The sequence below is a fragment of the Rhipicephalus microplus genome, chromosome X, assembly GCF_043290135.1.
Source record: "Rhipicephalus microplus isolate Deutch F79 chromosome X, USDA_Rmic, whole genome shotgun sequence".
In the NCBI taxonomy this organism is placed as follows: Eukaryota; Metazoa; Arthropoda; class Arachnida; order Ixodida; family Ixodidae; genus Rhipicephalus; species Rhipicephalus microplus.
Genome location: NC_134710.1, coordinates 346,090,684 through 346,162,344, shown reverse-complemented (window position 1 = coordinate 346,162,344; position 71,661 = coordinate 346,090,684). Strand labels below are relative to the sequence as shown.

The 71,661-nt window shown below is 43.6% G+C and overlaps 1 protein-coding gene across 2 annotated transcripts; it reads right to left on the bottom strand.

The window, feature by feature from the left end:
- Window positions 1–33,600: 33,600 nt before the first annotated feature.
- LOC119162335 (uncharacterized) lies at window positions 33,601–63,078 on the bottom strand. Of its 2 annotated transcripts, XM_075879827.1 has the most exons (7): window positions 62,819–63,078; window positions 62,260–62,550; window positions 59,256–59,339; window positions 54,879–54,948; window positions 50,764–50,920; window positions 49,260–49,374; window positions 33,601–36,356 (listed from the first exon to the last, which is right to left on the bottom strand). In XM_075879827.1, the coding sequence occupies exons 6-7, from the start codon at window positions 49,360–49,362 to the stop codon at window positions 33,946–33,948; spliced, it is 2,514 nt and encodes an 837-aa protein (XP_075735942.1). In that variant the 5' UTR covers window positions 49,363–49,374; window positions 50,764–50,920; window positions 54,879–54,948; window positions 59,256–59,339; window positions 62,260–62,550; window positions 62,819–63,078; the 3' UTR covers window positions 33,601–33,945. The 2 variants fall into 2 exon arrangements, with proteins under 2 accessions (XP_075735942.1, XP_075735943.1); XM_075879828.1 differs by lacking the exon at window positions 50,764–50,920.
- Between the last annotated feature and the right edge of the window lie 8,583 nt (window positions 63,079–71,661).

Genomic DNA, 71,661 nt, shown 5'->3' with positions numbered 1-71,661 from the left:
ATTCCATCAGTCAACTTGTGATATTGCAAATACACATAAAAAGGCTCCATTGAGATAATTTTCCCACTCTTTAAAAATTGTGACAATTAAAACATTACAAGCTACCACGCTCAGCAAACAGCTCTAGCTTTTTGTGCCGTATCACAGAGACTGGATTTCAAAGCTTTATTCAGAAAAATCCAATGTAGTAAAAAGAATGAGCCACTGTCCCCATGCGAAGGTCCTTGTCTACCTCTTCCTTTATTCGAACGCACTGAATAGATCTTAACGTTGATTGTGCTACTCCTAGACACAAAAATGCTGCAGTTGAGCGAGCATTAACTTTGTATGTTAAATAAGGTTTGAAGTTTAGATCACGACAGTATCCCGTGGTGCACTCAAAAAAAAAAAAAGAGTGAGAGATGGAGACCATTTCAAACAAAATGTTTATGATATTTCATCACCTAAAAAAATGAACCAATTCTGGTTATGTATTTATTGTCAATAAGGTTTCTATTCTGGATCATCATAAACACTTTGTTTCAACTGGTCAGTGCATCCTTTTCGTTCCGTAGTTCAAATAAATTTTAAGCTAATAATTGCACCAGGTGAAATATCAAGTAATCTATAAGAGACAGTCACGACTGCAGTTATAAAGACTGCTTTATTTTTGCACATATAAACACCGTTCACACAATTAGACTAAAACGTTTAGAACCCAGCTTCAAAGGATTCTTACACAATAGGATGGAGTGCACGTACATGCTGCGTGTCTGTGCTTGTTCAATTTAGAGAACTTGCAGCATGGGCACCTGCACAAATAAAGGCTATCTTTTACACACTAAAACGTAGGTAAAAACCTTATTGCATTCATTCTCATAAATATTAATCACAAGAAACTGTTCATTAGTTTAATGTAAGGTTGAAAGGTAGCAGGGTCTGTACAGGTTTCAGTAGCCCAAATACAAGAAATTTTCAAGGCTTTACTGAAGGTTTCTTAAGGATATAAAGCACCGGCCCAAGTAAAAACCTTTTTGTAATAACCACGCTTCCAAACCAACATGGTTTGGAAACATGGTTATTTACAAATTAAGAATACAAAATTAGTATTTGGCTCACACACAGCACTTTATTAAAGCTTTGGCTGCATAGAAACGGTGGATACTGTTTGAGCTAGAAGATGTGTGATTTCACCTCGTGAGCTACTTTCATGACAGAGTTTGATATGGAAGAGTAAATATTAACAGAACTGGTTGAGATGAAGTTAAATCACCCAGAGAAATGCTGTAAGTGGACCAGGTGAAGAGATGAAACTAATAGCAGGAAACAAAAAAGGTTAAAAACTGGGTGGAAGCCATCACAGGAGCACGGCCTGTGCTCTCAAAGTAACCTTACAAACATTTACATATACACAACAGCTGCTCTAGTCCATATCAGAATTTATATGCAGAAAAAATTGAAGATCTTTCTGGGAACAAAAACAAACATAGGAAGTTGAAGGGCCGTGCAAAACTACTGTGTAATTTCAATTGTTTTCAAAGGCTCCAGGCATTTGTATGCACTCTGAGGTAACCACAAGCATGTTTCAGTCATTGATATATGGTATGGTTAAAAGACAGCCACATAAATGCATTTTGTATCAATCTACATAATGGTGTTCATACAGTCTGCAAGGAGACTTATTGTGGTAAAGGTTAACGGAGCTCTTACGCTGCCTATAAGACAATAAGAAGGCTGGCGCACTGTATGAGCCAAAGTTAAACCGAAGGCCTAGGCAGAATAAAGAATATGAAGTTTTTGTAAAGTTTTGCCATGTATAACCGACTAAAAAAGCTGTGATTTCCTTCTTACTTTACAGAGACCGGTTTTTATTCACTTTACTGATATAGCCTTATAGCATTAGTTGATGAGGCTGGACACTACACATACATTGCACATACACGCATACATGGAGCAATGAACTCAGCGCTCAGTTGGGTTCTTACATACCAGATGGCACTACAAAAGAGGATGGATGACGTGGGTCATGCACGAATTTTCTGAGCAGCAACACTGGCCACCTCAGCAGATTTTCTAGTCTCTACACTTGCAAAAATCACAAACCAACTTTTGTGGAGGACCTGCTTGGCCATCAGTGTTTTACCTTACAAGTGTACGCCTCTCTTTACAAACAGCTAAAAGAAGAGGAGGTCATCAACAGGAGTAAAATTCAAACTGGAGTTTATTCCATTAGAAAAAAATTACACGCCATGTTCTCTACATGCTATCTTAATTCTTGCTCCTACTACAGAGGAAGTCTTACACTCTATTACATTAGCTGGGGCTGCTAAAAGCATCCCCCACACTTGACACACACAGAAGTGACCCTGACACACACGTTGGAGCAGAGGGAGGTGCAAGTGTTGAATGGGCGGCTAAGGCAAGTGGGGCCCTCCACTAAGGCTCTCCCCCCCCCCCCCCCCGCCATAAGTCACTCATACTGCAATCAAGTTTATCTGCTCTGTACAGTTTTCTCACACATAATTGGTCAAGCCACTTCTCGTCAGGTGGTCAACTCATAAATAGACATGGTACTTCTATCTAGTTCCAGGTTGAAGCTTGTGACCATGAGAAGTTAATATATTGATACAAAACAGCCGTTAACACGGCTGCTTTCAACACATTCATTTGCCGTATGTGACGTTCGCCTACAACTCATCTAGTCACAACACTGCCGGATATTCGCCCTTCTATCTACTATATGGCCGAGACCCAACTCTACCTTTAGACACGTTACTACCTGCGGCCACTGAATATGCTGGTGAAGCCATTGCCCGCGCCGACCACGCGCGCCAAGTCGCCCGTACCCGTCTACAGGCTTCACAGGCGCGCCAACAACAGCTCTACAATTCTCACCATAGGGACGTGCACTTTTCTCCAGGATCTCTCGTGCTCCTCTGGTCACCTACTCGGCGTGTGGGACTGTCGGAAAAACTGTTGTCGCCCTACACTGGACCATTCCGTATCGTTCGCCAAGTGACAGACGTCACGTACGAGATTGTTCCAACTGATCCAACAAAGTCATCGTCAGCTCCGAGCGACATTGTTCACGTGGCTCGGCTAAAGCCCTATTACCCCCCTTCAACATCATCTGCGTAAATTTAGCACCGGGACGGTGCTTCTACCGCCGGGGGTTATGATACAAAACAGCCGCTAAACACGGCTGCATGAAAGAGGAGGACGAAGTGGGTTTTTCCGTTGGATGCTGGTCTGGCGCCATCTTACTCGTCGAGTTCAGTGCGCTGTAAATAGATCATTAAACAAGTTACTCGTAACATTATTATTAACTTTTCCTGTCACTTTGACGTCTGAGCACTCTTACAGTGGGCTCTATGAACAGTGCACTCAATGTGAATAAAGTGTTTTCTTTTTGACACCCTTTGGCAGTTCAGGTGCCTCCATTTGTCTTATGTCGGACAAGCCTTCTCGGATTCCTTCATCTAGTCTGCGCTAAGACTGTACCCCAACTTGGAAGCATATACTGACTTGATAGAATATTTTAAACAAAAACAGATGAAAAATTGTAATAATTAACGTATTGTTGGTCACAATTCCCTTTAGACCACATGTCAGAATGCTGCTTTTGCAGTAAATGAGTAGAGAGACTGATGCATTGTTGAAATTTGCTATACTTTTTTATTGCCGCATCCATATAAATAAATCTTGTTTGCACTACAGAAAAAATTGCAGCATGGAGGGCCAAGGTCATGCCTATTATCTTCTGATGGGGTGCTGTGGTGTACTTAAAAAATAAAAAAGAGGGGGGAAAATTTGAGAGCGCAGTACAATTGTAACATTCAATGAAACTGCAAGATGCAAAAACAAAACTTAGGAGAAAGCTCTATTAAGGCATCTTTATTCCAAGATAAAGTAGGCATGATAGCGACACATACAGCTTTCTTAAGCTATGAAAATTTGCCCAGAGTAGTTTCTACTCACTTTTTCCTCTCACCTTGCCTAACAACAATCTTGCCACACAGGGGCACACAGACTTTATCACATATGTTCTTTCATGGTTATACTGTGAATGTCCTTTAGTCATCAACTACAACACTCATGTGAATTCAGAAGTGATAATGAGCACACTATTGTTATAAACAAGAAAAAAAACTGACTAGAAAATGCAGGCCAATATTTTTAAAGTAGAAGGTGCTGATAAAACTTTTCCTTGTTACGTGCAGCTAACATAACCTCGGAAGCTCTTTGCAGATGCCAATCACAGAAGGGCGTATGAGAGTTAAAGGTGTTTGTTTTACCACACATGCACTCGAAAGAGATGACTATGCACTTTCATAACATAAATGGTGAGACTCAAAGACTTTGGCGACGGTTTTGGTCTTTGAATGTGCTCGTGAAACAATAGTAAGAGTTTTTGTGCACTGCAGTGTAGAAAGACACAATGGAATGAGCACAAGTGGCGACAAAGGGCGCTGAATTTTCTACAATGTTTATTGGGAAATACCGTGTATATTGACACCGTTCTGAGAAGACTGAGGACCTAGTTTACCTCATACAGGTAAGAGTCACAATGCAATGCGCACATCATCGGTGAATTAACTTTGTCAGCCGCCGTAACCTGTGCTCCTTCCCTTGGACCGAAGTTTGCTGTGGCACTCAGGGAGTCAAGGCCAGCACAGCTTTCTTTTCTACATAAGGTTTCGCATGAATCCTCTGCTGATGATAGTGCACGTTGTCTTTCAGAAGGTGTAAACATTCTTAACAGCTGCAAGAACTTTAAACCCTACCCAACTGTTTGATGAGCGGCTTCTTTTCTACGCAACCACTCTATCCACATTCTCCTGGCCAATAAGGAAGGTGGTTTTATGGTTTTACTGAGCAAAAATATTTGAATCAAAGTCAAGAGAACCAATTTCTACAGTCTATTCTCACTCTGATATTTCATTGAGTAAACAGAAGTCCAACGCAAAAAGACTGTGTGACAAGCTTAACCTTACAAATTTGGTTAAGACAATCGATAAGAGCAAAAACAAATTTATTTTTTACTGCAAAAATGCACAAGGTCAATGTGCCTTTTTGGACCATTGTCTCTGAGTCTGAATCAGTGTAATCTCAAGTTTTTAAAGATAAATGACCCTTTTATCATGACTAAATCTAACCAGGTTTTGGACGTCTTTGACACTTTCACTTGCATGTGCTATCAGGCTTTGTCGATTGACATCAAAGATCTTTTTTATACCCTGCCTCATTACCTAATCTTTTGGTGTGTTGAGCATTCTACTGAGAAACACGGTTTCATTGCTTTCCGAAACTCTGCAGGAATTTCTGCTAGTGGTTTCTTAGAAATTCCAAGCTTTTATTAGCAGTCTACGTATGTAATGTTTGAAGGGATCCCACACCTACCGAAGCAAGGAGTATGCACTAGTTCCTACATTGCTCGGTTCTTAGAGACCCACTTCTTACTCATTTCAATTGTGAAATCAATGGCTCGATCACCGATAAAAATGTTCTTAGCATAGTCCAATATGTATCTGATGATTACCTATTTGTTTCAAATTGTGAACAGCATGACTTAGAACTACAAAGCAAAGTGCTACTTTTTGTGTTTTTTAATGTGATGAGCCCATTTAGCCTAACCCATGAACTCCCAATAAATGGCCAAATTAGATTTTTAGATATCCGGTTTCGTTTTGCAGGTGTTAGCATCTGCTGGTGCTATGAACCATGCACTAACATACCACTACTGCCTTTGAAGTCCGCCTTGTTAAACGAGCTATTGCCACGTCGTACCTCAGACACTCTGGGCAAAGCTTGCCCACATTGTACTTCTGAAGTCTTTGAGCATCAAGCTTAAAGGCTGACTGGTGCTGGCAGTCTCGAGCTACTCCTCATTTTATGACAATAGTTATAGCACGAGAACAAAATGACGACACAGAGACAAGAAGGACATGAGCGCACCGAGCCTTCCTGTCTCTGTGTCTTCGTTTCGTTCTCGCGCTATAACTATTGTCATGCCATACCAACCAGCCCAAGCTGCCACACTCTTCATTTTAGTTGCAGACAGCCTGCTTAAGAAGGTACGCCACCACCCGCAAAGTTGAGAAGCCATTGCACTGCGCAGGTAGAAGGTACAGATGTTAGCGAAATGAGTTGTCCAAACAAGCTTGCATATGTTGGGCTCTAGCAAGAATAGAGGGAACATTTTAATAGCTGAAGCGTTCTTCACAGCGAAGGGCTCTTAGGGCTTCATTCACTACCCGCTTAATGGAGCCTGGTCCAAGGCTCTTCAAGGGCTTCTCAGAAAATTGCATTTCTGACGAACGATGTGGTATCGTGTTGGTCTATATTGAGTTCACTTCGCTGGGACATGAAGGACACTCGTACATAATATGTATAAGTGTTGGCACCACTACGCTCCAGGGGCACTTGTATCAGTACACTGTGGAGCGTAGCAGTGAGTGTGTCAGTAAATTTGGGTCAATGCGTGATCCCAATCTCTGGGTTTTGAGGATGTGAGCTCGACTGAATATTTGCTCACAGATTCCTCCCATGGCACTTCTGTCGCCCAGTATGTATTCGCATGAGGGGCAGCCTACATGTCGATTTCCTGGTACAGCAGTGTGCAGTGTGTAGAGAGCACCAAAAGATGACGTGTTCTTCCGTAATATGACAGTTTAGGATTTTGGTGGCAAGTCAATGACAAATGCCTCCACATAATTCAAGAAATAGTTAGGTCATTTCATTAACGCAAAGGAAAATACGCACTGTTTTTAACTTGGAACGCTCACCTCTATGCATGCAAGAAAAGCAAACAATGCAATGCATTAACAAGTTCGGTGTCGCTGCTATGCACGTGCGCTGCGGAGAAGCACGAGGTGAGTCAATTACAAATTGACCTAACTGGCATTCAAACGTTCGGCTTCGCAGTAGTGCACGTGCCCTGCGGAGAAGCACACAGTAAATACAATTACAAATTTACTAAACTGAAATTCACAATTTCGGCCTCACTGCCTTTATACGTGCGCTACGGAGAACAAAGGTGTTTGTTCTTTTAACGCACTTGAAGCAATGATTTTTGTTTTCTATAGGAACTAAGCGCAGTACAGTTCCACAATTTTTCGGTGTCATTTATACAATTACACCAGCATTATTCTGCAATCCTAGATGGCCGTCGCGAAACACAGTTTAATTTCGCCATTCTCGTATATCAGCGTGATTAGAGGATGACTCGGAGCAAGTTACACAATTATTCATGATGCTATAACAGGTGCAAAAGAGTTCAGCACTTTAATGCCTAATCTACATTGGAAGCCTCTGGGAAAGTGTTCTCGAATACCGGCAGCATAACTCTTTATTATGTCACGCTGTCTGATATGAAAGGTATTTCTGGCCATTACATATTTAATAGCGATCAACTGCGCAGAGGACAACTAAACAATTGACTGCTTGCCTTTTGTGGCAAGGCAGCGCACTGCAGCTCGCTACGTCTGTCGATCGAGCAAGTAGTACGGTCACGCCGATGTTGACGAAATGGCTACGGGGCAGTGATTTGCATGCTACGTTGTCTACAAGAGAGCTGTACGATTCCCAGAGACAAAGCACAGTGCAAGAAAAACTTCGCCCGAGCAACGCCAGAGAACAGTGGGGCGCGAGCTTGAAAGAGCAACACGCCAGCGCCTATGAATCTAGAGACAAATGCATGAAATATCGTTTTTTTTTAATTGTACCTAAGCAACACGACGCAAACGTCCCCAGATTTCTCGCACGTGCACAAGACGAGGGCTACTCTTTAGTGGGCAACATTGCGCATCAATTTTTTTTTTTGCTGGCAACGTTGTGGGCGTTGATTTAAATAATTGTACACTATAATTTGAAGGTCTCGTCTTTTGAAGTGATTCGCGGCCTAGAGTTTCCAAATATACAAGAGAGGGAACTCTGGCACTAGCGTCTACGGGAGCGGCAACTCACGGCACTTCAGCGAGCATGGGAATGACGGGTAGAGGTGTGCGCCGAGGCGATTTCAACCGGCGGCGGCGTTGGGGTCGTCCAGAGTCGGCGTTGTCGGCGCACGCCGGTTATTTCATGGCAGCGTCTCCTGCGCAACGTCACTTTTGTGCGGCGCAGCAGCCGTTTCGTCGAAACGTTACGTCCAAACGAAAAAGTGAACAAAAATGTTATTTAGGTTTCGCGTGACAACAATACAAAACAGGCTTGTTTGTCTTCTCAAACCGATCGGCAGCTGTGGCGTAGCTGGATTCTGCTTTCGGCCACGGTAGTGAACGGGCGCAGGATGCAGGGCTCCGTCGGAGCGGCTTCAGCGGCCCTCGAGGGCCGTGGTAACAGGTCAACTGAAGAGTACCAAGTGATTCTGCCTCATCTGCCAACAGGACGCGTTGCCTTAAATACTATGTTTTTACACGGAGACGTTCGAGCGAGGCCCTACAGGGTTGAAGACTTCAGAGACGCGTTGGGCCCCACGGGAGTGCTAACGGACATCATAGCACTCGGCGCGTACCAGATTAATCACGTCTGGGCGGTTACACTGAACGGAGAAGACGCGACGAAGAAACTGCTGGCCTTCAAGGAACTTCAGGTGAAGGGACACCGGTGTCTCATCGTTGATCCCCAGGACCGGCAGATAAAACTGCGTCTTCATTGGCTGCTTTACGGAGTCGCCGATGAGGATGTGCGGACGGCGTTCGCGGCCTTCGGCAGTGTTGTCGAAGTGAATCGAGAATGCTGGAGAATCGACGGCGTCAGCGACAAAGCGTCGACGACGAGAACCGTGCTACTCAAGTTAAAGAGTGGAGTTACGGTGGAGGACCTTCCACACCAAGTGCGCGTTGCAGGGGAATTGGCCCTAGTTGTGGCGCCGGGCAGGCCTATGCAATGCTTGCGGTGCAAAGGGACTGGTCATGAACGGCGAGACTGCAGGGTGCCACGGTGTTCAATTTGTCGGCGATTTGGACATCGAGACGCTCAGTGCGTCCGGTCGTATGCAGCAGTTACGAGCGCGGCAACGTGCGATGAGATCGAAGAGCAGACAATGGACGCCGCTGAGGCGGAAGACGCGGCTAAGGGGGCAGGAGACGCGGCTAGTTCTCTGGTGGAACGCGGGCCGGTTTCGCCTGATGATTACGATACAGCGTCGGAACCCGAGGAGAAAGAAACGGCTAAGGCGGACACCAGCCAAGAGAATTCCACTGAAGACGCACAAAGCCGATTGGTGGACATGTCGACTCAAGCGGCGAGAGGACGCGACATGCCAGCGCACGGAGCGACCCGCGGGATCAACACGAGCTCGGCGGTCAAGCGTTCGCTGGAGCAATCTACGGGCACTGCTCACGAGGGCAAAGTTGAGGGACCACCAGCGAAGGCGACAACGGGGCGGCGCTCGGGCCTCAGAGCGAGGTCCAATCTACCTGTGGACCGACCGGTTGGCACTCCAAGGAACCAGCAGCTAACTGATGCCGGACCACCGAATGGCCCCGGAGACGTCTAGCAGGGAGCCAGACGTACACGGTAAGCACCATGCTCCGGGCCTACCCCCTCCTTTTTTTTGCGAGTAACGATGGCTAGTCACTGGGCATTGAGCTTTGCAACCTTAAATGTCCGAGGTTTGGCCTCCAGGAAAAAGCAGGCTCAAGCGTATCGCCTGTTAATTGACCAAGATATTGACGTGTTAGCCGTGCAGGAGACAAAGGTGGAAGGTGAGGAGGAGACCCGGAGCATGATGCTGCGGTTTACGTCTAAATATTATGCCATAGTTAGTCACGTAAATGGAACTTCGGCCGGTTGTGTTCTTTTTGTTAAAAAGATTCCGGGAATGATTGTTGAAAGTCACTTTTCTTGTGACTCTGGTAGAACAGTGACTTGTGATTTTAGTACTAGCGAAATTGAATGGCGCGTCATTTGTGTCTATGCGCCGAACGTGGAGGCAGACCGAGAAACTTTCTTTTCGTTAATTAAGCAACATTTACGGACACCAAAACAGCTTGTTTTATTGGGGGATTTCAATTGTGTATTGAGCGCGAAAGATAGAATTAATAACCGCCATGCGCGAGACAGAAGTGTTGAAGCGCTCTATGACTTGCTGAATGAATCCGACCTGGATGATGTTGCGGAGTGCCTTGAAGCAGGTCGCGAAGTTCGATTTGCGCATTTTCAGGGAACCAGTCACGCACGTCTTGATAGGATATACATGGCAGGGGAGACGCTCGCTAAAAGCAATAGTTACACAGTCTTACCTGTCTCTTTCTCTGACCATTGTCTTGTACAATGCAACGTGGGACTTAAACAAAAAGAAAACAAATTTAGTTGGGATTTATGGAAGTTTAACGCTAAACTACTTCGGGATGACATTTTTAATAACTTTGTGATTGAGGGAACTAAGAACATTAAAGTGATCGGAGCCTGTAATGTTGGCGAGGAATGGGAGCTTTTGAAGCAAAGCGTTAAAATGAAAGCCATATCGAGATCTAGTACTTTAAAATATCAAGAAAGAATGGAAGAAAATGAACTCAGAACAACGCTTAAGAAATTGATAGCATTAGAAAGCAAGGAGCCCGGTGCATATAAAGAAGATATTCGAACGGTGAAACGACAAATTGAGCTAGTAGAGCAGGAACGCTACAGAGGAGCCCTCATTCGAGCGAGAGCAGAGGCGTGGGCTATGGGGGAGACTCCCACCAAGCGCGCACTTGGAATCGAGAAATCACGAGCGCGTCGTAATCACATCGACGAAATAGAGGAAGATGGAATTCTGCTAAATACTAACAGCACTATCGCTGAAGCTTTCTTTCGGTATTACAAGGGTCTCTTCGCAGCCGCATTAGTAGATGTTACGAAGTTCAAGGACACTTTCTTGAGCCGGATGCCGCAATTATCCCTCGAAACGAAAGAAGCGTTAGAGAGGCCTATAACCGTTTCTGAAATTGAATATGCAATAGATAGCCTCGCCGCTGGGAAGTCGCCGGGGCCTGACGGTCTCGGTGCGATGTGGTATAAAGCTTTTAAAGCAGAAGTTTCACCAGTGTTACAAGCTGTCCTCAAGGAAGTCTACGCAATCAAAGAGTTAGCACATTCATTTGCCGAGACGCACACTATTCTAATACCTAAGACGGATGACAAAGCAAAATTAAAACTAGTTTCCTCATATAGGCCCATTTCGCTAACCAACACTGACTACAAAATACTCATGAAAGTATTGGCAGGTATATTGCAGTCCGTAATCACTGGAATAGTTGGGGAGCACCAAACGTGTGGCATCAAGGGGCACTCAATATTGATGAACACACACACAATACGATGTGTCCTTGAGAGTTGCGATGCTTTTAATTCTCATGTTGCGATCCTCCAGCTTGATTTAGAGAAGGCTTTAGACTGCGTTCTGCAAGATGTGTTATTCTCCATACTTGAACATGTCAATGTCGGATCAGTGATTACAGAGGGCATAGTTTTGGCGTATAAAAACTCTACTACACGACTAATTATTAACAAGATCCCGGGGTCTCCCATTAGGATGGAACGTTCTGTACGCCAGGGATGTCCGGCAAGTCCACTCTTGTTTGCATTGTATATAGAGAGCTTATGCTTGGCCATGTATATAGAAAACGAGACCATCCGTGGTTTCAAACTGCTTGACGCCGAGGTAAAGGTTTTGGCATACGCTGATGATGTAGCAGTGTGTTGCATCACCAAAGAGAGTGTAGAAGAGACAGTTGCCATTGTTAAAAATTTTGGAGAAATTACAGGAAGTCGGGTTAATTGGGGGAAGTGTCTGGGGTTGTGGCACGGAGACTGGACATCAACCCCAGATACCTATGCTAACGTTCACTGGTTTAATACTCCAGTAAAATATCTAGGCGTGCCTTTCCAGCACTACAAAGACACCAATGATTACTGGACTGAACAAATAAAAGAAACGCGCGAAAGGACAGCGCAGTGGAATGGCAACCGTCTCTCAATGTTTGCCAGAGCCACTGTATGCAACATATTTTTAATGAGCAAATTATGGTATGTGATGCAGGTTTTGTGTCGCTCACGGGTGCATGTGCAAAAGCTGCATAGGATATTTGCTGTGTTTATATGGGGGTCTACTTGGGAAAAATGTAGTAGGACAAATCTGTTCCGAAGAGTAAAACAGGGGGGACTAAGCCTGTCGCATCTGTTCGTGCGACAACTAGTTAATCGGTTTATTTTCTTTCGAGATGTTCAACACCTCTTCTTAAGAACAGTATGTCAGTTACGCCTTTGTCGTGTTCTGCCTAACTTTGTGGTTAGCACCGCAAGCATGCCGGGAGCTACGCGAGGTTTCTTTAATGAAGTTGCAGACAGTGTCCGGTTCTTGTCAGTTCGGTTTCCCAATGAATACCTTTCTTCGGTCGGGCGAAAGAAATTACATAAAGACATATGCGACATGATTTTTCCAGTTCCTATGTATAGGTTAATTAATAGCGGGGGAGAAGGCAATGATGTTCTTAAGCGTGTTAAGAAAATGCAAATTCAGCCTAGTGCAAAAAGCTTTTTCTTTAAATTACACTCCGGAACACTGCCGGTTAAAACTTTTTAGAAGATAGAGGAGTTTATATGCCATGGGGTTCGCACTGTTTGATCTGCCGAAAGCCAGAGACAATAGATCACGCTTTTCTGCATTGTTGGGAAGGGGTATACTTCTGGGATGTTTTACAGAGAACTCTAAAAAAGGAACTTCCCTTACATTCACTGGGTATCAGGTTTTTAACAGTAGAAAAAGAGGAGGGACTGCCTTTTGATCTTATAATGCTGCTTGGCCTCCATTGTCCATGGCGGGAAAGAATGGCCGGTTACTACTGTGACCCTGACAGGCGTCCGGCCCGTATGCTGTTCCGCGAAAGCATTGCTCAGTACATTGATATACTCAAACAACAAGATTTTGTTCCGGAATGGCTCTCCAGGGTCGAACCCCTGGTGAACCTGAAGGAATTTTAACACTGTAATCACTAATAGTTCCGCGGCTTTTTTGTCATCACTTCTGTTTGTATGTTACTGTTTACAGTGACTTATATTGATGTGCGTACCTTGTGCAAAACCGGTAATAAAGAAAAAAAAAAAGCAGCTGTGGCGTAGTTGGTTAAAGCAGCACATGAACTGGTGAGGTCGGTGGTTCAAGTCCCATTGTAGTTATCGATACTTTTCTCTTTTTTTTTGTTCACGCATGTATTGTTTTAACATTTGCGCCTCCTCATCAGCCCAACTTGCTGCTGGTGGTGGTCCCGTCCACAGGCCCTTTAATATTGGATCTTCGATGACGCTTGCAGGATTGACTATATTTATTATGATAAAGTGTTTTGCGAATTAGTGCTCTTAATCGGCGAGACGCAAAAAGCCACAAAAACTCGAATGCAGCTGGCTGCATTGGTTTCTTCAGCACAGGTGTCAGGAATGTTGATTTCCGCGGTTTATCAAAGCCTTCATGACAGAAAGGTGCACTGCAACGTAGTCTCGGGCAACTTTTTTTATGTCGCTCAGTGTACCATCACCTGACGAGGTAACCAGCAGGCCGCTTTCTTTAAAAATACTGACGTATCACCGCAATGTTCTCGGCGATCAGTACTTGATAAACAATGCCCAAGGGCAAGTGCCGACGACGTTACCCCATCTAACTACTTGTCTGCGTTGCTCAAAAACACGCGCGGCCTGTGACAGCACGGGAGCATTCACGTAGCAACGGATGAGAACGGCCGTACGTGTTCACACTTGACAAAACAGACGGCAATGCAGTAGCTCTGGCCTTCGGAGATCACAGGCTTCACCAGAACATTACAATAAAGTTGTTTCCATCTATCGTATGAACACTTCGCCGACGCACTGGGGTTTCATGCATGTGCGTCCGGTCAGTCACACGTGAACTGTGCGAAAGCATTTATTTCATCGTCGACCTTGTCCTTCTCGACAAGCAAAACTCGGCAGCAAGAACACTTTCTCCTTTGACAACACCACGCTTGGCATTGCAATCTAGAAAATGCAGTACGTCCAACGACTGTAATCCGCACGGCAAGGTTCCATTTGGCGTTGCATAAGTGGTTGCCAGACTGGAAGGATGGTTGTTGCCAAATTGCCGCTAAATTTGGCAGAAAATTTTTTTTGTAGTTGTGGCTTTTTTGCAAGAGTTTGGTGCTATCCGCGGTGAATTTCGCGAGTGCATGAGCGACGCTGGCCGTTTTAATAAACGGAATGAACCGAGCCTAGCAGAAGTCGAGCGCGGTGCTGCCGTGCAATTAAGAGGCCGTTTCAATTCCGTTTTAATTAACGGAAGGAACCGCGCCTAGCAGAAGTCGAGCGCGGCGCTGCGGCGCAATTAAGAGGCCGTTTTAATTAACGGAATGAACCTCCCATTACAGAAGTCGAAGCGCGTTCTCTTGCTGTCTCTCTTACGGAGAAGCCACAACTACAGGAGAAAAATTTTCAGCCAAGAAGTGCACCGCGGATAGCACCAAACTCTAACGGAAAAGCCACAACTACAGGAAAAAAATTTTTTGCCAAATTTAGCGGCAGTCTGGCAACAACCACCCCAAAGTCTGGCAACAGGTTTATGCAACGCCAAATAGAACCTTGCCATCCGCACATCATACTGAGAAACTTTATGGCGCACACACTCAGATGAAGCTGCGGCGCGGTGGATGGCCGCGCTAGCTCCAACCACCAGGTTCAACTAAGCATCCAGCAATCACATGAAGCAGCGACGACACTCCAGTCCTCCTTGGGAGTGGCCTAGGCCATGGCCATGATTTCATCGGAGTTTTCACCATCAACACATCGCAGGCGGCTACTATCTCACAGTGTTTACCTTTCGCAGTTGCAGCGCCCATGGCGCCCCCTGTATTCAAAATACTTGTAATATGTATTTAAATAACAAACCTAAGCTAATTGACTCGTTAAACACCTGTTTAGTAAAAGTTTTGTATGTTTCACGCATTACGCACGAATAATTTACACATTTAACTAGCTTTAGGTAATAATTTTTTAAGTGACGTCACTTTTGTGCGGCGCAGGAGCCACTTCTGTGTGGGGATGGCTGCTGCGCCGACCTCTGCGGGCTGCGGGAACCAGTTTTTTGTCCACGTGCGCCGCTTCATGCGATGCTTGGCGAGAGAGGGTACCTGAACACACTACCCCATATTCTAGTACACTACAGTAGTACTACAGTAGTACCCACATTTGCCTAGTCTTCGTACTTGCGGTTGGCGAATCGTACTTGCGGCTTCGTTTATTGCTGGGTCCGGTTTCTTTTTGGTAGCGTCTTCGGCACCGCGCGGCGCAGAAGACGCTGCCAAAAAAGAAACCGGACCCAGCAATAAACGAAGCCGCAAGTACGATTCGCCAACCGCAAGTACGAAGACTAGGCAAATGTGGGTACTACTGTAGTACTACTGTAGTGTACTAGAATATGGGGTAGTGTGTTCAGGTACCCTCTCTCGCCAAGCATCGCATGAAGCGGCGCACGTGGACAAAAAACTGGTTCCCGCAGCCCGCAGAGGTAAAACGCGGGCTTAGGCAGGGGTGTCATCTGTCACCCTTGTTATTTATGATGTACCTATAAGAATTAGAGGCCAAATTAGAGGGAAGTGGACTGGGCTTCAACCTCTCTGTCATTGAACAAGGAAAACTCGTTGAATAGGCACTACCAGCATTGATGTACACAGATGATATGGTGCTAATGGCCGACAACAAGAAATATTTACACAGATTGATGGACATCTGCGGTAATGAAGGAGATAGATTAGATTTCAGATTCAGTAAGAAAAAATCAGCAGCCATGATTTTTAAAGATAATGAAGGTAGTGAGCTTAGAATACAGGAGGTCACGCTAGAGATAACATATAAATACAAATATCTGGTTGTAGGGATAAGCAATGGGGCCGAGTACCTAAGGGAACACGAAATATACGTGACGACTAAAGGTACCAGGAATGCAGCAGTGATGAAAAATAGGGCACTGTGGAATTACAATAGGTATGATGTTGTGAGAGCAATATGGAAAGGGGTCATGGTTCCTGGGCTGACGTTCGGCAATGCGGTCTTGTGCATGAGATCAGAGGTTCAAGCAAGATTAGAAATTAAGCAACATGGAATAGGTAGGCTTGCTTTAGGAGCTCACGAGAATACACCAAATCAGGGAGTACACGGTGATATGGGATGGACATCATTTGAGGGCAGGGAAGCTAGCAGCAAGATAAAATTTGAGAAGTGATTGAGAGAAATTGGGGAGGAGCGTTGGGCTAGGAAGGTATTCAGCTACTTGTACATGAAGAATTTCGATACAAAATAGAGGAAGCGAACCAGAAAATTGACTGGTAAATACTTAGAAAACAGCAGGGGGACAAACCAAAAAGAATTATCGGTTAAGAAGAAGGTGAGGAAGTTGAGACTGATATGTGGAGAATCAGCATGATTAAGAAGTCCGCACTAGAGATCTATCGAACTTTTAAGCAGGAAATTGCCAAGGAAAAGATTTATGATAATACTCGGGGTGGTTCTCTACTGTTTGAGGCCAGGACGGGAGTATTGGGAACCAAGACATATCGGGCCAAATATGAAGGGGTAGACACGGTATGCAGTGTGTGTGGAGAGGAAGAGGAAAATGCCGAACACTTCATAATGTTCTGTAAAGGGCTTCACCCTATAGTTCAGGATGATGGCGCAGAGTTCTTCAAAGCACTGGGGTTTAGGAACAGACAGGGCAAAGTAGACTTTAAGCGGGTAGAATTAGCTAAAAGAAGGTTATCTGATTGATGGCTAAAGTCAAGGCACGAGTGAAAATTAAACCCTTCACTGCAAAGTACCTATCCTCAACTTCATTATTTAAAGGGGAAAAAAGAGATAAATGTAGTGGCTAGTTCACTAAGTATTATGGCTAAGTGGCGTTAGCCGCCGCTTGATCTAAAGGGTACAGCCACATCCATCTATCCATTCATCGTGGCAGGATTGTCAGCTGCGTGCCGCTCTGCCTTCTCGGGTGCTGTTCAGTTACCTGTTGCTTGTGTTCGCGCCCGCTAAACGAAAGCATTTCTGGCAATGTTTTATTGGCGGCAACGACACTGCTTTGCACCTAGGTGCAAAACAGGGTATACCTTTGGAAAAAAGGTGAGCTGCCATCGCTTTTAGCTGCACCCAAATACGAAGCCTGCACATAGGAAGGTTTGGGAACAGAATTTACATCGAAAAGATTGGACCTTGAACGAAAGCTGCTCTATATGTGAGCTACACTTCGAGTCTTCATGTGTTCTCGGAGACTACGTGCACGTTATAAACGGCGAAGAAGTTCGCGTACCACGTAAGAGACCAGTGGTAACGCCGGACGCCGTGCCGATGTTACTGCCTAACGCTCCAAGTTACTTATTGGAGAAAGCGCCGCATCCAAGACCTCCGAGAAGGCGGAACTCCAAAAAACTGCAGCACCCTGTGTTGACGGTGAGGCCACTGATTCAGGTTCATCGATGGACCTTCCTGCTGACTACGAACCCGAGGTGGCGAACACTACAGGGACTGCAGCTTCGCTAGGATGCTTACTCATGCTTTGTTTACCTTGAATTTATATGAGCTCGATCGTACCGGATTTCGTGTTAAAGAGAGCGGTAATTTACGTGCTGTCACGACTTCACATTTTCGTGAAGGGTATTAACCAGTCTCTAGCAACAACAAAAAAAAAACAAGCTGTATGCGAAAATCAGTTGGTGTTCATAAATGTGCCACCATGATGAAGTGATCATGAACTTATAATTCCACAGAATGGCGACGAATTTAATCGGTGTTGCTGGTCAGTGCAGTATGCGCGCTCGTAAATAAAGGGTTTCTTCTTACAGTCTGACAGCGGTGCCAAGTGATGTTTCCTTTTGACTGTACGGTGCAATATCCCGGCCACATCAGAAGTATTTCGGCGGGCGCGTATTCATTTAAAGACCTAAGATTGTCAAAATTATTCCCAAGTCTTCAGCTACGGCGTGCTTCTCAATCAAATGGCAGTTTTGTCACCATAGAAACTTAATTAAAATTGCATGATGCAACTATCGACAAGAACGGTGCCGCGAGCGTGACGAAGAAAGTCGAAGCTGTCGCAGTGTGCAGACTACGACTCGATATAGCAGTAATATAAAAAGAAACTTTTGGGCTTATAGATGCTCATTCAATACCTCAATCTTCCTAATTTTTTTTTATTCGTTCACCAAGCTTTAAAAACTGCAGGCAGTTTATTCCGGGGATGACTGCTTCGCAGTTATTTGTTAATACCTGCATTTGAACCATATGTTGCGGCTTTGACATTTTGTTTTGTTTTGAATACAGTACGAACAAATCCATTCAGAAAGCTTTTCGCGGACGTGTCAGCAATTGAACACAAGGCTATTTATTAAACGCGACGTATGCAAGCGCATATCACGGGATCGAATACCGGCCACGGCGGCTGCATTTTCGGTGGAGGCGCAAGTACTGAGGTGCATGTAACTAGATTTAGGTGCACGTTAAAGCACCCCAGGTGGTCGAATTTCCGGAGCACTCCTCTACGGCAACTCTAATAATCGTGTGTTGGTTTTGGGACGTTAAAACCCTGCTATTACTAATATAAAAACACAGAAGTGCGTAAAAGGCAAAGCATGAGGTGACAGCCCATGCTAATGTGGCCCTATCTTGCGGCTGCCAATACCAACTGCGTCAGCCATGGCTCCTCCCTGAACACACTACTCCATATTCTAGTACACTATACTACAGTGTACTAGTAGAAGGGGGCAGTGGAGTGAACTAAAGTCCCTCTACTTCGTAGAGGGACTTTACGACAGGTACAGGGGCTTTAGAGTGAACGAGGCGGCGGCGCCGCATCTCGGCCGATTCTTCGGCGGGTGACCGAAGCGGCGGCACTGTAGTCTCATGGTACTAAAGATCTCAGAAGCGTCTGCATTGGGAGCGTGCGCGCCCGAGCCCGTGAAAGCGGGTAATTGCAAGTTTTTAGCGCGGTTAATGCGTTTATGAGCCTTTATCAGTGGACACATCTGCTACGCGTCATGGTGTGCGAGTGAATATGCAGGCACGCCGAAATTGCATCGATACATTCACTGTTTCAAGAGCCTGCCGGCCCAGAAAAAAAGATTGCCAATCGGCATTTGCACGGATTCGCCTAGCTTCTTACTCAATCAGCGCTTCGATTGATATGTGGGGTTTAACGTCCCAAAACCACCATATGATTATGAGAGACGCCATAGTGGAGGACTCCGGAAATTTCGACCACCTGGGGTTCTTTAACGTAAATGCAGCCGTAAACATAAATGCAGCCGCCGCAGCCGGGATTCGAACTTGCGACCTGCAGGTCAGCAGCCGAGTACCTTAGCCACTAGACCACCGCGGAGGGGCTCAATCAGCGCTTTGAGCTGCCTTGCATCATAAGTGGCTACTGGTGAACTACAAATAGAGAAGTGTCATAACCGTGATTGAATAATATATATACGCTCGTTTTGTCGGCAATCTCTACTATATGCAGAGCACAGTGTTCCTCATACGAGCCTAGATGCGCTCAATTGTTTCACGAGAAACCCCGAGTATAGTAACGTTGTCACAACATTTAGATAGGTGACGACGAAATATTTTATTATACCCTGAAAAGGTAAATTACGAAAGCATTTCGTGGTGTAGGGGGTTCAGATTCCCTTCTTCTCCCCTTTTTACTTATGGCTTTCTGGTTCTGCGTGCGTGTGACACAGTAATTGTTTTTTTTTAATCTCACAGCTTTCTGAGCACAGCTAACTTCTAATAAATCGGCTTGGTTATTCTGAATATTGTAGACGCCTAACCTACAAAAAAGGGGTAAGAGAGAAGAAAGCAGTATAAGACACACCCCTTTCTGAATTATTTTCGATCTCTCACAAGGGATTTTATGGAGCTCAAATTCAGTACATTGGAGTGTCATACTTCAAGGGCTATGCTATCATGTGCTAGACATGAATGATGCGCAGCTACGAAGAAATCTGCATCAAGAAAGCCCGACGGAGGAACCGAAGCACTTAGCAGTTCCTGCACGCGGCTTTGTCAGTACTAATCCGCTGCAGCACCGCCGCTGCGGGCAACGCGGAAGGGATCAGGCGGCGAGGCGCGGTCACGCCACTAGTACAACCTTCTAGTACAACCTAACTATAGCTCTGCACCCGAAACCATGGAGGAAGGAAAACTACTATTTTTTTTTCCTCCATGCCTGAAACAGCAGCAGCAGATGCAGTGACTGCGCGATACGGCATTTCCGGCGTCACAAGTGAGTACTTGGAGGATCATCAACTGCCTGGAGCCAGCAATGTGGCACTTCTCGTGCCTACGGCGCGCGCTATGAGGTCTTTTGGCACACAAACGAACTGATCAAACTCGTCAGCTGCCTACTTGGAAAAAAAGAAGTGGCGCGAGAAAGAAAAAAAGCTTGAAGGCACAAAATAAAAGGTTGCGCCTCACTGTAGATAGAAGTTTTGTGGAATTAACATGCAAAAAAATATGAAACCATTGCTTTCTAACCATGCATTGGACATCGCTCACCGAAATGCAGTGGCCAAATTATATGAAAAAAAAGCCACTGTTGCACAAAGTGCTTAAACTTTGAATCGTTTGTATAGAGTTATGCATCTGGTTTCTCTTTGCTTTTTTTTATGCGTGCATATGTGCTTCATCAACAGTGCCTTTCCTACAAACTGATATGTTTTATGTTCAGTGCTCATTGTATGAAAGTGGTGCTTCTGCTTTTTAACTTCTTTTATGAATGGAGTTTAATTTTGTTTCCTACAAGACCATGTCTTTCAGTAAGAAGCATTTTTTTTTACTAGATGAGATGTTTTTCGTGCGTTTCTTATTTTATTCCTTTTTTATTGATGCTAAGTCATTGTCTGTTTGATTTGAAGGATGTTGAAATAATGTCACTTGCCTGTTTGTTTTGTTCTTTTAAACTCATGTCCAAACACATTGATTGTTTTCCCTTGTTATTTTTCTGTTTTATGCAGTTATATGTATGTATAGTATCACACCGCCAAAATCTTGTAGAAGATTGCAATAATTATAAAGAAATGAATTGAATAAATTAACCATACTGGCTCTTTTTTGCCGTCATTCTGATGTTTTTGTTTGTTGCATTCTTGGATCCTCCGGCCGCTTTATGCATTTTCAAGCCGACAATGAACTTTATTTACGCAGGTGACCTCGCAGATACAATTAAAAAAAAGAAAGCTGGCAAGTACGAGCTTTCCGCGCTTTCTACTCTGCCACGAAAGTGTACTCTGACTGAGCAGGTAGTGTCAGAACCTCGCGCCGCCTTGTGGTGGACTTGAGAAGCGGTCGCGGCGAAGCAAGGACAATCGGAGAGTGGGCCACGCAGCAGGCATATAGAGAAGGCGCTGGCTGGGCACTCCGGCGCCTCCTTTTCGCAGGCGCCTGTGGCGCATGCGCGAGCCACCGTGGCGTGCCCACAATTGAGAGAAGGTGTCCTCTACTGTTCCCTACTTCTGGCTTCACAAAGTGCCACGTAACGGCCTCTCCTCAATTTATTCCTTGTAGTGCATAGGCCTTCCTCTTTTGTTGGTCTTGAGGCACAATTTCCTGAAAATCAAGGACCTAACAAACTTCTTCCTGCAATCCAACCTCATTTCAGAAAAGTAGGAAGCTCGTCAAAACGAACTGTGGGTACAATACAAAAGATTTTTTACTTATTTCTTGGTGCTGCAACTGGCCATTTAAGTGCAAGCGAGCATCACATAATATCAAATTTGAGGCAAGCACTCCGATGTGCATTCTGTAGCGAACCGAGCCAAGCTTGGTTAACCTCCCTGCCTTTCCTCTCTATTTATCTCTCTCTCTCTGTAATGCCCAAATGCATTAAACTTGAGCACACATATGATGGCAAAGCGATGAAGTGCATATGCAAGCAATGTATCTTACGAGCAGTGGTGCGAAGCTTGCTATATCCGGGACAAATGCCCCTAGCAATTTTTGCCTTTGCAGTTGCACTCTCCAACGATATCTCGCTTCCTGTGCATTGAACTGTTTTATTACGCATGCTAGAAGGTTCTGTTGATGGTTCTTTTCTGTTTGTATATAGTGCCGCAAATATATTGCATGTCTGTCCACTTTCTCGGTCTACAACAAAAGGCAAAACCGATGTCTCTGAGACCAACAGCAAGAAAAACCTGATTCTGGTCACTATCATTTTGCGATTTACCTGTATGACGTATGTGTTGAAATTTACTTCCCATTTGCTTTCCTGTTTTCTGGTGGTGAGGGTTAACCTTGTGTGACTAACCACCCTGAGTTAAGCCATTCGAATACAGTCACAGTATACAGCTGGCGTGGGCAGGTCTTGCTTGTGAGCTCCTGTCCCGTCCCCTCATTGGGCTCTGTGGTGAGCGGCTGCTACCGTGGCTGAAACACATACAAAGTTATTGGACACTTCGCCTTCTTCACTTGATCGCCACGTTCAAATTGGATGAGCACCGACAAAACAGTAACGTACTTCACGAACAACAAAAGCACCTTCTTTAGATTCCACGTATTTCAAAACGAGCACTCAGAAAGAACAGCAAGACGTGTTTCTCCCTTCAGAGTATCTAGAACCCCGACCGACACATTAGGGCAAGGATATAAAATCAAGAAGCTAGCCAATGGAGACCTTTTTTTGAAAGTGCTCTACCAGCACTTGTATGAGAACCTTTAAAAAATCACAGCCTTCGAAGACATTCCAGTATCAATAACGCCTCCCCTATAACTAAACACCGTTCGAGGTGTCACTTCGGACGATGTTCTAAATTATGTGACTGAAGAACTTCAAAATGAACTAAAAGACCAAAACGTCACAAATGTGTACAGAATAAATATCAAATGAGAAAACAAGAAAATCAAAACAAAGTCTCTCATTCTCACATTCGCATCAAGCATAATTCCAGAAACTGTAGAGGTTGGCTACACCAAACTCAAATTACATCCATACATACCGAATCCCCAACGCTGTTTCAACCGCCAATGATATGGATAGGACTCATAGAGCTTCAGGGGCCGAGCCATATGTGCTAAGTGCGTCTCGCACAAACACACTTCTGAAAACTGAAAGCTGAACTACACCACTGTGTGAACTGCGAGGGCAGTCATTCTGCTTGCTCGCGAGCTTGTTCCACATGGAAACAAGAAAAAAAGCATTGTTACAGTTAAGGTTACAGAAAACATCAGCTTCAGAAAAGCGTGGAAGTGTGGTTCGTTGATAGAAAGCAAGAGCTATTCTGTAGTGCTGCAACAGAGTACAGCAACACAGCGGTCTACAGCACATACCCAGGGCACACATAGACACGCTGTGGCAGGGTATCTAGCGCCCAAAGTGGACGTAGCTCCCGCTGTACCACAACCTCAGCCTCATGTGTCAGGCAGTGCGGACCCCACGGTCACCAAGCCAGGCCTCAAGGCCTCTCTCCACATGCTGAGGATAAACACGAACAAACACGTACAGTCGGGATGAATGTCCAGCGTGTCAAGTGATGCGATGGACATGAGTCAAGGTACTCCTTGAAGCTTCAACGTCAAAAGGACGGCGGGACTCTTTAGATTGGAAAAAAACAAGCCCAGGATCACTGAGCCTGAAAAGAGAACTTGCATTTCAACCCAACCCATAAAACACAAAATGGCTTTTATACACGGGAACTGCATGGGACTCCTACATAATCTAAGCGACATAAAGGACATAATAGCCACCCTTTTCCCAGTAGCCTTGTGTTTACAAGAAACCAACTTAGGTCTTAAACAAAGAAACATCTTGAAAAACTACAGTGTATTCCAATACGACCAAGAGAAGGAAAGTAGGCTCTCAGGTGGTGTTGCTATTATAGTTAAGGGTGGAGTTCTGGCGCGGGTACATAAACATAAAAGCAGACCAAAAACCGTGGCATCATACACATATTCTGAAAAATTACAGTGTGCAGGGTACATGTAGAACCGCATCTTAAGATATCCATCTCTGATTTAGAACACCTTATAGAGCAGCTGCCGTAGCCCTTTCTAGTATTTTTGAAAGAAATATACGTTCTTAGCGCACAGGGAACGTTTTCAAAAGGAAGATAGAGCCGAGAGATAGGACAGAGCTCACTGTCCCATCTCTCGGCTCTATCTTCCTTCTGAAAACGCTCCCTGCGCATTAAGGAAGTATATTTCTCTCAAAAACGCAATACCAACCAGCCCAAGTAGCCACTCTTGTGCCTTCCTGTTAGTCGGGAGATTTTAATGCCCATTCCAATTTTCGGAGAAGTGAAAAACCAACTAGCCAAATCATCGAAGATTTCTTACTAAGCGGTAATCTTTGTCTACTGAACATAGAAAAATGAACCTACTGTCACCTAGCTAAAAAAAAAAAACAAGAGCTACATAGGTTTATCGTTTTGTTCACCTTCTATATTTATAGATTTGAAATGGGGTGTTCTGAATGACCCACATGAAAGCGATCATCTGCCTATAATAATCAGCCAAACAACATAATCTTAAGCCATCCAACGAAAACCATGACGGTGGAAGCTACATGTAGCCGACTGGGCCCTCTTCCAAGAAAAGGCTTGCTTAAAAAATATTGCGCCAGACAGCCACAACATAGATGAACTAAACGAATTTATTACAGACTGTATCATAGCAGCTGCCCACCTATTCATCCCTCGATCCTCTGGACTCATAAAAGAAAATCACAAAAACTGGTACAGATACGAAAAAGCCTGGGTGACCTTTTGCAGGTACTCAACACCATAAAACTTCGTAAGTTTTAAAAAGGCTAGAGGGAAAGCCATATACACCTTTTGATTCTACTACTGCCAGTATTGCTCTTTGCTGCTGCTATCCTATAACAGTATATCCGAAATAGGCTTGTATTCAACCTACTACATTCAGCTAGATATATTCTCAGCAGTTTTGCGATTTGTTAATTAATGTGATTTGGATATTGTACTCTGCAACAGTCAGCGTAGTTGAGCAATGTACTTCTATAGTATAATTGACGCATTTTTTCATGGAGCACTTCTAGGAGCAGGTGAAATGCAGTTTAGGGGATGGTAAGCTACCCTTTCAGAATTGTAGGGTTGAGGGGAATATTCGGGCTTTATTTTGCATTATCGTCGCATGAGTCATATATTAAAATGATCCACCTGACAACCCTTTTATAAAAAGAGCCTCAGATCATTTCGCTGAATAAGAAACACTAGTGTGCTAGGAATAAGTACACACAAGAGGTGAAGCATGTGTAAGCAAGAATTCAGAATTGATGTATGACGCTAGCTGCCGCAACATGCATACAGAAATGGTAAACAAAAAGAGTATTTCAACTTTATTGTTTTCTACTGCAATATTTGATGCATATCAGTCCTGAAAAATCATTGCAAATGGCTCTGGTCAAAACAAACAAGCCCAATTGGTACTGCGGCATCCCGAACAAGCCACAACGGCTAATTATGAAGGCGGCGCCAGCTTTGATGTACACGCCTTCTGCTGTTATGCAATGCTTACGCTTGTTTTATGAGTGCACTGTAAGTGCCTCCTTGTTGAATGTCAGAAAAACATACATTTGAGTGCATTTCACAACAGAATTTAATTCCCGCAGCCACTGGACTGAGTACTCATCCTAACCATAGCCAATGTAAGGCCAGTATTTCTCATGAAGCTCGATGCAAAAGCCCTCCTTCCGTTGAGGTGCGTCCTCAGTATTCTCACATTACAAGTGACAAAACTGGCCTTTTAGATTTAGATGACGATTTCGAATGTTGCTAGTAAGGACTGAACATCTAGTTCCATAATATGCGCCACAAGCTCTGGACAGCATGGAGACATTGGCCCACAAAAACATCGGTGCTCGGTATCGTGTGAAAATTTCTTGATGCTGCAGTAGCATTTTCACAAATCATTGACATTCCACCAAGAGCCGTGCACGGTAAATATGAATTATATAGCTCACGCACTAAATAAAACAAAAAATAATCTTCCAGAGACGCGGGTGGAACAACAATGTACTACTGTGCTACGGGTAGCAGCGGATGAGCTGACGTAACATTGTAACTATTTCGCAGTGCCCCGATTTTTTGTTCATCTAGCCAATTATGGCACTACTAGTATATGTTTTGATTTCGAATGTAGTTCAACCATCAAGCTTCAATTTCGAAAAGTGCCTCTTAACCCCCTAGACATTTGAGCTTATATAATAGTTGAGCAGAAAGCTTTCATCGATGGATTACGTGCATGACGGCGCTACAACAAAGGCCTGGTTAATGAGACAAGCATGTTTATTTTTTTCAGACAAAAAATTACCACTGCCTTACGTCGATCACTAACAATGCAACACAAACGCTGAAAACAACGTAAAAAAGATGAAATTTTCAGTGAAATTATACAACATTATATGTTACGGTGCCAATAACCAGATCTCAAATCCACGGATGAGAAGTACGATGCCGAATGTAAACAATCGATGACATCATCAATCCCGGGAAGCGGGTAGACATCCTTTTTAGAAACAGAGTTGAGCCGTCTGTAATCCACGCAGAATCGCCATGTACCATCCTTCTTTCGGACAAGAATCACAGGAGCAGCCCAAGGGCTACACGACTCTTGAATAACCCTTTTCTTTAACATCTCTTCTACCTGTTGAGTAATGACCTTGCGCTCCGCAGATGAGACACGGTATGGTTTCTGCCGGATAGGGTGAGCGGATCCTGTGTCAATCCCATGGCGAGTACGCCACTCGGGTACACTTATTTGCTCTTCTTTCTGCGCAAAGTCAAATATAGTAGTGTGCTTCGCAAGGACTTCGACCAAAGCTTGACGTTTTTCTGATGATAGCGACTTGTTCACCATACTCAGAAAGTTGGCTTCTGTATGGTACGTTGCAAAAATAGGATCTACTCTCTCGTCACTTAAAGATACAATGAAACTGGTCGCATTTTGTTCGAAGTGGGCGAGTCGCATTCCGCCGGGTAGCATAACAGGTTCATTTGAATAGTTCGACACCCATAAGGCCGATCGCCTATCACTGATCGACAGAACACAATGTGGAATGAGCACATTTTTCTTGGCGCAATTAAGAGGAATGGGCTCTACAAGAACATCAAACTTTCCGGCGTCCGAGGCAGAGGCGTCAACGCGTACGGTCTTCATCGAGTTGGGCGGCAAGACAACATCCTCAATGACGGTGATAGATCCTTGACAGCACTTAGGATTGTCAGTAAATGCCGATAGCATAATCTCGCCAGCACCGCAATCTACAGTAGCCCCGTACTCGCGTAGAAAATCGATGCCCAAGATGATGTCATGGGTGGAGCTGGTCAGGACGGTGAATTCAGCCTCGAAGACCTTGTCACCCAAAGTGACACTAACAACACACACACCGATCGGGCACAATGTCTCCCCGCTCACTGCACGAAATGATGCACAACTGTCCCAGCGAAACATCACTTTATGTCCTAGCCGCAATTTGAAGTTAAGACTCATCACTGAAATAGCTGCTCCAGTATCTATCAAAGCCATGGTAGGAAGTCCACCAATAAGCACGGGGACCCTATTTTGAGTCATAAAAACGGGTGGAGGCATAGGCGGATGTAGTAACAAATGTTCGGCGACCTCACCTCCATTGGCCGCACCACCTAGTTTCCCGGAGGCGGGGAGGTGACGCGTCGACCAGGAGATGGGGAACGGAACCGGCGTGTTGTGGGGGGCGTCAAGCTTCGCACGGAGGAAGGCGAGTCGTTGCGTAAATTCCGGTGGAAATGGCGTCCTACATGTGTATCACTGTGGGTCGTTTGCTGGAAGCCGTCCCCAACGTACGCGTCCCGCATTGAACGCATACCACCGCGCCAGCGGTTTTGTCGAGAAGAAGGTGATGGTCCCTCGTTGTAGCGTTGCTGGGGGCGACGCCTTTGACCACATAATCGAGCCACATGTCCACGGAAACCGCAGTTATAGCACACAGGGGCCTCACGCACGTCGCCAAACCTTCCACGAGGCGCCATGTGCCCATGATCGTCCCACGAAGACACCATTGTAGGTGGTTGGCGGGAGGCGTTCTGGAAACCACGGCGATGATGTAAGTTGTTGGTTGGGGGCTCTGGTGCTCTTGATTGGGGCACATCATATAGCGTGGCATCAACGGCAGCACACATTGCGTCGTATGGCGGGGAGGTGTTGATAGCAGGTGCTCTGGGCGGGTTGACAGCATCACGTCGTCCAAGTTCTTCGCGTACGATTCGCCTGATCATTGAGGCAAGATCACAGGGGGATGTTGGAGGGACGTCGACACTTGCAACGGTGGTGACGTTGGCAAGTCTACCAAATTTGGGAGTGATGCGCCTAGCCTTCAGTGTCTCAAACGTGCGGCAGTGTTGTATTACGTCCGCTACAGACGCCAAGGTGTCCTTGCCGATGAGGAAATTGTAGACATCCTCAGCAACCCCTTTGAGAAGATGCCCTACCTTGTCATCTTCTTTCATGCGTGGGTCTACAGACTTGCACAATTTCAGGATCTCTTCAATGTACGTTGTGCATGTTTCACCGGGGACTTGAGCTTGCTACATCAAAGTTTGCTCAGCGCGCTTCTTCTTCATCAATGGGTCCCCAAAGCAGCTCGCTATTTCTTTCTCAAACGCTTCCCAGGTCATTATTGTTTCTTCGTGGTTTTCAAACCACACCAACGCCGTCCCTTGAAGAAACAATCCGACGTTGGACAACCGGGAGGCCGCATCCCAACAGTTGTATTTACTCACACGGTTGAAGTGTTTCAGCCATTCGTCGACGTCTTCTCCGACCCTCGCTGAGAAGCTTCGTGGTACCATGTGCCGGGGCCACGCAGCGCCAGACGAAGAGTGCGTGGTGTCGCCGTCAGCAATCGGATCCATAGAGAGCGGTGGTAGACCAGCCAGTCGGCGGCTTCGGCGTAGTTCTTGAGGTAGCGCTTCCGTGATCGTTGGCCTTGGATCGCTCCGCTGTACCCCGCACCTCCACCAATCTTGTTACGGTGCGATGGATGCCTTTATTTACAGGAGATGATCAATGCGAGAGTCCAGGGATCTGGCCGATCACCGCTCGTGCCAACCTCGTTCTCCTCTTCTTCCACGCGCATCCTCAGTATCGTAGCAATATATAAAGCATACCGTCTGAATTGATGTTCAACGTCTGGGCTCCTTAAAGCGTTCTTAAATTTAAGCATACAGTTTCGCATGTTAACTCTGTTTTAAGTACAGTGCAAGTACCGAAGTCTCACAGTTTATGTAATAGTAATGTTTCTATGAAGTGGTACAACAGCCAGATAAACACAACTAAGGCGCTCCTCGCATGATCGACAAACTACAGTGCCGTGGTTGGACACTTACCAACAGCGCGCAGGTGCATGGCCTAGAGCCTTTTTTTGTTTGTTTGTTACAACCGAGTCGCTACAACGCGCTGCAATTGCACAGCATTTAATAGTACTCATGTTTTGGAGGATGCCAAGAGCATTTTGCAATGTGCTTGAAACAGAAGCGGCACCCACTCTGAAATTATTGTGGTGAATGGAGGGTACAACGACAATAAACAGCACTATGGAAAGCTGCACTCGCTGATATTATAATGTACCACCAGCCGAGCAAGACCAAATGCTTTCCCAAGTCATTTCAGGCATATGTAGAAACAGTTCCACTCGCGCTGACATGACCGGACAAACCACACTTCGAGAATGTGCATGACGTACGCGCGCATAGAACCACGAGGTGGCTGGCAGACGACGCAAGGAGCAATCCACATTTAACCGTTTGGGCCAGTTGCCACCAAGTGACTGCTCTGCTTGTTCTCGCGGCCAATAGCCGAGACCCTTGTTCTATAGTATAACTCTAGAACTGTAGCGCACAGTGTTGGCACGTCACCGCAGCCAACGTAGTAACAATGCAGTTACCAATACTAAAATCAGCAAACGGCCTTGTTTTGGATGAGTGATCCACTTGATTTTTAGTAGTGTGTGCTATCAGGCTAGTTGTTACATAGCTCAGCTGAAGTTGAAATGATTGGCACAAATACAAAGACAAGGAAAACAAAATGCAGACAAGTGCATTTTGGGTATAAGGCTTCATTTGGGGAAAGAATAGTGAGCAATTTCTACCCAGCATCGGCATTTTATTGCAAGTTCCATGCTGCGTGCTGACCTATAATGTTTAGCTCACATGTTCACAGTAGCTTCAACTACTAATTGGCAGCGTTTTCTGATATTCGAGAAGTGTTGCAGGGCCTCTAGACTTGTATGACCTGAACTCAAATGGTCAAGGTATTTATGTAGCGATTCACTTATATATTTAAATTATTTTCATTGGCTTATTTACACACATATTCATTCATTTTTGTTTATTTGTGCACTCATATGTTTGGTCAATTGATCTTTTTTATTTTCTAGTGAACCAGTGGTGAGTAGTAAGTTTGCACCATAGTAGGTAATTGTTGGGTAATTGTTCATGAAGTAATGGTATGATCATATTTCTTATCACAACCTGGGTCACAGTCACATCAAATAGTTCGTCCAGATCAGTGAAGCCGAGCATGGGGTGCTACAGCAGAGCTATTCTAATAATAATCCGACCTTTTTAATGCCTTTTGCCACTATTAGCTATCTGCCATTGGAAGTGAGGGATGTGACTTTTTATCTTTCGGAACAGATTTCAGAGCCAGAAAAGCACTACTTTGGGGCAGCCATAAGAATTTTCTGAGCACAAACAAAGTTTAGAGATTGGTGTTCTTGGGAACACATCGCAAAATATGGCACACTACTTCTGGAGTTCAAAGCATCACTGAATAATCTCAAATATTGGTATTTAATACGAAATGTTGTATATCAAAGACAATTATCAACATAAATTGCAAGAAACAAACAATTAAAAAGATGGTTGCTTGCCAAATGTGCCATGAAACAAGCTTTATATTTAAATACATGTAAATACATGCAGCAGAAATGAGTTCACACTAATAAAGCAGAGCACCGCATCATAAAGGTAAACACAGTTGTATAACTGTTGCCAAAGCAGCAGTTGATAATGGGTATGAGATCTCTATCATGCTCACATTTCATCAAAATAGCCTGTATGTCAGGTTGGAAGAAAAGAGAAGGAGGAACCCCATTAAATGAGACATGTGCTTGATATGCCAGTTGTTGCATAAATGAGATCAGAGCTGATAGCGCTGCATACTTGCATACTAGAATTATAGTACACAAATTGTTCTCAGTTTCGTTAGGGCCTGCCTGTCGGTCCCATGTTGAAAGCTCTTTGTCCACATTTTCTCAGTGCCTTTACAGAGCACATTCTGTCCAGCTACCAAGAAAACTCGCAGCTCAAAGCAGCATTTCCCTTTTGGAACAGTGGAAGAACTGCTACAATTCCATCAATTTGTCAAAAGGTATGGCTTCAAAATTTCGACCAATGCCAATGACTAACAGCCGTGAAAGGCATAAAAAATAGAATCGCAGTGTAATGAGTCCACAACAGCACTCAGAGTGGCCTCGATTCACTGGTTAATCACGATTCTAACAGTTACGAATGGTCTAGTTATATACAGCATTACAGTAAAGATGGAATTTTTCAAATCATAGCAGTATGAAGCAAAGGTGTAATGAACAATAATTTCTTGGTATTTAAATGTCGAAATCGCAATAATATACTCTATAGAGGAAGGCTCCAGAAACGTCAACCATCTGGTGTTCTTCAACCTGATCGCCCCCCCCCCCCCTCACTTTCTTGAGGCTTTCGGGTCATGAGAGAAATTAGAAGTGTGACAAAATAAACATCAGATGCCTGCATCGAACACGTTGCTCAGTTTCAGTGAAAACTGCAGGAGCAGCCTTTCTAAAGCCCAGTCTAAACTCTCTTGGTACAAATATTACCTAAACCATTAATCATAATTTTGCAAAGTAGGGACATAGCCACTATGCCATTATCCATTATTCTGTGGACAAACAAAGTACCCACTACATATCTGTTGGGTATTATGTGCGCTTAGTTGATACTTGGGCCGATAATGGAGAATTATGGTATGCTCGGGACCTTCCCGATGGGTGGGAAGCCCTGGTGCTATTTCACTCTTTTGCCATGTTAAATGAAATTGCATACACTTAATTTGCTCTCACATTGTGGCTTATACTGTGGCTACTTTGTACTACAGTAAGAACATGTTCTAAATATAAGAAATTACGTATGAGGGGACACTGAAAAAAACTTGGCAAATACATGGGGAAAATGAAAAAAAAAAAAAAACTTGCAAAGACATCGAAATTCAGCTTGGAAGGCACCACTGTTCCAACTAAAAGGGTTGATTTCATGTATTTTTCAACAGTTGCTATATTTTTGGTGGTTTGTCAATGCACGGTGGCTGCACGCAAGCACGAGCTGAACCATGATTTCACAATCGCCAGCGCAAGCCTTTCCTAAACACTCATTGGGTAACTGCTGCAAGCACACTTGCTTGATGCCTACTTTAGCGTGACTAATAAACCTTTAAGGGTAGTAGGCCTGCATTCACTATGATATTTTTCATCATTTTTCTGAGAAGCATGGTATACGCTAAATTATTACGAGGAATTTTGTGCCAAGTGTTCATGGCAACGTGCAGGTGTTCCTGTCCTCCTCTTCCCTTTCCACACCTTACCTATCAATCCACTCTCTTCCTTTGACAAAAGCCTTCAAGCTTATTCACTTTAACCCAACGAGGAGCACTGCTTGCTGTCATTGTGGTTCTAGGAACCCTAAGAGGGGCCGAGAGAGCCCACAAGTGTCGAGAACAGCCGACAAGACGCGGCTTATAGATGCAGTGATTTGTGAACAATAATAAATTCATTAATTTCCTTTCTTTTCCGCCTGAAATCAAGGCTGTATCTATTGATTTCTTAAGTCAATTTTTCAATGCAGCTGAAAATCTTCTCCACAATTTTGTTCAGTATCCCTTTAGACACCCTTTATAACTGCTCTCACTGTATCTGTAAGGACCGCTTTGATTTAGTATAACAGGCGCCCTGAAACACTTTTTTCAAGTAACCATGAAATAAATTCACTAGAAGAGCTTATTGCCTTACAAATTCAATGCCGCAAAAATTTTCAGAATCCGTCTTGTACAAGTGGAGTTAAAATATGTGTCGCACGCTGCAATCGCATTCTCTCTTCTCTCGTCCAGACGAAAGTGGTGGAAGTGCCTTGCGACCTTGAACACTTTTTTTTCTTTTTTTTCTCTTCGAGTGCACAGCTTTTCAGTGTGATCGCACGTGCTCACATCGACAAGTCGCGGCCTCCTGCAGCGATATCTGTAACGACCAAACGCGCTATGTTCAAATCAGCCGATGGCTGATAGATGGGCTCGCTACGAGTGATTTTTGAGCATTTTCCGTCATTTATAGAAAGAAAAATCAATTTTCAGCTGACTGATTATTTATTGTGAATTCCAGGCTGCGCTTTAATATTTGACTCGCGTGTTGTCAGGAGCCTCAACTACCAAACGGCAGAGTTTCCTGACTATGCTCAAAAAGCGTTGCAGGGCCCTTTTAAGTGTGGGCCTCAGTAGCACCCGATTTGTGACCAGCAGGGTCATCCAAGCTCAGGCAAAGAATTGTGGCTCATGCAGTGCTTTAACAAGCCCTCCAAGATTTATTGCTGCAAATATATGTCACTACTCAGGACCATGCTTGGTTTTCCCACCATATTAAAAGAAAACAGTGTGCGAGGAACGACAAATTTTTTTTTCCGGATAAAAGTGGACTACAGAGCCAGGAGATGAGGTCACCGGAAAAGTGGTACAGTGTGTAGAGTGTGAAAAGACACAGGGAGGGTCTCTGGAGCAACTGTGAAAGCAGAGCTTATAGCAAGGCACATCACACACACCGGTAGTCCTGGTTATACAAAGTCAGAAAAGCACAGCTGGGCTCTCTTGAGGAGAAGCGGGTGCACTGGTGGGAAGCACCAAGGAACGCCATCAAAATAAAAATTTTCTGATCACAGGCGGAGGCAGGGGATCGCTCTCAGTAGTGCAAAAGCTACCAGTTGAGTCGAATGCTGGACCCAGGCCATATATTTGTCCGCAGTACTTGGCATTGTCGATCTGGTCACTGAAGAACACTTGCCGCATCTTAAAAAAGGCTCCAGCTGTAAGCAAGCTGTCACTACCCGCCTGATGTTGTTGTCCAACACGTTCTACTTGAAGTTGATTGGCCAGTAACTGTAAGCCTCCTCGAAGGAAATTGCAGCCCCTCATGAGAAACTTGAGATCATATATGTTTGGGAACATGATCCGCAGCAGTTCAGAAAACTCAGCGTCACCTTCAGGCAGCTTCATGTTTGTTAACAATTTCATTAGGTAGCCAAAGTCATACCCACTATGAAAAGTGAGCCACCAGACCTTTTCAGAGTAGACGACACCAGATGTTGTGAGAAGCTGTCCAAATTCATACGGCTCAATGCCTTCTACACTGTGCTTCGCAAACTGTATGCCCGAGTTGATTAGCAGCTGAATTGAATCTTCTGCATGCATGTCTGAATTCAGATTGAACTTGAAGTTGAACTGCCAGGTGCAGCAGTCTGGGGCAGGGTTGCCAGCTTCGTCAAGAAAGGTGAGCCCGAGCTGGATGATCTTGAGTAGGTCTACGTTACATCGCACCAGTTGATACTGGTATTCCGCGGCACTGCGAAACACCCCGATGGGATGTGCCACGATTCCAGGAAACTCTGTGTCCATAGCAACATAGTTATACTGCTGGACCGTTTGCCTGATGGCCTTGAATGCTTCCTCAAGGTTAGAGGCCCACACCTCTCGGATAATACCTGGCCTGCTGAGGGCTACAGGCCCATATCTTTCTTTGTCAACAGCACTGCCAGCAATGTCGGCTTGGGGGATTAACACAGGGCCAGGCCCAGGCAGGATCTCTGCATGGTCAGGGCTGCAGCCTCCACCTTCAAGAATACAACGGCCACTCCCATGTAAAGCTTGGCAAGATTCAGTGCCCGGCCCAGGCAGGATCATTGCATGGCCAGGGCGGCAGCCTCCACCTTCAAGAATAGGATGGCCTCTCCCATGTACAGCTTGGCAAGATTCAGCGCTAGGCCCAGGCAGGATCACTGCATGGCCAGGGCTGCAGCCTCCACCTTCAAGAATAGGACGACCTCTCCCATGTACAGCTCGGCAAGATTCAGTGCTAGGCCCAGGCAGGATCACTGCATGGTCAGGGCTGCAGCCACCACCTTCAAGAATACAACAGCCACTCCCATATAAAGCTTGGCAAGATTCAGTGCCCGGCCCAGGCAGGATCACTGCATGGCCAGGGCTCCAGCCTCCACCTTCAAGAATGGGACGACCTCTCCCAGGTACAGCTCGGCAAGATTCAGCGCTAGGCCAAGGCAGGAACTCTGCATGGCCGGGGCGGCAGCCTCCACCTTCGAGAATAGGACGGCCTCTCCCATGTACAGCTTGGAAAGATTCAGCGCTAGGCCCAGGCAGGATCACTGCATGGCCAGGGCTGCAGCCTCCACCTTCAAGAATAGGACGACCTCTCCCATGTACAGCTCGGCAAGATTCAGTGCTAGGCCCAGGCAGGATCACTGCATGGTCAGGGCTGCAGCCACCACCTTCAAGAATACAACGGCCACTCCCATATAAAGCTTGGCAAGATTCAGTGCCCGGCCCAGGCAGGATCACTGCATGGCCAGGGCTGCAGCCTCCACCTTCAAGAATGGGACGACCTCTCCCAGGTACAGCTCGGCAAGATTCAGCGCTAGGCCCAGGCAGGATCTCTGCATGGCCGGGGCTGCAGCCTCCACCTCCAAGAATGGAACGGCCACTTCCATGTAAAGCTTGGCAAGATTCAGTGCCCGGCCCTGGCAGGATCACTGCATGGCCAGGGCTGGCTCCACCTTCAAGAATGGGACGACCTCTCCCATGTACAGCTTGGCAAGATTCAGCGCTAGGCCCAGGCAGGATCTCTGCATGGCCGGGGCTGCAGCCTCCACCTTCAGGAATACAACGGCCACTCCCATATAAAGCTTGGCAAGATTCAGTGCCCGGCCCAGGCAGGATCACTACATGGCCAGGGCTGCAGCCTCCACCTTCAAGAATGGGACGACCTCTCCCAGGTACAGCTCGGCAAGATTCAGCGCTAGGCCCAGGCAGGATCTCTGCATGGCCAGGGCGGCAGCCTCCACCTTCAAGAATAGGACGGCCTCTCCCATGTACAGCTTGGAAAGATTCAGCGCTAGGCCCAGGCGGGATCACTGCATGGCCAGGGCTGCAGCCTCCACCTTCAAGAATAGGACGACCTCTCCCATGTACAGCTCGGCGAGATTCAGCACTTGGCCCAGGCAGGATCACTGCATGGCCGGGGCTGCAGCCACCACCTTCAAAAATATGACGGCCACTCCCATGTACATACAGCAAGTCATTCAAAGCACAACACAGTTTCTGTGCTGCAAGAATCCTTCACAGTATCCCATTTATTAAGCTACAAACGTACATTCCCCATGGTTCGAACCGGATGCCGATAACACATATTGAAGGGACTGACAATACTAAGAACACGCTACAAAACTATGATGCAGATGCAGAAACTAGCGCAAGCATTCACATTAATCTGTGTACCTTTGTCACAATAAGGGCACTTTACTTTTACTAAAAAAGCGTGTTTTTTTCTCTTTCCATTAAGACTTAACCTTTGCAGAATAGGACACAAAGCCTTTATGCACTCTGTATTTCTTTAAATGGTATACATTGCATATATAATATAGTTGTACAGGATAAATTGAAACTTTATATGAGGGCCTATATAGGCTAGTATAGTATTGCTATATACTAAGGATAGACTTGTTATACACTAAGAATAATAAGCTTTTGACCGACTTTTCCATCTGTTCTCATTGAAGAAACTTTACAAACATTCGGTAAGAAAACGACAACACAACCAGCACACAAGTTGTAGTGTCATCATCTTCGTCTTCCATGATCGTCATCATTTCTTGCGCCGCACTCGTGGTCTAGTGGCTAAGGTACTCGGCTGCTGACTCGCAGGTCGCGGAATTGAATCCCGGCTGCGGTGGCTGCATTTCTGATGGAGGCAAAAATGTAGGCCCGTGCGCTCAGATTTGGGTGCATGTTAAAGAACTCTAGATAGTCGAAATTTCCGGAGCCCTCCAATACGGCATCTCTCATAATCATATGGCGGTTTCGGAATGTTAATTCCCACATATCTATCACATATCTGTGTTCATGCCTAGCTCGAGCTGCACGAGCAACAGAACGACTTCACGCGCCAAATGTGTCGGACACTGGCAGCCACCACCGCTCACCTTCAGCCCTACGAATAAAGTGACGACATTGGGACGGCCCCGTCAGCCACCTTCGCAACACCATCTTACGTCTCCCCCTCTTTCACGACGTCATCTCATGTCTCCTCTCTCGCTACACAAGTAAACAATAGCATCCCTGTATCTAAAACCACACAAGATTGTGAAAGCTTTTTGTGCATTTTTCTTAAAAAGTGCTAACAACCCCTCCTACGTAACAAATTAGGCCTTTTCATGCGTTAATTAGCAACACTTACTGGGTGCTCATGAGTGAGTAATATAATGTTTGCAATGAACTCATGCCGTTCCATGAAGCGCAGTAATGACATGTGCAACCAATCATCCCTGGCTAGTTACATGCTGCACGCATGCTTACTCGGTTCTCGCTGTTGCAGGCCAGGCCATTTGCAGTCTAATTTTACGTTCATCATGCACGCTTCACTCTAGATCGAATTCACGTGCTGCAAATAGCCTACTAGTTCGACACGAAGAAGTCACGCATTTTGCAAACAATGTACAAGCAACTTTGCATGAGGCGGCAGCAGCGAACTCTCGAACGGCGGCATGACGCGCTTGTACCAGTGTCACTCTGCGTGGTTTAAACATGTGCAGCTGCACAGATATCTGCAGATGGTGTGATGGTGAGTCACCCTTTCACAGCTCTGACTGTGTCCTGGAGCTAACAGCCATGAAACATGAGAACCTGATAATTATGCAGTGCAAAGGCTATTTAAAAGACTCGTCGTCTAGATTGTGTGCAAAAAAAGCCTATGCGAGCTTGATCATAGACGGCCCAATTTAAAGCGCTTTCAATTAGTTCCACACAAAGTCTGCCAAAGCATCTGGCTTGTGAGGCGCATATACAAGGCAGTTGGCAAGTGCTGTACTCAGCAACAGCTTTTCTCAACATCACTGTGGAAGCTACTGAACCGAATTCCACATGCTTGCCACCACACCAAGAAATAGTACTTGCGATTACTGATAATTTCCTTGCTTAAATAAATGTTATTTATTTCATATGAGACAACATTAGTTGTAATAAGTCGTAAGTGCGATACAGTTATTGTCCCTTTGCCAAAATGCCCTTTTTCCCTTTCCATTCTTTAGACAGCACCACCATTTTTGAATGCCCACTATGCAATGTAAACATAGCATCCATAACGTAGTGGGCATGGCGGAAAAAAAAAGTTGTAGAGAGCGTCATGTGAAAAATTTAAATTTAAACTGGAGCATGCTGGAAAGTGAGACCCACGTATAGAAAATGAGAAGTGGAGTGGCATCCGAGGGCATGCTGGCTTGCGGATGATAGGTGGGCTCGTCAATTTTTGTTCCTGTTCATGAGCCCACCAATAAAGGAAATAAAACAGGAGGATCATGAGAAGTGGGCACGAATGAGAGCAGCAAGCAGCTTCAAAGCAGGCTGGCTTGTAATATGGCACTAAAATTTACATTGAACAATCGAAATGTGTCTCCCATGCACGTTTTTGTGTATATAATCGTCTAAATGTGTTAACAATACACACGGGCTGAACCGAAATCAGCCACAAGCTGCATACTAGATGCGGAGCAACTCAGATATGTGGAAGCTTCGGCTCCATAACCTTCGCTCTTATGTTAAGAGAGGCTCCGTAACCTTCGCCCTTTTGTCAAGATAAGTTGTCACCGAGTATAGTGAGTGTGCATGGCATTGGACATTGTATTGACAAGTGGCCTGAGCACATGAGTGATCAACGTGAGAAGAAATTGCATGAAAGAAAATACATGTATGACATCTTTTTGCAAAAATAAAAATAATAGAATCTTAAGAAAGAAAGAAAGGGCCGGTGCATAACAGTGTTGCAGTATGGGCACCTCCATTCCATTTGAATTCCGTTTCGGGGTATTAGAACTTGCTGCAATTGCATTCCTTTCCATTCTTCGGAATGAGAAAACTTGGTCTATTCCCACTCCGAAAATGGCCGGACAGTTCAATTCCATTTCTGCAGTTCCTCAACGTTGCAAAAGCATCTTGATGGTTTTATTGAGTTAAGAATGAACGCCCTATTAGGCTGATGTCATCAGATGCATTAGGAACTGAAAAAGTATGCATAACACATAACAAAAGTCGAGGAATTAAAAAGGTCTGATGACATATCTCGACCCTAGAACAGAGCGACATGGATTTTCTTTGATGCGAATCCTCGCGGGGGCACTTAGGGAGGCGTTGCCATGTCCATAATCACATGACCTTTCCGGCTTCCACTGGCCAACTAAACCAATTCTTTCAAAATTTCTCTCTCTCTCTCTGTATTGAAAGGGAAAGGACACGTTGCCTTCCCTCGCCATACAGAGACTGTGGGCAAGACTGGACTGACCCGCAAACCTTCGCAGGCAGTTTCAGGCAAAGGCACCCATGTGGGCAGCTTGGCCCACATAAACTAGGATGAAACAGGACAATGCTAGTCTTATTTCATTTGTCTCGTCATTGTTTTTGTGCTGTTTTTTTACTGTGTATCCATGTGTCTAGACAGAGGAGAAGGCATTGCAAAAGGCAGGGGAGAGGGGGAGTATAAGGTGAGACAGCGTTAAGTGCAGGGTATACGAAAGCTTACAGAGACCAAAAGCATCGCACCAGTGCCACTATCTATGCCCCACCACTAAGAAAAAACTTTTTCAAATACACGTCCGAGTTCCCAATGGCGGCAAGACCAAAAACAAAGAGGTGAAGGGGGGGAGACAGCAGGCTGCTGGTGCAACACGGAGAAAAAAAAATCACAAGCCATAAGCGGGGCTAGGCGCAGCCGTAGTTCTGCACGACGGATACTAATGGAATAGAGCCGCAGTTACGCAAAAAAATGTAGGCATAATATTTATTGTGGTTTAACATTCAAAAACTACCATATGAATATGAGAGATCCCATAGTGGAGAGCTCCGGAAATTTTGACCACCTAGAGTTCTTACATGCACTTAAATAATAAAACACAGGCCTCAAGCATTATTTCCCACATTGAAAATTGGGCCACCATCGCCAGGCCTGACACTTAGACACTATACCACCGTAGCGGGTGAGAATAAAGACTAACTTCGAAGCAACACAGTCTATATAAGGACATAATTGTTGTAGGCGCGCAGCTAATAAATCTACCGTGCTAGTTATCAGTCAAGCTACTTTCGAAACACTACTTTATTGTTCAATTCAAGGCTCTGACTAACTAGTGTCTGAGGTTTGAAAAACAGTGCATAAATGAAAAATCGCTGTATTTTCAGAAAAAGATGTAATTACATTTCGATTCCATTTCAGGGTCTCAAAAATGTGGAATGATGCCAGAGTCATTCCAATTCCGGAGTGGCAACTCTACAACACTGGTGCGCAGGGCGATTGCTAAAAGCTGTCATATATGATTTACCAGAACTTCCCCAACAGTGAGTCTTATTGGGCACAGACATAGTACCACAATGTGAAACCTGACACATGTGTAGGAGGAGGTGAACGCAGTTGGCTACTTTAAATATGGAATCCCATTTCAATCCGTTTGGCATTGCATACATGTACTACACTTCTGATTCATGAAACTTCAGTGAAGTTTATAGCGTCAATGTTCTCCCGATCAAGAAATTGGCCACCACTATGTGGGCCCACTTGCTGCCTACCTAACGTGCGGCTCTTGACGGCATTTAAAAGAACAATGCTTACGATGTTAACATAAATTGTTAATAACTTGCTGCACGCAGTGCAATGATATTTGACTCGCATGCTCATCTACAGATATGGAGTGTTTTCCTGGTGTCCCCAAAAAGTGCTTCGGGAACCCTTCAAATAATTAGTACTCTTCCTGAGCTAGTTTGCTTTTGTTTTACACCAACCTATTATGTGAACTTGCATTAGGCAGAGCTGTGGCTAGAACCCAGCATATGCCACTGCTAATGAATACAGAAGTAACTGCAGTAATCTGTAACACAACAGATCATTGTTTACTCGAAATCAAGCTAAGGCTTCCACAGTCAAATATTTCCTCTGTTTGTGAGATCCGGTACACTACATATTGTATACGCATACATACTTTTAGCTGTGCTGTCATCCCTATCAATCACCAGGGTTGAAAAATGTATCAATGGATCTCTATTATTTGGTTGCATACTTTTCATAAGAGGAGGTTTTTAGGAACTCGGGTGGTGAAGGCACCATGTAACTGTATAAATTTGGCATTACTAGTCTATGAAGCTGCATCATTTTTATTCAAATGCACCGTGTGCGTTCTGGTGCTTCACTGCCTTTGCACATGATTTTATGAACAGTGTTATCAAGAGCTGGTGCAGCGAGTACACAGCCAAATTAAGAACTTGAAATTCTACTCATTAAAATATTGCTTAAACATCTGGCTGGACAATTTTATGAGAAAGTTCTCACTTTGAAAAAGGAACCAAGAAGTCACTAATATTGTTTGTCAGTCCCTTCAAGAGAATAACTTAAAAGATATTCTCAACTGTAGACTACATGAAAATAACTGTAGGCACTCTCCCAGAAACGTTGCCATATTTGTTTCGCATCTCAAGATGACTTTGCGGAAAAGCAAAATGCATGCGAAGGGGCTACCCGAATACTCCTCATTCAATGAATGATATTTATGCAAAGATCTTAGAGAGAGGGCTGGTGAGGGAGACTTGCAGCACACCTAATATAACAAGCATGATTGCTTTTTTTGCATTTAGGAAGACCACATAACTTCCTTACTGCATTCAATATCGCAACCAGATTAAGGCACATTCGATAATAGCAACCAACTACTTGCATTTACATTATTAGAATGAGTCGAAGCCACTTGCTGAGGTCGAAGATGCATTTCCTGCTGCTTGGACATAATATTAAACAAAACTAACAGACAAAATTGCCAGAGAAAGTATAGGAGGTGTTATTAGAAGTAATTGTAATGTGAGAAAGAAAAGTAGGTGAAAGGATAAATAGAACGAGCCCTTACATAAGCACTTTTTTCTCTCGTCGTTAAAGAAGGTCTCGTTCCGGCAGACTTGATCCCATGAGGTGGTACACAAGGAATTATTGGTCGGCTGTCATCTCGTATTAATTTTAATAAATCATGTACTACATTATGCCAAATGAAGAAAAAGTGTTTCACACTCATCATAATGTCAACAGGTGGCACTGACTGACTTTCCCACCGCCATCATAGCTCAGTGGTAGAGCATCAGACGCATTATTTGAAGGTTGCAGCTTCGGATCGTGATGGTGGCAAGTTATCCTTTCATCCACTTTCCTTCCTTCACAATTACCTTACAATTACTTCTAATAATATCCCTTTTACTTCTCTTGGCATTGCTGTCTGTTAGTTCTTATTATTGTTGCCCTCAAATTTACACTTTGCTGTTGCTTTGATTCCTAAGGAGAGACTATGCACTCTCGATACAACGAACCCGAATATAACGAAACATCTGTTATAACGAAGTGAATGAATAATGATCTTGCTATATAGTGTTACGAATTTTTGATATAACCACTTCTTTTTGTGCAAGATGCAACTTTGTTACAAGGAGGTTTGAGTGCAAATACACTGGGCAGATGAAGCTGCATGAGAGAGGGGGCGGGGAAATAAGGAGATGGAGGACTGAATAAAGAGAACAACCCAGAAGTTATCAAATTAGCGAAAGCTCAAAATTCCTTCACTTTCTTTTCTCTAAGCACTGCTCACACTTTCATGGTGGTGCAATAATATAATGAGAAGGAACATGGCATATTATTGTTGAAAATCTCATTTTGCCCATGGCATGTAGCCCAATTCCTGAGCAGCATTACTGTAAAATGCTCCGATTACTGGCATCATAACTGAATCCATATCTGAATAATTACCAATTAACTGCAAACTCAAACTATACTTAATGCCACACATTGCCATTAACACATGGTTGACAAAGAGTTTGCAAATAATGCTCACTAGGTGTATACTCAAGCAACAAGGTCAGCTTCGAGGTAAGCATTTTTAAGGTACAGTCAAACCCCATTACTAAAGTTGTATATTATACAAAAATAAGCTTGTTATATCCACAAAGTCATTATAAAAGTTTATTCCTAACACTATATCTATTGCCAGACTTTTTTTATTTACACCATTAAAATCAGTACTTCGTTATATCCAAATTCATTAAATTAAGGCTTGAGGTATATAACAAATAATTTAAAACAAAAAAGGGGATGTTTGCAGGGCTCATTTTTTTGTTACAATATAATTGTGCATACTTATATCGTAATCGCTATAATGCAGCTAAACCAGAATTAACAAATGCTATACATTCCTTGACTTTGTCATTTTATAATTGTGCACACTTATATCGTAATTGCTATAATGCATCTAAACCAAAATTAACAAATGCTATACATTCCTTGGCTTCATCATCTGTTACACTTCAATAAAATTAATTTAAAAGTTATAATAAACACTGCATTTTTATCACAAAGTTGGCACTGTTTAACTCCCAACTAGTTCTAGTTTCAATATCATTTCGAAGCTGCTATGCCTTAGAATTCACTGTCTTAAAGCATGAACTGCCATAGGTGCACTAAAATTAATTTTAGGTGCCTTGCATAGGAAAACTGCGACATCATTACGAGGTATGTCGCCATTAAAGCCAATTTTTCAGCAGCCAAGGTCCTGAACGTGCACCTGAATTAGGTACACAGCTGTCACTGCATTTACATACACAGATTTAATCAGAAGTTATGGGTGAAAATGTGTTAATTGGTAGACCATATATTCACATTCCTTGTTCAAGTAATGTCTGCATATTTGAGTAATGTAACATAATGAGCTACATGCCAGAACCAATTTCTAAAAGTTCTGTTAAATACAAAAAAAAAGCCCTCATTATTTTATTCCAGTGACATTATTTAGAGAAACCCTGCAACACCTTATATGAAAGCTGGTAAACACAACAGCTATTGCATGTTGTGAATCACAAAAAAAAACTTTAGCAATGTGCTTTGTTCATCTGATGGGCAACAAATATTGCCCTTGAGTGCTTTAAAAGGGTCATGAACCAGTTTTATGGACAATCGCTGAATGACCTCATCATTGGAGTTTATTGCCAGTGAGTCAATAGCCAAAAAAAAATTTTAACCGTCCAAGATCCAGGGGTTTATTGTGCACTTTAAAAGGCCACTAAAGGCAGATAACAATTTCTGTAAGAGTGAAAGATAAATGTTTTAGAACATCTAAAACATCAATATTATCAACAGCAGTGTTCTACTTAACAAAAAATTAAGTAAATGTTCATGACACCATATGCACCACAAGTGGGATACTATCAAGTGATCTCGATAAGGTCAAGAGTCAATAAAACCAGTTCCAATTAAAAATCTTGTGTGCATGATAGCCTGTAATAAAATTTTACTTGTCTGTTTCAGTTCAATTCATAGAAAAAAAATGCTTTGCATTACCGTGCGGAACGGTGCACATAGTTAAAAAGTTCCATTTCCACCAAACTGCACTTGGTGGAAATAAAACATGATCTAATTTCAATATAAGCATTTCCTTGGCACAAAAGTAGCACTATGAGATTTTTAGACCGTTATTTAAACAATCAACAACAATTTTGTCTATAACGATGCCCTGTGATCTTTCATCAGTTCTTCTGGTGCTGTGGATATTGCTGCGCACATGGTAACCCCGAAATTGACTCGGTTATAATTTTAATTCACGAGACAAACTACCTTGATTTCAAACTATAGCGACACACATTGGCCATTTTTGTTATGGGAAGTGACGTGTCATGTGGCATGACGACAAACACCGTTCGCTTTTTATTGGCATGATACGAGAGATAGCGTTCATATTCATATGGTGGTAGCTAGGACATACAAGTGAATGCTAAAACAGCAACAACCTTTCCTATACTTTCTCAGAAAGAAAGAATTCCTGTTTCTAAATGATGTATTTTCAGAACAACGAACACAACAGTTAGCCTTCGATTGAGGCTACGGTATGCTTGCAACTAAAATTGAAAATGCATGCAGCACTTTTAACGGCCCAAAAATACAACAGGCGGTGGGTGCCGGCGTTGCCGTAGAACGCGTCTTGCATGCAAGCCGAGAGATGGCCCCGCCAAAAGTGTATGTGTGGATCTTACACAGTGTGACCATGGGAGCGTCTGCTACTTTACGCACAAGTTCGTGATAACCATGCTAACAACACCGTCAAAAATAGGGGTAGCGAGGTATTGTGTGAAAGTGACAATGAGGTGACTTTTCCGGAATGTTTTTATGAGACGCGCACTGCAATTGGAAGCAGTCTTTGATGTTAACATGCGAGCAAAGTGCGAAAGGTAATGTTTCTCATCGTTATCTACTGAAGTTTTCAACTTTGAAAACTCATAACTTCACTTTTCGTGCACCAATTTTTATTATTTTTTCGTCTCAGTAATCATCACTACATGCGTTATGGTTCTAAATAAAGATGTTCTAAATGTGTTCGAAGGCCCCTTTGATGTCCCTTAAACCCTTTCGCAACCACAGAAAAAAACTTGCCAGAATGACTGAACAATTTTTTTCACTCACCATGTAGAGATTTTATTCTGGATAAAACGTTACTATTACTTCAGTGAACTAACTTTTCTGTTTCTTATTTTGTACAAAGCTACCGCATGCATCGTACCAGAGCAGGTAATGCAATGGAAGGCGAGACACAGCAGGAAAAGGAAGAATAAACTCAGACAAGTGGGGCCCTCTTGCATCAATAAACACAACTACTGTGGATAGTTGTCATTGATTCCACATTGCTGATGAGTGAAGTCATCAGCTGTCTTACTTTAAGAAAATATCATGATGACTATACTCGTCAATGGTCGCAAAAAGTTCAAAGAAGCTATATCTGGAACAGTGATACAACACAATCACTCTCTTCCATTGTGATTACTGTGACATGAGTATAGTTATGTGTAATGTTAGCAGACTATGAAGTGCAGTGCCAGCCCATGGCAGCACCCAGTGGCAAGAAGCACATGTCAACCAAACACTGCTGTAAATTTCTGTTGACTATTACATAATAGTATGCCATATGCTGTTTGACATCAAACAACAGGTCTGAAGAGAGTGAGCACATGTTTCTGTATGAAAAAATGGCAGCTTTGCCCTGTGCCTCTCAACTCTTTTTACTGCGCATGACAGCAAGATTTGGCTGAGATGTAAACAGCAATGCCCGACATCCACAGCATGTGCTCTCTTACAAAACCCAAGGGGTGGTTCATGACTCCTTTAAAAACAACTTCTCTTTATTTTATTGTTTCTTGTACTGTGTCATCTGTGCTTAGCAAATAATAATGTGTACGCACCAGTACAAGCAGTGTCTTAGCATGCTGTCCCACTAAATCGTTTCTCAAGATATACCAAACCTAGCACCTGTTTGTAGATATTGCTGCTTTGATGAGTGAACATCACCAAGTGTTTTGGTGTTTGCTCACTTCCAATGAAAGGCACAGTGCTTAATATCTTTATGCTGCCACAAGAACTATTGCGATGCAGGTGAGCTTAAAAACCAAATGTACAATTTTTGTGATGGTGAGCGCTGATCGTTGCACCAAACGTGCCAATTACCACCAAAGTCGCACTGCTTCAAGCTTTCAGCCAACAGCCAAGACAACGAATGCCATTATCTGGAAGGTCATAGGTTTGCACTGTCTTAGGAACACGAACGTCGTTCAGCACAGCTTGGACTGTAACTATGCCTAAAACAATAAGGTAGAAAAGCAGCTTCATAAGCAGTAAGCTTCATGCTAGTCAAATATTAGCCAAATCAAAATAATGCAATTTCAATGGCATGGAAATGACAGCAACTTGCTAGCAGAAACAAGTAAAAGCCGAGAATTCACTACCATCAGCACACTCCTGTAATCTATGCTGTGCACAAGATTGCAAGCACATAAAACAAGAACTTTCACATAATTTTGCAGCCTGGAGGCTTCAGGTGAGACAATAATTTGGCCAGAAACGCTAATTTTTCTTTACTTTATGCTGCTTCCTGATTGGACACACATAATTCCATTTGTCAAGGTTGAATTATATAACAACAGCATTGCTGAAGGTGTGAACTGGTAGGTCATGCCTGAAGCATGATTACTCATGTACTATAAATCTTGCCACGAATTTTAACATCTTTGACTTCTTTATCTTTATTTACCCTCAAGGCCTTTCGGCATTACAGACGGGAGTGTGTTACATAAGGAAAAAAGGGACTGCAGTAATAACAAAGGAACACAATCCATAATTATTACCATATTCGCTAATCATACAATATGAGCTGAGTATGACAAATATCGCACTCAACAGGAACATAAATAATTAACAGATGCGTGAATTTTGTTGCTTATAACGTATAAGCTGGGTAGATGAAATACTGTGATGTATGAAAAACTGCAGGTTCATTTGAAATGAGATGATGAGATTTACAGGTGCAGTATTATAATATGCCATAAAAAATTGTTCAGGTGACATTAGTTCACACAAATGCTTATTACTGTACAATGTTATGTAATGCTTTGGATATGTTCTAATTGTTAATAATACTGACAATATCAGCCGGGAGGTCATTTCAATCATGTGATCTACGAGGTATAAATTATTTTGAAAAACGTGGTGTTAAACACACAAATTCTAACTTTGTGTTGATTATCAATGCGGTGAGATAAGTAAGTAATATGGTCATGACATAAATTCCAGATGTAATGTGGGATGGTGATACAACTTACAAAAGAATGATAAGCGAAAGACCTTACGTCGTGAAGCTAGTGATTCGAGATGCTCATGAGGTTTCATTAAAGATGTGCTGGATGTTCGGTGTAGTCCCATAGAATAAATCGACTAGAGTTATTTTGGATTAGTTCAATGGATTGAATAAGGTTGTGGTGATAAGGATCACATATAGTTGAAGCATACTCTGCTTTAAATAAAGGTGGACTTTGAAAAGTCTACAGAAAAGCAGGCTATCTTTTTAGCAGAACTGTAGGCTCTCTGCTACCTTGTATGGATGAGAAATTACACAATATCTACAGTTGTCTCACAGGTAATATTTAATCGCAACCTTTAAAGGTGTTGCAGGGCACCTTTAGAAGAATATACAGTGTTTTTTTTAACCAATGCAGATTGTTTATAAATGTCCTTAAGGCTCCTGCTGTTTTCACACACGAACTTCATGTCGAGGAGGAACTCTTTTGCTGCAGTTAAGAAGACACTATAGCGACTAATTAACAAAAATTTATGAATTAATCTTCAAAAATTTACATGAGGGCAAGTGTTTATATATTACAGTTGTACATAGAATAAGATATTCATCATCAAACTCGATGGGCGAAATCAAAAGTTATCACGCAAGGCATGCATAAAGTACGACCATTCTACTATCGTTCCACAGCGGTTTTGTGTGAGAACAACAGGAGCCTAAGTGTGATACGATTCTTTAAAACTTCTGTATTCATTTAAAAAAACACCATATATGTATTGGTAAAAAAATTGCAGTCACGCCTAAAGGCACAGCACTGGAACAGCAATATTCATCCTGGCATTCATAGCACAAACATGAGAATAAACAATGCAAACTCCATTCCTCCAAATATACCAAAATAGATGCCTCAAGCTTGGCCAGAACTCGACTGCTAATTTCAAAGTGCTATGCTGCCAAGGGACATGACAGTTTTTTTTGCCTCTCTATACTCATCATTGGATGCTTTACCACTAATCCCTTAATCTTCTGAGTGCACCATTTAACATATTTTCATGTGACTCCACAACTATGAAACAAAATGTAAGGCCATCAAGCAAGAGTATCAAGCAAAAACTTCAGTATGCAACGATCTTGAAGTCAGAACATGATAGCCTTGTGGCTACCTCAGCATGCTAAAAGAACAGGAGACACTGAGGCAGTCACGTAGTTAGCAGCTGAATGTGAACACTTTTAGACATAAAGTAAAATGAAAGGCAGTGACACCTGTGGGACGCCTCTTCCTCCTTGGCCCTCGGACACGGTTACCGTCCCATGAACCACGCCAGTACACTTTGTCGCGAATCTCTGCCGATCGCTGCCGCAGCATTATGCGAGCCCCCTGTGATGCAGATAGTGCAAATAGCCATAAACAGCTTTTTCTTCTCATAAAATCTAGCACTGTTTTCTTGACAATACAAATGTGAAGTTTCTACACTTTGAAATGAGTACCGGACAATAAAGTCGTAGAAAATACCATAAGTTCTAATGCAACAAGTAAATGGATAACAAAGGAAAGTACAAAACCTGCGAAATGCACATATATACCACCTAAAGTGGACGGAAGGATGACCTCTGCCGTAGCTCAGTGGTAGAGCATCGGATGCATTATTTGAAGTTCACAAGTTCAGATCCTGCCGGCGGCAAGTTATTTTTTCGTCCACTTTTCCTTCTTCACATTTACATTACAAATACTTCCAATATCACCATCTATAGTTCCTTGGCATTACTATCTGTTAGTTCTCACTTATGATGCATCTAACAAAGAAAACATACCCTTTAATTCGCACTTCCTTCCTTCATTCATAGCATGGATCTCATTTTGGTTTACTTAGTGCCTTCAGGTAGTATGTGAGAGATTATCAGTTGGCTTTCAACTTGTATAAAATCACGAGCTACATGATGCAAGCAGGCACACAGAGTGTTCCCACTCGCCGCAATGGCAACAGGCAGTGCTGACTGACTGATCCTCCCATGTTTAAATGCATATATACAAACCCCACAAAGTGAACAGAGGGATGACCGTCACAGTAGCTCAGTGGTAGAGCATCAAATGCGTTATTCAAAAGTCGTAAGTTCGGATCCTGCCGGTGACAAGTAATCTTTTTGTCTACTTTTCTTCCTTGACATTCACAATATAACTTCTTCTAATAACATCTCAGTAGTTACTATGATGACGGGGCCCGTCAAAGCAGTAGTATAAATAAAGTGAGGTAGCCCATCTGTGTAGTTAAATCGTAACAGTGAGGGGGCCCGTCATAATAGCGATGTAGCTATAGTGATGGGCCTCGTCATCGTAGTGAAATAATAAAAATGAGGGGCCCGTTACCGTAAATTTACCGTGTCGTTCTGGTGGCGTACTGGGTTGACGCCCAGTTAGCGATCGTGCCGCAGGTCGTCAGTTCGAATACCCGTTTTGGTATTTATTTACTTTTTTTCTTTGTTCAGGTAATGTGTTAACATTGACGTTACTACTGTGAAGGAGTCGTAACTGTTTTTTTGGAAGAAAATTTTGTCGCTATTCAAGCTGGTTGTTAGACAGCCCTACTGCATTTATTTATCGAGGCGCAGTGGGTACATTGTTGGTGTGCAACATGGTGCGTTGTCGGTGTGCGACTTCGGTTCGAATCGCGCTGACCAACTAAATTTTTCTCTTTCTTTCCTGCTTACAATATTGTTTTGAGTAATGTTGCCTATTTTAAAGATAGAATCGCACTGGTCAATATCCTACAGTGGAGTGATGGAAGGAGCCGCTGGCCAGTGAGAACCTGGACGATCAGCTGATTGAGTCGACGTTTTTGCTGACAGACCCGGCTCACTGAGTGGTAGCCGCCGGCTGCGGAGCCCTGGTCTAAGCTTCCCGCACCGGGAAATCATCCGCTGAAGAACTGCAAGTATGGCAAGTTTTCACCACCACCATCAAAACCGCGTGCACAGATGTACACTATCGTATCGAGGCAAATGATACAACTGTAACGCTACAATTGTGAGGTGGTCCATTTTAGTAACACTGCTTATAGTGACGGGCCTCAACATAAAGCTGCTGAGCTGCGCTCTTACTGAAGTGATTGAGGAAGTTTTATAGTTTTATTATTGTTGCACATTTGTTTTATCAACTCGGTCACACCAAGTGGTTTACCCAAGCCCGCAGCTGCACCAGCCAGAACTTGCACATTAAAGCAACCATATGGCCGGTACACGCCCACGCCTTTGCCGCTTCCACATTTTAATCGCCGAGAACGACACGGAAGACGTTTTGCTCCCGCAGGACAAGCGTCGTCTCGAGATGACAAGACAGCTACAGAGGGCACACCACCGTGCGAGTATCTACCGCACCGTAGAGAGCTCGAATGTCTATCTACGTTTGCACAGCACAAAGCACATAATTATGAGATGAAAGTGATGTGCATATCCCCATGTTTAAACAAGCCGATTCAATCACATGAGGTCTGCGTGTGCGATTTCACGCGAAGTAGGCCCGAAGTCAGAACCACATGTATTTTGGTCATATTTGCTGTGGTGTGGGACTTACTGAAGCATATTGTCCAACCACACAGCCATCAGGCTTGGAACAAATTTCATGTTGACCTGCACAACGTTTGGCATTGGCCATATGTCTCCTTCAAACTGTGACTCGAAAAATACGGGGAACAGATTAATTTGGTAACATCAAACTGGGTGCAACAATTCATTAGTTAGAGATGTGGTATGAATGCAAAGGGATAGAAACCCTGCCAGGGGTGGTTGTTCAATGCGATAATAAAGTTAATTTGTATGCACACAACAAAATCTGCTCACCCAGCGTAGTATCAATAATAAATCATAGAATAAAATTCTTCATTCCACGTGGATGTGAAATAAGGCTGATAATTAAATGCTCGATGAATAAACATGATTGTTATTTACAAAGAAGTAAGAATACTTGAAACTATACTGAAAGCTGAAAATCAAAAGAGAGAGAGAAGCGATTCGAATCGAAATCGAACACCAACGACACTGTGCCACGAAATCCACGAGGTAAGTTGTATAACCGACAGAAACAGCACATAATTTTTAAAGAAAAGCTAAATTACAACTCCTTTTGAGTAGTAATGCAAATCTTGAAGAATTACCTTAAAAAATGAAAAAAGTATATAACAAAACAGGAATTCTAACTGACGACCTGCGGTAGGATTGTTTCTCCAATGCGTCAACTCACATTGCCACCAGAACAGCGAAGTGGCAGCATCTAAAACTACTACAAATTTAAGACATTGGGAAACCGCAATTTTCCTATTTCACTACAGTGACCCGCCCCATCACCGTAGTCATTGCTTTACTGTGACGGGGCCCGTCGCTATTGCTGCATCGCTTACGGGCCCCCTCACTGTTACATTTCACTACGTTGACGGGCCCCCATCAACGTAATCGCAATTACACTGCACTGATGGGCCCCCTGACTCTAAGGACAGCACTGCATTGACGAGCCCCGTCACCATAGCCACTGCCTAACATCTCCTATACGTCTCTTGGTATTATTTACTTTTTGTTCTCAATAATGTTGTTTCTAACAAAAAAAAACTAGCCCATCAATTTACACTTGTTTCCGTAAAAATGTTTGAATATATCTTGTCATGCAAGTTGGCCTCCAAGAATGAACGAGTGCAAAAATTTATATCGCAATGAATTACCCTCCTCCAATATTACACCGAGAGTTAGTACCATGTAAGTAATTTTTATGCTGGTAGTAGTCATGACATGGTTAATAATTTTATGCAATTGAGTTAAAAACATGAACATCAGAACATTATGGCTGAAATAATTAACAAATGTTAAGCAGCAATGAGACTAACACTTCAGTGGCAGTGCTCATAAAAAATGCACTTTTAATTATTAGTCCTACACCAGTGCATGAGTGTAGCATGCTTGCTTGGCAGGTAGGTGTGTAGCATGCAGTTCTACCTTCAAGTGGAAGTAGCCATGACTACAGACGTAAGTGCTGGTGATTATGAGCAAGTGGAAACTTGGATGCGCGTGAATGACTGAAACTACTAGCAATAGAAAGTGAGATGAATGAGGGCTTGGTGCAAGTAGACACTTACACAAACATGAATGACTATTTTTGTGGATGAGTAAATAAACATGCATAAGTCCAAATTAAAACATGAGGGGATGTCTAACATGAGTAGGTACATTCGAGTGTGAGCAGGCAGAAGTACAAGTGAGTTGACATGACTACGACCATAAGAACACCCATATTAGTAAATACCAATATTTCTATAATAACTTACAAGTGCTTCAAGACGACAGGTGCACCCTAATATATGAACATTATACAAAAATGCAATAAGCCCTATACCTGTGGGATCTTATAACTAATCATTAGCAGCAGTTGTCACCATCAAGATATTTGAACCCTTTGTTTCCTGGCATCCACATATGTGGGCAAAACATATGTGAGTAGTGGGATTGGGCTATAGCTAATGCACAACCTTAAAAACTGGTTTGAACTGTTGGCATTACTTCAGCATTTCATAAAAAACATCTATATACATGTGAACTCCTATGAAGAAACAGTGGCAAAAGCGCACAGAAGAATGCTGTTCTTCTGAAGTCCCCTGTCAAGGTGTATGCCTACATTTTTCTATAAGCTCACCCGGAATTCGTAAGGTTTTATTAAATCATTCAGCATTATTTGAAAACAGGAAGGGTTTAGCTTATTGTTGCCTAAGTACAAGAAATTTGCAAGTTCAGTTTTTTCTGAGACATCTACCTTCGTGGATGGAAACCAGGCATACTGAGTTTGTTTAAGATGCTGACGAAATGCCGCATGGTAGTCGAACCAGCTTCACTGCCGTGCGGTTCAGCACAAATCATTATATGTAATTTTAGAAACTATGTTCATAATTTATCTGCTAATTTATCTACTTTATTCAGGACGCGAACTAAGTGATAAAGCACACATGCCATAGCTGCCACAATTTTCGAGGTGACTAGTGGAAATCAATGCACAGATTTGGAGAGCATCAATAATTAGAGTGTTTAAGGAGAGCCATCAACAAGCAAAGGCCTCTTCAACAATGCTACTGCTGATTATGAGAATATTCAGCTTGTACATAACCATGCATGCATGCATGGTAATGATCAACGAAGATAAAGATTAATATTTTGTGGAGTGAAGAGCTGTGAGCAAGCAAATGGCCCTTCAACAGTGATAATGATAGAGATAAAAGCTTTGAACATGACGATTAGGGTGACAATGAAGAATGGTAATGAAATTATTGAATCACAGCCATTAGCAAGTAGCCAAGTTAATGTTTATGGGGATGAATGTGCTGAAGTGATGATGAAGAAATTCATTATGTTTAGTCATGATGATAATGAATAATGTGTTGAAATGCTTATTAGCAAGCAAAGTTCCCATGTACGATAAAGGATGATCACCCCAAAGAAAATAGAGTTCTGGACGCTGGGAACATAGAACAAAAGCTAATTTGGCAGGTATTGGTTTATTCTCACTTCTGTATGTATGGTCATTGCATATACGAAAAAAATACTTGCGCAACTAGCTTGGCTGTGGGATACGAAGGGTCAAATTGGTTTGAAAAGTAAGCACGAGTGTGCATCTGAGTTGGCAGCACCTAGCGACATTGCTAGTGCTGCTAATCAAAACGTTAAATTTCCCAATACTAGTTGAACAAAAAGAACACTAACTTCTGCAAGTATGGCAGACCAACCACAACATTCTAAATATCACAATTTTTGGACAAAACCTGCTGCCCAAATCGCTCTGAAAGTGTGACAACACGACAATGTGGAGAGCCGATTCAGTAACTTGAATATATATGTCGTCTTTTTTTCCCTTACCTTATATCTTATTCAACCAGGATGATCTCCACACATATGTAATTTCATGCACCTTTCGCTGTATGTAAATCTGCAAAGCAAAAACAATGCAGCAGTGAACTACTTTTACTTTCCACCAGTGTACAACAATAAGTAGTGTCGCCAGTTGACTAGTTTGTAAAATGTAGAAAGGGTGACAGCAATAACCGTTAGATCTGCAAGAATTCACAGCCACGGTCAAAAATTTTAGAGACCACGGGAGCACATGGCCCCAGAGCTTTTTTTTATGGCAGCTTGCAATGCTCGAGAGTGCATACCCCACACACGCACATCTTTTTACTTGCCAGTCAGCTCATTGCAGGCACTTACAGCAGTGAAAGTGCGGTTTCACGAAGGAAACGCCCAACCAATGCAGATTAAAAAAAGTGTGAAAGCTACTGATCAGAACAATATAAATGAATAATTATATTGTACCAGAATGATAAGGGAAGTTATTACAGTTAACTGAGAAATATAAGGTATTCTCTTTCAGGCGAGCAGCGAAATGCACACTACACTTTATAGCTGCCATGTTTACTATTTTGCAATATTTCTATTTTACACTAAAAAATAAATTACTTGTATTATGATTGCTCTTTGCACAAACTGCACTGGTTTCGCATATTTACTCCTGTTCTTAGCTCCCAGAGGCTATTAGTCAGGCTTGAATTCAGACATCAAACGTAATTTTGGCACAATTCTGTGTCACAACAAAGGGCTGCACTTCTGCATAGAAAAAGTGACCACAAAGTTTTTAGCTATTGATTATGATGTCTCTTTTAATCATGATGACTGAACTGGCATTTTTTCTTGATTGAGATGCCACAGCTATATTTCCTAAAGTAACACTAACCTCTAAAGTACAAAGAACATAGAGCTCCTGCATTCTCATCAATTAGTTTACGGTTGTAGGCAAGCTCTCATATACATACACATGAAACATTGTCGCAATTTTTTTTCCTTTGGCAGTTCTTGAGAAGCACTTCTGGTCGCAAACTATTCCAAACCAGCTTAAATGTGGTGACATATTACATGATGGCAATCTTCTTGTGCTATCATGCAGAGGCACCAAGTTAACAGAATGCACGAAAATACAACTGTCCATATGGTAATCCAGCTACAGCATGCTGTTCACTTGACAGGCTGCACGGGAATCACAAAACAAAAGGCCTCATGTTTTCTGTGTATGTGTGCATTAGAACAAGCCCAGTTTCACCAAACCATTTTAATCAAGCTAGTATTATCAGCATGACAAATAATGTAAAAATGTAGATAGTATAAATTATGAAGTTCAGTGATGGATGAGATAGCATGCCTTTGCCATAGTAATGTGCATTAAATAACGAGCGATTATTTACTTGTAATCAATTATATTATATTTTGAGAGCTTTGCGACTCACAAATCTCCAAGGTCTGTCAATCGCATACTCAAAAGTGATGCGGAAGTTTTCAGCATCTGAAAATAATGCATCTACACCACACAACACTTTCAGTCATCCCCCGATTTGGCATCATGGTTCCACATATTAAAACAAGAAAACTGAGGTGCCCAGTATTTATTTTCTGTAACATTTGTTCCCCCACTGAATACCACGACCTAATAACGAGCCCTCACTCCTCCCTTCAAGCTCTGAATTGGCTTTTTGAGGAGCACTCATTGTAAACTTGTGAAAAACTGCATATTCACAAATAAATTTTTACTTCTAACCCTTTTAGGAGCCCTTCTTGTGAGGATGCTAAATGTAAAAAAAAGTTTCTTTAATTATTCTGAAGCTTGGGGCAATAAAACTTTTGCTGTTTATATAGGTTTTTAAGCCGATTTCAAATATGCAATCAGTTTTATTGTAACTTGCATGCTTTTTCTTTAGTAACATGACAATGTGTAACATACAGATATTCTTGGACACACTTTTTCTACCACTTAATGTCCATGGTTATTAGTCATTAATGGCTCTTATTGCTCCAAATTAACTATAGAATGCAAAAAACAGGGAGGTTTGTACAGAACATTTTAATGAATAAGAAAAATTGTAATATGAAACGTCTCAAAATGCTCAGCATCCATACTAATTGTTTACCTTAAGTTCATTATAACTATATAAGTGATATCAGCTTTTCAAAGAAATAACTGCACTCATCACATGCTAAGGAGTTTGTGGAAACAATTTCATCCTGATCTGGGTGTGTCCTGATCTCGCCTTATCCAAACATGATGGCCAAACTCCATCATAACAGTTCAAGAATTATAGCTATTTTGAGTATGTGGCTTAGGTGAAATCATGCAAAATGCAATGGCAAGCGGCTAGGTGACCACATTTAGGATACTCTAGACAATAAGCTCTTTGAAGGCGATTTTAACCTACTTTGAGTTTACCTACAACCATTATTTTTTTTTTGTCATGAGGGTAGTAGTATCTCCCCTCAAGCTCTTTGTCAATGTACCTATTAAAAATGCTGAATAATTTTAGGCTGGACAATTCTTACTGAAAACCTCGCATGTGCATAGACACAAATTACCATGACCGAAATTTGAAAAAGGAGCAAGTTAGAAACATAGCAAACAAATATTTTAAAAATTCAACAGTCATAGAGCTCATAGAGGGCAACAAAGATAAGTAACGTCACTTGTGCAGGGGTGCAACACCTGAAATACAATTTGGAGCAATTTCACAGCAGCAAAATGTTACTTTTCGAGCACAGGGAGCAGGTTATGGGAGAAAAAACATGCATTATTTAACATAAAATACCAAACTTGGAGCAGTATTAAAAAGGCTTATGCCTAAAAATTGTATAAACCATTGAACATCACCTAAACCGTGCAGTGTGAACATGAGCACTGTTATTGTAAGAAAAGTAGTATTTTAAGCCACCCTACAGAGAAAATAATGATAATGTGCACATTAGCATTTGCTCCGCCTTTCAAATCATTTGAGGCACACTGTGAATTTAAATACAGATATGCCAAGCTCACAACCAGGGAATTGAGAGATTCGTAAGGCCGAAGAGTAGAGGTGGCGAAAAAAAAACTGGCACACCATTTCTTTTTTTTTGTGTGGAAGTACACTGCTCCAAATGATTGCCAGTAGCTCATTTACACATCAGTGATTATACTGGTACTTGGAATTATGCGGTGTACAAACGCCGTATGAACAAAATGTACAGTGCCGCAGAGCACCGGTGTGCTGTGGAAAAAATGGCTTAAGTAGCATTCTCTGCATGAGTTGGAACCAAAGCCAAGATATTTTCTAGTCACTACACACCCCCCCCCCCGTTACCCTTGTCTTCTTTTTTTTTTTTTTTTTGTCGACAGTGTTAGGTGCCGCTTTGGCTCACTTGCAAGGCGCATTCGATCAGGGAACGTAACAACGGCGTGCCCGTTGGTCCTTTGATGATACCGGATATCTATCACCAGAATCGTGGCCGGGACGACACAACTTTATGATCAAAAGAGAACTGTTTTATGTGCACTGCATATTAAATCAACTTGGTCACTGGCAACACCAGCGTTCGCCGCACGTTGAGCATAACCTTCCCGCTTTAGTTCCTAAGAAGCCATAGCCGCCTTTCAGGCTAGGAAATTCACATTTCTTGTGAAGTGTTGATGGCTACAGGAATGCGTTTTTGTCTTGAAGTTTCATCGTCCTGCTGACAGGTATCCGCTGCAATCAGTGAACCGATGGGCACTTAGCTTTGTTACTTTATCTGGTCGATTGCGAGAATATTTTATTCTAGGCACTATACATATAGGGTCTGCGGGCTTTGATTGATGGTGCAAACTGCGGGGGGCCAACGTGGCCTGTATTTCATTCTCGTCAAAATTAGCACACCTGAGAAGATTTTGAGCTGGCTGGGCATTTTGGTGCCGTGTGGTGCAATTCCAGCAACTTTACGATTTTGGCACAGCTGGGTGCAACAATAGAGAATTGTACCAAATTGGTGCAATTGGTGCAGCTTTGCACCCGTGCTAGCGGACAGTATTTGGAACAAGTAGAAAATTGGTGCCAAAGCACCACTACAATAAGCTCTGAACAATTTCAGTAACTATAGGTGCAAGCTGGAATGTGCTACCAAACTCTAAGTCACACCGAGCGAGCTGTAGGATTCTCAAGGTACAAGCCACATCGTAATAAGCCAAAGCATACCCAAATAAAACTTCATCAACCTCAGATGCCTGATTCAGAAGACATACACATCCACTTTTTCTTTTCACATTCATTCTCTGCAGCTACAGCTATAAGAGTGATATTCTACTTAACACATACTAATATGAAAGATCAACAGTAACTGAAACTGTCAATTTGAAGTACTTCAATACCCTCATTTAACGTTTTTAAAGAAGAGTGATAAAAAATGTTTCACCACATATTTTCGAAAGTGGCTTCCAAAGACAGTGCACGCTTTCTCCAATGCGATGATTACTCAGGCACGATGGACAAAGGTTTCCTGCAGCACACAAGAAACATGCAATGCAGTTAAAATGTTAAAAACATAACTAGGCACAGACTGCACAAGTGTTAAGGCAGCTACACAAAGGCTGGAGTTTAAAAAATAGCTTCCATGCAGCTAAACTTGGTTATTATGACAAGGCATATGTACAATCCGCAATTCATTTAAGCTTTAGGGAAAAACAAACAAATGAGTGATGAGCACCTTATCAAGCCCGTATCTGCTTACTCAATGTTTCGTTGAGCCGGCTGATATACTGCCCCAACATTTGAAGTGTCAGAAAAAGGCATTCCTCAATAAACCATTTGCAAAAATCTGCAAGACTGCTTTCCTGCAAGGTAGTTTTTTAACCAAGAAGTTTCGTTCACAAATTGCTTTTCTTGCTCATAGTGGTTTTGTCATTCCCAATGCCAGTGAAAGTACGCGAACACCAAAATATGACTTCTGTCCCCATTAATTGCCCCATCTTGTACAAACCATCAGCCTTAGCGTAGTGGACGAGGCACCTGTTTCGTAATAAAGGGGGGGGAGACTAATGCCCAATGAGCATATCAGATAAATGTGCAATGAGCATATCAGATAAATGTGCAATGAGCATATCAGATAGGCTTTTACAGATAGGCTGCATACTTCATATCCAATGGACACCGTTTATACTAATTCCATCCAGGATTCATGATAAGGTTTCACCTTAGTAAGATGCACAGACCTACACAGCAAAGAGGGGAGTATGAAAATTCTGACAAAGTAAGCTCGCCAAGTTCTCTTTCGTTAAATTTTGAAGTTCTATTTTTGAGCTTTACTAAATATAGCGCACGAGCTCCCAACAGACACTCTAGAGAATGCATTAGAAGCCTTTTACGGGAAAAAAAATAATGCTCACCCGAAATGCTCGCTGAAGTTTCAGTTGCGAAACAAGTACACGAGAAACTCCATCAGCCTCAGCATGCATAACAGTTTTGAGAGGTGCAATGCATTCTCCTATTTTTATTGAGAAATATAACTGTCATAAAGTAAGTACTCACGAATCAGACTATAATAATATAAGAGAAAAACAAAAAATATAGAACATGGTCACAAAATTTCCAGAGGCATATATGGCAAAAAATTGCAGTAATATTACTCAGCTTCAGACATCTTATACAGATACCTCTGCCTAAAATGTCAACAAAATTTGTTCTTCAAACTAGAAATGGTACTTTCAGAATAAACATTCTAAGGCCACTCAGACGCCATTCTGCGAATTTCTGAAGTCTCCACCTTGACCCCGAAAAATTTTTATCTTCAAAATATTCTAAAAATTCAGTGTTTTCAATTCAGTATGTCAGAATGTCATTTTTTATATCGAGTACATTTTCGATGGTCGCCAAAATGCCTGGCACGTTTTGTATAGAATGACTATCAATCAAGATTTATAAGCAAGATTTATAAGCAGGCCCAATGATTCACTCAGGTTCATTTGGGAAAACGCCATAGGGTGTATCTACTAAAGAGGATATACAAAGGCCTAAATACATATTACTTTTTTTGCTTGCCATCAAAATCACATAAAAAATGTTACTTGATCAACTACAACCATATCAGAACAAAATAGCTGCACATAATCTGCAAGTGTGCCAGTTGATGTGGGATCCATAGTGTCAACCAAAGAGAAATGTCGTATCACGGGATGAAAGAATGCTTGTGGGACTGAAGCTTGAAGAATAAAGTTAGGGACCACACAAAGTGCAGTGAAACAAAAAAATTAGAAGCGTGGCACGTCCGGAAGACTGCAGAATAGGTAAAAGAACAAGCAGGAATAGCAGATATTCTAGTTGACATTAAGCAATAGAAAAGGCTTTGGACTGGACATGTACTGGATCAAACTGATTGTCAGTGAAGCAACAGATTGGCAAGAGCAGCCGAGGACAGCGGGGAGTTAGATGGAAAGACGAAATGAAGTAGTTCATAGGGATATAATGGCAGTTGCTTGGGCATAAATGGGTAAATTGGAAATCATTAGTAGAGGCCTTCGTCCTGCAGTAAGTGTATAATCAGCCAATGAATGACTGCTGTCAGCTGTGCTTCAGCATAATTTTCATGAAAAATTGTTGCGCCTGATGTTTTCCACATTTTACAGTCAAAATATTAGTGAACCTCATAGATCTATATGCCAACTAGCACTCTTGCCTATTCCTTCTCAGCAGGTGAGAGACTAGACAGATAAACTATGCGCACTACTTCAATATACCCTAAGCTATGAAATGAGTGCCTACAGATTGGAAGATTACTTTCCAAGAGCCATACATAGCCATTGAAAAGGAATCTTCCAGTCTGCAGGCACTCGTTTTATAGTATAGGATATATTGAAGTCGTGTGCATGGTTGATCTGCCTTTCCTTCCACCTGTTCAGGGGGAATAGCAAGCTCTCAAAAATATGCAGCAGCTAGGCACATACGTGGCAAATTATATTGTAGGTACTAGACACAAAGTGGGATAGTACTGACAGTTGGATCAATGGGAGCATCAATTAATTGTAAAAGGTAGGTTATGCGAACAGCAAATAATCATAGAAAAGCCTTTAAATAAGTAAAGCGAGCTTGTATTTCCGAAGAAGGGCCGAATGTTCTAATGAAGAAACGAAAAAAAAAAACAGTGTTAGTCTAGCTCTATTGATTTGTCTGCTCATTCCCTCTACATGATTAGACCTATACGCGAACGAGTTCAAATCAGACTTCAAAGGATTGAACGCTCCGCGATGGCCGCTCTTAGCAGTAACTGCGCATGCAGCGCGACTAACTGGATTTTCACGCAGCAATACCGTAGCAATACTTTCCTGGTGTTCTGCAGCTCAAAATAAGCGTACTGCCACCAGACGATGGTAAAGTAGAAAACAACAAGCTATCGCTCCTCGGAGAAAAAGGTACGAGCAACTCACAGGCCTCTGGAGACTCGGGAAACCCCCCGTTTCATGACGACGTCCACGATGAAAGCCCGGAGACCGCGTGGTGCAATGCACGCGCTCGCGCGTGTCTTCTTCACCAGCTTGCGCGTGTCTTCTTCTTTTTCTCCCTCCTCAAGACGATGGTCAGCCTCGTTTTCTTCACAACGACCAATGCCACCGAATATCGAGACTGCGTCCCCTCGACCGAAATTGTTACGATCATTTCGGTCGAGAAGTGCGGTGGGGGAAGTAGCCTCGATTGTTGGTGGCACTGGTCGTCCAGACCTGCAGAAAAAGAAAGAATAAAAGAACTAAGAACGCTGTTGCGCCACATGAAGTATCTTTTGTTTCTCCCGAAGCTCTAACAAATTCATTTCAGACAGCCACGTCTGTAGGCCATCGAAAAGCGTTGGCTGCGACGGCTAATTATGTCGGGAATGAATTGGGGGCCCTAGGACAAAACGTTCCCGTCTTTGAAATATTGCACCTCTTTTTTTTCTTTTTTAACGCACAGCAAGGCGCGGCGATGACCATAAATAACACGAACACTTACTTAAATCAATTCCCTCTATCCACTACAAGAAATGTCACGCGTAAACCGAGTAAGATCTTTTCACGGCATTTGGCAGCAGATGCCGACGACACTGGAGTAAGCAGACGACGTCAGTCCAACTTGTGTCCCACTTCACAAAAAGCATCTCTTTCCGACTGCTCCTCGATATCGTAAAATCAACAGCGCTGCATAAACACATATTTAACGGGTTACTCGAAGCCCCAAAGCTACCACGACAGCTTGTCATACGGACGTTTCGAGGCGACGCGCGCAGCCGGAGCGCACTGTTGCCAGCGTGCGCTGCGTTACACACTAGGCGGCATAGCTTTCACCGACTAGCGTTGAGAATGGCGAGAAAATGCGGCGATCAAATTATTGGTCGGCGTTTTCGTGCCTTCCCTCAATGTTAAAATTTGTTGGCAACGTTTCCCGGTAATTCTTTCTACAAGTCGAATATCACTCGTTCTGCCTGTTGTTAGGGGCAGCACAGAACACCTAGGAGGCTAGGGGCAGTGTTTCCGTTCCCCCGGGGGTACAGTGCCACTGTAGCCTATTTATGCACGCGTTGTTGGGTTGTGTGTTGGTAGGCTTTCTGCAATCAACAGTGTGTTTGAAGTCCAACCTTTGCTGTCCAAGAAGACATCAAAAGTTGTTCTCCTTTGCTGTCTTCGCGTCTTTCGTTGGATTCCTCTTCCGAATATTATGAAGCAACTCACAGTGCAAGTTGTGTTAGTGATGTACTGTTTCGAACACCGTTGTGAAAAATCGGCATCTTGATTTAGTTAGTCGAATGAAGTCGAAGATAGAATGCGGGCGAAGGAAGGCGCAGATTACTCGGTTTGACTGTCTGGCGAGTGCATGACAAAGCGGAGGAAACATAAAACATTAATTATGTACTTAGTGTTTTATCCACATGCATTCATGTTGTGTGCTGTACTTCACACAAATTTATGGTGATTCTAATCTAGCCCAATGGTTAACCTTGCTGAACCTGCCAACTGGATCGTTTGTTTGATAGAGCATGCTTCATCTTTTGTGTTGATCGTCTCTTTCTCTCTTCATTAAAGATTCTGTTTTCCAATTCCTTAACGGACTTCTTTTAAACACGCGTGACACAAACAGCTGGCTATTGCTTGTTTATAAGCAACTATAAGCAACAACTTTCATACGCATTCAGTTCAGTTCAATACCTTAAAGGTCCCCCTTACTTGGAGGGGCATTACATAAGGGGGCTTCTACAGTAACTAGCGCCGATCGTCCCCTTTGAACTGTAAATGTTCCTTCACTCGATCGCTTTCACAATCGTATTGATTCTTATTCCAATACCAACTTTCCACACCTTTTATTAGTACATAATGTGTGAAAGGACATATGTAGACTTGATTGTCAGCCGGAATATGTTGGCATATGTCATCGCCAAACACCGCCGTTGGCGCTGGTATCGACGTGTATTCGCTTAATTCGGTGAGCTTGAAATTATTTTAAAATTAACGTTTATTTTGAGTCCAACACTACTTTCCTACGTTATTAGAGTACTGAACAAGTTTTACAGCGAAAGCTGTTATTAGATCACAACTCGGGTCACGCGCAGTTGTCCGCCGCCGGTGTCCGTAACCACATCCCACAAAATTAGAAAAAAAAGAACCTAGCACCCATGACACAGTGGGGCTTGAACCCGGGTTGATCCATTCTCCCATTGAGCCACACCGGTGCTTGAAACTTCTTGACAAACTTGCCTCAGGCAGGCTTGATTGATGTCGGGAAAGCAATCGTGTAAATACGACTTATAAAGCGTTTTGAAACAGCCCAAGAACAACCAGTCGCCGCACAATGCGAATAACGTAACGAGTGGGTCGTCCAATGCCAATACAAGATATTGTTCTTGTTCAGCTTTTAACTGTGGCACATATCCACGTCTGGCATAATTCCTCATCGTCGTCAGCCAGTGTATGAACAATTGGCACTAAATTCCTTGCAAGTGTTATAAGATAACACGCTTCTCAGAAAAAAAAAGACAAAAAATAGCATTGGGAATGCCTGCCTACTACCCTAAAACTTTTATTATTATTGCCGTAGTGGGTATCAAGCAAGTGTGCTCGCAGCAGTTACGCAAAGTGTGTTTAGAAATGGATTTGAAAGGCCGCGCTCTTCTAGCTTTCGCTGTTACTGTGCTGCGCCTTCAGCGCCGGCCTGGCGTTTTTTCTGATCCAGTTATTTAATTGTAACCGGCAGGCGAATCGACTGCGATGCGTTTACAATAGGGTAGAATGAAGAAAGGACCAACAATTTACTGGCGACAGAATATACTTTCAGAGAAAGCCAGGTTTACTAAAAAAAATTTAAACAACGCACCCAAAAACACATTGGTGGCGGCGGCGCGCCGATCAGTTGGCGAAGGCTGGACGGCGGAGCGGCAGCGCGGACGTGACGGCCCGGAAGACGAAAACCTAAGTTTTTGTTTTTTGTTCCTTTTTTGCTTGCGAGAGATAATGTTGTAGAAGTAGGGATCGGCTTAAGTAATAGAGGTAAACAGATAAAAGCGCAGCTAGCGCGAGTAAGCGGGAACCTAAATGTAACGAGGCGGAAAGCCACGTGGTAGGTAGGGTTGTTTTTTTTAGCTGTTTTGGAATGTTTTGAGAATTGGGAGCAACTAGTGTGACCGAACGGTGGCAGCGCGGCGGGCGCGTTAGTGTTCAAGGAAGAAGTTGGGGCATTGGTAGCGGGCTTTGTGTGACGGGCGACTTAGGCCTAGGGGTTGGCCGAACAATGGCCCCGAGAAAGAGATCGGGCACTGGAGACGAGGGCCAAGTGCAGTGCCAAGAGTGCCTGCGCTGGTGCTTCTTGGGCGAGACAATGTTCAAGAGTGTGGCGGACGCTGAGAAGGCGCCCTTCGAATGTCGGCCTTGCGAGCGGACAAGGCAGGGCTTCGACCGGCTTGAGAAGCAGATGAATGCGAGGGTGAAGGAACTGGAGGGGTACCTGAGTGAGGAAAGAGAAGCGCGGGAGGCTCTCGAGGCGCAAGTGGCCGAGCTTGACAAGGCGGGTCAGGCGAAGACCGCCCAGTTGGTGCGCACGGTGGCCGAACTGGACGAAGCTCGGGAAAAGCAGGCCCAGCTTGAAAAGCGGGTGGAAGAGCTCGTGACTCTGGCGGCAGGAGACGACGCGAGTGCGCGGGCTCAGAACAACGAGCGGCACGCCGGCGGGAACGCAGACCCACAGGGGGTGACTGATGCTGCGCGCACGAGCGGTGTCCGTCAACGCAGAGCGGACTCGGGTAACAAAGAAAGCCCCGAGGCAGCGCCGGGAAGTGGGGGATCGCCAGCCAGGTCCTTGGCTGCCGTGGTCAACCACAGTAGTCCCCGAACACCTGCAAAAGTGCCGGCTAAAGACCAGAGGAGGCGCCAAGTGATTGTTGTCGGCGACTCCAACATGGCCAGGGTGGGAGAGGTGATTAAGGGGAGGTTGGGAGACGACGAACGCGTGAAGGTGAGCAAGCTTCCCGGAAAAAGAGTAGGGGAAGTGATGCAACAAGCAAAGGAGCAACTGTGGGATAGAATGGAGGACCGCAGTTTAGTAGTGGTAATGGGGGGTGTGAACGATGTGTTGCAGGGACGCGGGGGAGGGTTCGCAAAGCAGATTGCGAAGGGGATCACTGAGCTGAGGGCGACCTCGGAGGATGTGCAGATTGCTGTCTGCACGGTGCCGGAGGTGCAGAAACAGGGAGTCCACGTAGAAAGGGCGGTGGGTACGGCAAACAGGGAGCTTTGGACTCTGGGTAAAACGATGAAGTTCGAAGTGGTCAACCTGAACCGAAACCTGGTCCGTGCAGGCCGCAACAGGGCGTTTGTGTCTGACGGCATACACTTCAGTAACCGTCTAGCTGAGCATGTAGGGCACCGATTGGCAGCCCGCGCGGTGGCTTTTTTGGGAGGAGGCCAAACGTTCAAGAAGAAGGCGGACTGAGTGGAGGGGGTGGTGAAAGGCAGGAAGGAGGGGGCAATGATGCACGGCGGCGGAAACACAAAGGAAAGAAAAGGAAAATAAACCGGGGGATTAAAATTAGTTATATAAACATGCAAGGCGGCCGCAAGCAGGAAAAATGGATGGAGATACAAACCCAACTCGAGAAAGAAGAAATTGACGTGTACGCCCTGACAGAAACCCACCTGAGAGATATGGAGGAGCCACCAGTGATGGATGATTACGTATGGGTGGGGTGCAACAGGGCAGTGGGAGAAAGGAAGGGTGTAGGCGTGGGCATGTTGATTAGGCGAGGAGGGAATTGGCAGAGGGAAAATCAGGGCTGTAAGGAGCACTTATGGGTTAGCGGAACGGTGGGGGAAAAAAGACACGGTTGGGAGTGGCCTATCTGTGGACAGGGAATGACGCCAGAGAACAAAATAAAGAGTGGGTGGACTGCCTCAGGAAGGACATAAAAAAATTTAAAGAATCTGGCGAGGTGATATTAGTAGGAGATTTAAATGCCCACATTGAGGATCTGGATGGATATACAGACTGTAACGGTGCAATGGTTATCGATATGTGTGAAGAACAGCAACTGGTAATAGTTAACCGGGAACATAAATGCGACGGGCAGATAACGTGGCAAAGCGGCAGTAGACAGTCTTGCATAGACTACGGCCTGGTCTCAGAACACACGTACGAGTGGTTGAACCAAATGACGATAGATGAAGAAGGATAAAACAGTCTGGGCAGCGACCACAGGCGTATAATCCTGAAATTTGACAGTGGGGGGGCTAGGAAGAAAACACAGGAGGTTGGGCTCCCGAAAGTAAGCGAAAAGCAGATAGCAGACATCGTCAATAGCATCGAAAGAGAATTAGAAGCACAGCCAACAAAGGTGTGGGAATATGACGAGGTTGTTAGTTGTATACAAAAGGAAATAAACAAAGTAAGGAAAAAAAACCGCTGGAGGGGTAAACGGAAATCACGAAGCTGGTGGGACAAGGAAATTAAACTGGCTATTGAAGAGCGACGACGGGCCTCTAGACTGAACAGAAAAGCAAAGCAAATGGGATATCAGGATGATGAGGTGCAGTTACGGTGGATCCGGTACCGAGAAAAGAAATTTGAGGTGCAGAAACTAGTACAAGCGAAGATTAAAGCTGCGAGTGAGAAATGGGTATCAGACATACGTAAGAAGGATAAGAGCGCCCCCCGAAAACTCTGGAACCATTTAAAAGCATTGGGAACGACGACTAAAGAGATGCAGACTCAGATACAGGACGGGGACGGCAACGTTCTCCTGGGGGACAGCGCATTAGAATACCTACATGGAGTCATAGGAAATACTTTCGGCCAAGCACGCGAGAGGTCGGCTAACTGGACACAGGTGGAAAATAAAAGAGTGGCAGATGAAAAATTTAATATCGAATTTTTGGACTGGAAAAAGGCAGAACACAGTGTTCCCAAAAGTACGGCAACAGGACCGGATGGAATCCCGATAGAGATTATCAACCATTTGGGACCAGCGGGACAGGCGCATTTGTATGGAGCCATCGAGCGCGCTATAAAATCCAAGAGGATTCCTGCGCACTGGCGCGAAAGTAGAATGAGTTTGATCTACAAAGGCAAGGGAGAAAGGGACAAGGTGAGCTCTTACAGGCCGATTACAATCACGTCAGTGCTCTATAGATTAGCTATACAAGCCATCAAAGCCGAGTTGTTGAAGTGGGTTGAAAGTAACGGTATTTTAGGGGAACTGCAGAATGGATTTAGGCCGGGTCGACGCTTGGAAGACAATCTTTTCGTCATAACCCAGACCATCGAAATTTCGGCAGCACAGGGCAGACCAACATGGCTACTGTTTCTGGACATAAAGGGTGCCTATGACAACGTGGACAGGGGATTGCTGTGGCATATACTGGAAGAGGAGGGGATTGGGTCGGAATTTGTAGGGCTGCTAAGGGCAATATATGAGGGTAACAAGGCACACATTACATGGGAAGGGCGTACATACACAGAGCCCGTGTACATTCGAAGAGGTTTAAAACAGGGGTGCCCTCTTTTGCCATTGCTGTTCACACAGTACATTAGAGGAATGGAAAGACGACTAGAGGAGAGTGGATTGGGCTTTGATTTGTCACACCGAAGCAATGGAGTGTTAGTGGAGCAACGGATTCCGGGATTGATGTACGCAGACGATATAGTGCTGCTGGCGGATAATGTGGAAGAACTTCAAAAACTGGCTGACATTTGTGGTGATGAGGCAACGTACCTAGGCCTACATTTTAACCCACAGAAATCTGGAGTCATGGTGTTCAACGAGGAAGCTCATGTAGCACCAATAAGGATACAACAGGAAGCCATACCATTAGTAAATAAGTACAAATACTTGGGGATCTGCAGGTGTCACACCTATCTGTAAATATTGCAAATAGACTCCTTTCTATCTTCCGTGTATTTTTAATCCCCGTAACAAATTGGTGGGCGTGATGGCTTAATGAAGGAAAAGGCTACCTGAATGCTCATGAAGAACACCTCAAACTGAAAGGGAGACGAAATGCAGCAGTAATGAAACATAGAGCACTTTGGGGACGCAATAAGTACGAGGTAGTACGAGGCATCTGGAAAGGGGTAATGGTGCCTGCGCTCACGTTCTCTAATGCCGTATTATGCTTAAAGTCAGATATCCTGTCGGGGCTGGAGGTTAACCAAAAGGCAGTCGGCAGGTTAGCTCTGGGAGCTCACAGTAAGACTACAAACGAGGCTGTACAAGGCGATATGGGTTGGGCTTCATTTGAGGCGAGGGAAGCACAAAGTAAAATACGGTTTGAGGAGCGACTTAGACATTTAGATGAGAAGAACTGGGCAGCCAGAGTGCACAGATACCTGTACCTGAAAAGTGTGGACACCAAATGGCGGAAGAGAACGCGAAAGCTGGCGACTAAATATAACTTGACCGTGGCAAATAAGCAAAGGGGACCAGTTAAAAAGCAAGTGAGGGAAACAGAGACGCTCATGTGGAAAGAGAGGATGGAAAAGAAGGGATCGCTGGGAATCTACAAGGCAAGCAAACAAGAGATCCGGAAAGAGAACTTTTATGACAACAATAAAGGTAGTGCGTTGCTCTTTGAGGCGCGGGCTGGCTGCTTGAGAACTTTACCTTACAGGAGCAAATATTCGTCACAGGATGAGACATGTGTTGGATGTGGCATAAATAAAGAAACAATCGACCACATAGTCATGGAATGTCAAAAGATTCAGCCATATAGAAATGGGGGGAAGGTCACACTTCCTGAGGCGCTGGACTTCGCGGTTGATGGAAGCATTAACTGGTCAGCAGTAGGTATTACTAAGCAGCGGCTGGAGTATTGGTGGAGGAAAAGCAGAGAAGTCGATAAAATAACATCCCAGCCAAGAGTAGCGGCTGGGCAAAATTAAAAAGACATCCGAGTTGAGGGACAGAATTTAAACTCGAACTATTAAGGTAGGCTAGATGGCGCATGCCGTCACCCCGATTCAAAGGAGAGGCCTTTAATCATCATCATCATCATCATCATCATCGTTGGTGGCGTAGGAAAAATTGTTGGCGGCGGCGCGCATACGTCTCGGCGCACACCTCTAGTTTAACCCAACGTTCTAGTAACGTTGCTTTAACCCATAGTCTGTATATTGACTTTATGCTATGTACTAAAGGTGTTTGTTTTAGTAAACTGCATCTCTGCTTTACCTTTTTTGAAGTGGCCAGACTTTTAAACATAATTTGTGTTGCCAAATTTTTGTGTTAACAAAAGTACAATATTGTAGTGTTTGAAGTTTTTTAGAATATTTGTTATTTTATCAAAAATAACATATTTTACCTTACATATTATTGTTTTAACGTAAATAATGTTTTAATGTTGCCTAAATTTGAGTGTCCCTAAAGTAGTGTTGCCTAGTTTTCTTTATTTTGTAATGCACAAATTTGTGCGTGTTTGAAGATGTACTTATCCGTTGGTAGGTCAATCAATTTTTCCGCCTCGATAATTGTTTTTTTTACGTTGCGTTATGTCAAGAGCGAAATGACATTGCATTGTATGCAAGTGTTGCTACGCTCGCCCAAACTGGCTAGACAATGTTTTTGTCGGTTGTTGTTTGTCGCGTGTCAATCATGCTAGCAAGTCATGCTGTCATTCCCCAATCCTCCTTCCCACGTGCCGTTTATACTTACTGCCCTCCGGTTATTTTGTTCATTATTCCAATAAACTTATTTACAAGCTACTTTGTGCTTTTGCGGCTTTTATCCCAAAGTCGTTCTATTTTGTTACGCCCCTATTTTCCTGTGGTGCTGGGCCGTGTGACGTGCTGCTGCTGCTGCAAAAAAAAAAAAGCGTCATTTCATTGCATAGGTGTTAACTTTTTTCTTTTCTGATACTCGAATTCTCGTAAGCAGCCTTCACTGAAGAGCACACAGGAGAAACGCTAATTGAATTAGCAACGACGAAATAAATTTTATTTTCATCGCAGGCTTCATATAGCACTATCAGATCACTGTCGCGCTAATAAAACCCTGCTGTCGAACTTTTTTCAGCGCAATATCTCTTGTAACTTGAGACGCGTCCCAGCAGTTCTCTCTCCAAGTTTTGAGCTCAAGCTTAGCTTTTTCTGCTTGTCTTCGTCTTTCACGAACACTTGCGGCAAGACAGTGTGCGCACTCTGAACGAAAATGAGCACCCAAGAGGCCTTTGTGTGGGACCCAAGTAAGGTATATTTTAGGGAACTCAGGAAAGCCTTTGAACGACTCGTTAGGGAATTGCGCATGTCATTTTCCCCTAGCAACAGGCAGAAGAAGTGATATTCGACTTGTAGGAAGAATGACCAGGAAACGTTGCCAATAATTG

Bases quoted from the DNA above. Each gene is read 5' to 3' on its own strand.
- LOC119162335 (XM_075879827.1), bottom strand. From the start codon at position 49,362: ATGCTGCGGCAGCGATCGGCAGAGATTCGCGACAAAGTGTACTGGCGT. The intron at 36,357-49,259 runs GTGTCACTGCCT...ATATTTTTGAAG, and splicing joins GAGGAAGAGGCGTCCCACAG to GTGGTGGCTGCAGCCCCGGC.